Consider the following 72,089-nt stretch of genomic DNA (forward strand, 5'->3'; position numbering starts at 1 on the left):
CTGGCTACTTGGACATACTTTAGCAAAATGTCCAATCTTTTTGCAATGATTGCACTGAGCTACTATTACCAGACATCCTATGTAGCTTGCAAGGTGTTGTGGAGATCCACAGCAAAAACATGCTTTTACTGTATTTTGAATTTGCTGATTCAGTGGTTTTTCATTAGTTTTCCTCTTACAATTGTGTGTCTGCAGTGGTAGTGAACTTTTCTGCAAAGGAATCACAGCCTGGACGTGCCTCCTGTATCCATGCTTATTAGTTTGGCTTCAGCTGTAGCTGACTCAATCTGAGTAGCAATAGTTATTGCTTTTTCTAGTGTAAGTTGTGGTTCTAGAAGTAAGCGTTCTCTTACATGAAGCATGGTTGTTTTCTCAATGAGCTCATCTCTAATCATCTCATCTGCCATATTCCCAAAATCACAAATTACAATCAGACTCCTCAGGGAAGCAATATACTGCATTATAGTTTCCCCTGGTTTCTGTTCACACTGGCGAAATCTGTAGTGATTAGCTACTACATTCATTTTTGGCACAAAAAAATTCCTTAATGCAGTGAGTGCAGTCTCATATTTATCATCTGCAAAGGGAAAAATGTAAAATATATGCTGCCCTTCTGCTTCAAGGCAATGGATTAGCAGAGCACGCTTTCTTATTTCAGAAATCTCTGTAGCACTGATTTCAAGCAGGTAAGTCTCAAACATATGGATCCAGATAGTAAAAGCAATTGGAGGCTTTTTACCTGGGCTTTGCAGAAAGCGTGCAGGTGGTTCAGAGGCAGAAGATCCATCCTCATCACCAAAATGTTGTATCAACCAGGCAAGGTACTAACAAGCTTCAACAGGACTTTATTTTCAAAGTGGAAACCTCTTTACCAAGCTGCTGCTGCACCCTCTCTAGGTCTCTCCCAGCCTCTCAACTCCTCCCCCCCTCCTTCCTGTTTTCTGTCCTTTCAGACTCCCAACAGCCAGTGCTTACAATTCTAATAATTCAAGCAACATCTAAACACCACACTATTATCTCAACTAAAGGAGTCAAAAAACTTAGTCTTTATTTCTTCTGTAAAGTTGTGAGTTACTGAAGTTGCCCTAAGCCAGACTTCAGTATTTATGCCACCCTAAATTGTCTCAGTGGATTACGTCATTAACATAAGCAATATTAGATCATGGAATGATATAGAGACAGTTGTAATATACAAGTGTGCAAATCATTAGTCCACATATACATACTGCATCTCCCCCCTCAAATCATTCCAGCTTGGTGTTAAAGCTGCATTTGCTGAGGAGCTCTGAGATTAATCACTTTGCATGACTTGCTTTCTGGGCAGGCAACCTGGAATCTGTTTCCTAAAATTGCTGCTCTGGTAGGTTTACTATGCTTCTTTATTGTGGTAAATTACTTTCCTCTTCAGTTTGCTATTAGAGGTAGCTTGTGTCAGCTCACTGTCAATCTAATTCAGATAATTGGACTCCATCTGCTCTGTTTTTGGCCAAATTATATGAAAATATGCATTCTAGATTAATATGATTCCCTGTGGGTCTCCTGACAGTTCATTGCATTAAACTTGTTAAGGCTTCTCTTTTTAACATTCCTGCCTATTGTATCCTGTGCTGTATCCCTATCTTAAAATCCAGTTTGAGAGCAGATAGGAGTTGAAACTTTAAATGTTGACTAAACTGTTCTTTGCATTGGCTGAGGTAGAATAAATGAGACAAATTAATACTTTTTGCAACTTCAGTGGAGTTCCCTAACCATGTAAATGACAATATTTTAAAAAGTTAATTTAAGACAATATGAATCATTTATGGTGGGAAATGTTTGTATAAAAACTGTTCAAGAATATTTGATCCTTCAGAATATTACCCCATGAAGGGGGAAAATAGTAGGTGTGTGAGATTAAACTGTCAAAACTACAAGTGCCTGGGATTGTACACTCAACTTTTCAAGACAATTACAAGGTTTATGTGCAAGGATTGGTGTGAATAGTTCTCTTACATTTGTTTTGTTTCCTAGACCTTTCTTCATTCACTTGTTGGCTTGTTCAAGTCACCACCTCTAAGCTAAATGTCACATAAGGTATTTAGTACCCATTATTGATAAACACAGGCTTTGAGTAACTTGCTCCACCTTGACTTGAGTTTTATACCTGTACTACTTACGTCATCTCTGGTGTGTTTGCAATTAAAATGCATATAAGAGAAAAACAGGCAAAACAAATAATGAGGGATTTTGAGAAATACGACATTCAGTGAAATTCTACTGCCTCCCTCTTCTCTAGAAACCAACTTAAGTTCATGTTCTGATGTGAATCCTTCTCAATATTCTTAAAACTGCTAGCAAAATTAAATAGCATATAGTCTGGTATGATCTTTGTTACCATATATGTATCCTAACTCACAGCTATGTAATATAGACCCAGAACTGACATTTCTTCCCTGTTTTACTAGCATATTTTTAATATCAAACAAAAAATGATCTTGCGCTTTGTGTGTGAGATACAGAATCGGCAAACAACTTGTTCATGAGAGATTCCAAAGTTCAAGGCGAGCTTTATACCTTTTAGATATGGGCCTCAACTGAAAACATGGATTGGAACACTGAACTTTTTTCAACCGCCAAACGCCATTCAGGTCCTAAATTTCAGACCTTAGACCCTATCTCACTAACAGTCTCCTCCAATACACTGGAACAGACTGCTACAAACTTCATGAGGCTCAGAATGTGGGTGAATTCTAGATGAGTGCCCTAACCACTGGACTGTTCAGTCGGTCACACTCTTTCCTTGGCTTAATGGCTATGCGTAGCCTTTGGGGCAGGGAACGAATGTGAGAATGACTTTACAGCCCAGCAGGCTAAAGCACACACCTAGGATGTGGGAGGCTCAAGTTCACTCCCTGCTCCTGTAAAACAGAGTCTGAATGAGCTCTCCCCTCCCTTCTATTGAAGAACTGGGGCAAAAGAAATCAGAAGCAGACTGTATTTGAATAGCCAGACCTAGTCTGTGTAAGTGATCAGCAGACAGACCTGCTTTGCCAAACTGATCAGTTTAGGGTAAAAATTCATTTTTGTTCTAAATAAGTAATGAAATGTTATTCTTATTGTATGACTAAGGGGCAGAAGAACTGTACTTACGATAATTCTTGTTGTTACATCATATTAACTGTAACCTCACTCACTGAACAGGGGGTAGTGATGCCAAATTCAAGTTAAAGTCAGAGTAGATGGGGACAGATGTTTTTACATGGTGGTGTGGACTCAGTTTAAAGAGCCTGTCACAGGGTCCCTGCAGGCTTTCTCCCGCTTGAGCCTGTACCCTGTGTTTAGGCTGGTATAATAAAGACTCTCCCACGCCTTCTTTTGCTGGATCACCCAAGTGTCCTTATTTAAGTGTTGGTGCAGTTCCCCCATCCCCCAACAGCTAGTGCCCCACAGACCCTCCCCAGGGTCTCCTGGCTTTTGAGGCTTCCTTCTTTGGTAAGGAGACCGCAATACTGCCCTCTTGTCTCCTCCCAGGCTAGCCTCCCCACTGAGGTTTGCCCAGGGCTTTTATACCCCTCTCATGCCTCAGCCTAGCTGTCAGCACTTAGCTCAGCATGTTCCTCTGAGCCAGGCCTTATTAGGGCTTGCAGCTGGGCTCCCTGCTGAATACCTGTGTCTCTACCCTGACCTCCTGACTAAGAGAGCAGGCTGCAGCAAGCATTTTGGCAGGGCCATAAAGGAGTTTACCCCTCCCCTGCCACAGAGCCCTAGATACCATTTGACAAAAAAGCAACAAATTTTTCATTTTTCAAACTATGTGGTAGCTAGATATTAGTAAATGGGCTCTTTTACTTCAAGAGATCTTAAGAAATGATTTGATTGTCTTATTATCATAATAGAAACTCATGGAGCAATACAAGGGCTAAAATTCTCCAATACTATGTTCTTTCTAGGAAAACTTTAGATTTTCTTTCTTGAGTCTATTTTTTGCCAGAAAATCCAATTTTAAAAGGGACCTAAGTGTTTGAGGCTGGACAGTGAGAAGCTCCTGTAAAAAACATGATTAGTAATAGTTTTAAAATTGAAACAGTTTTGTAATCTGAGAGGATTTGGGAACTGTAAAAAAAATAGTGCTTAAAAACCACATACGCCTTCCCCCCCCTCCAACCCTTCCCCCCCATTAGTGTACTGCTGTCAAGATAGATGGCCCCAATGCAAAATCGTAACATCAGTGCACTTCTGAAGATTTCAGGGGAGGAGGAGGAGGGGAATATAAAATCTGAATCTGGATTCAGAACCAAACTTCTTGGCATGAGCCTAGTTCTATAATGAGCAAAACTACCTCCCATTCACTGGCTTTCTATCATCCTCAAAGTTTGGGAGATTCTACATCCTGTTGTGAGTTTTATAACTAGCATCTGATTCTAAAGAGTTGAAAACAATGATTCACCATCGACTTTCAGGATCCCTATTCTCATAGCTATTGATGAAGGATTATCTCCAACCCATTTAGAATATAATCACTCTATAGTAAATAATTGATTCCTCGTCCCCTTCCCTCATTGGGAGCAGACAACTAAAGTGAGAGAGACAAAAGGAAGGAGCATGTGGGCAGAGAGGAGGCAGTGTAAACATTAATAAATAAATACTGGACTAAAACACCATCAGACATTGGGGAGATTATTGTTCAGATCCCGATTATGCAGCCCATCTCTATTTTTCCATATACAAGAATGACCCAGAAGTGGTGAACGGTATTTTTATTGTTTTAACTAGGTCTTTCCTGTTGCACTGGAAAACCCAGGAGCACCACAGGTAGAAGAGTATTTGGGCTAAACCCTATATTGTAAACTATCGGGATCACTGCGAAATTGTGGTTCAAGTTCTGTGTAACTTGATCATTATGAACCTTCTGGATAACAGCTGAATCAGAACTTTACTGAGGTGTGTCACCAATATAACGAGTCTTTTCCTGGAGCAAATTTGAAAGATGACATATTGTGCTATTTGTTACAATTGTAGGATCATCTGGCAAAGTGTAATGTCTGTTTAGAAATGGGCTCATCATGTGAGGAAAAGGCTCGGGTACCTCTGACACATAACTGGTTGTATACACACAGAAGGCAACTACTTGGTTGCATGCACATTGACTATTTATAGAATACAGGAAAACCTCTATTATTGTAACATAGAAATATATCACATGATCAATTTCCTGCACTTGCAGGGGTGGAACTTTGCTCTTTCCAATAATCTGTATTGTTTTTATCACCCATGCTTTCAGGATTTAAGAATAACACCTTTTGTTTACATGTTTTTTTAGAAAAATGTTTTCTGGATGCCATTATGGCTAGATATCATCCTAGGAAATATATGCATTCACATGAGAGTTTGGAGTGCAATGATCATAAATATTTCATAAGCATTTCATTTTGCCATTGGTTGTCAAAGCATAGGAATTATTGTGCCACAAGAAACCTGTTTGAAGTTTGAATGTCAAGCAGCTTCTTACAATGTTCATGAATAAGTGCTTACGCTGTCTTACTTTGTGACTGAGATTGACATTAGAGGTAGGCAAAAGAAAACACGAGAGATTATGAAAGGACACAGTGACCTCATGAAAGTGTTGTCAGAAAACTAGCAGTCCCCTTCAAAGGGCTTGGCTTGATATTTTTATTAGCTTGTCAACTTTTGCACAAGGAATTACACTAATTTTATGGTAGTAACACTCAAATTGTATTAGCTGACATACAAGATCTTATGATATCACACTTTGTTATGGACAGTAAAATTCAGTTTTCTTGAAATAGCAGTCAGTCCTATGGAATCCTGTAACTCCTGCAACAAAGCATGCCATAAAAAGGAATAACGCTACTAGAGTCTGTTGTGATCATTGGACCTAAAAATTTACCCTAAGTTTAACTGTGACAAGTATGTGAAAGTTCTTAAGATGTCACTATAATCTATGACTAATTGGCTGCTTGAGAATTAACCATGGAAAATAGGTCAAAAAATGACTGTTATGTACAGATGCATGAACCAGACAGAAAAAATGAATTAGTCCAAACAAAAATGGTTCTGATGTAAGTCAAGAACTGGTGAGATGATATTTAGTAAAGAAGAAAATGTGGGAACAAAGTTACCTATTCCAAGTTTGGCCTTATGGAAATGGATTTAATTGGTGAACAAAATAATGAGGATAAAGTAGGTCACCCACTTTTACTTCTTTTTGGCAGGTTAAAAATATCTTCCCTCATCTCACCCCCTCACCTGCTAACACTGAAACTCATCTCTATTCAGTTTCTTTGGCCTCAAGTCAGAATGAGTACTTTCATCCCAAGAGGAAGGCTGGCTGGCCTTGCTCTCATTTAAGGAACTTTGTTTTCACTTGTGAATGCTGAAAGCCATCACATACTCATGACATCCAGTCTTCAGCCCATCAGTGGGGATACATAATTGTCCATACCACAGAGGCATGTAAGATCCTCTATTGTTTTCCCTTCCCTAGTTGTGTTGCCTTCTGTCCTCCCTCTTTCCTCCTATCCTCTCTTCTTCTCACATTTTTCATCAAACCCTAAAATCAACTATACTGCATTCATCCAAACATGCCTTGTCTAAGGTGAAAGAATCCACACCAATGGCATCCCAGACCAGAGTATGAACCAGTATCCAAGCAGCAGATGTCATGGTCGAGTTGCCAGACAAAACCTCACTTGTAACTAACCAGCACTCCAGTGTTCCAAAAACATCAATAAATGCCATATTTCACTCATCTTTTCTATCTTGTCTTTCCTTCACCTCGTGTCTGTCTAAGAACATGCCTTTCTCATATCAGTACTGAGAATAAAATTAACCTTTTTTCTTTTCATCAAAGCAAGGTTATTCTGAAAATAAAAGACTGATATTTTGCCTCCAAAAGGAGAGTGGCTTCAAAGGTTTTGATTAGTTTGTTTTGTATAATCACTCAACAATTTCAATATGAATGCTTGTTTTAATTTTTTGTTCTTTCTGGTGTTTAATCAATAAACTTTCCATCTGAATGAATGCATTTGGGTGTTTGCCAAATAACTGAATAAAACCAGGGCCTCTGTAGAAACATAACCCTGAATATATGTTTAATGTTGGACAGTGACAGAGTTTATAAACACCTTTAACTCTTTTTAGGCCTTTGAGATCAATATTAATACAACAGGACTATTAATGCCTTTGTTATGGCACAGCATTTTAGTAACCTATATAAAGACCCTTTGATCAGATCCTGAAATGGCACTTAAGTATTATATTTCACTTCAAATATATTACAAAAATAATGTTTACCTCATGTTACAAGATTGTATTTTCATAAAGGCAGTGTTTAAAAAGGTACCTAAATTGTGTCTGCAAGGCATATAGTAATCATGAACAACAATCATGCAGTGGTTTGCATGTTTTTGTGAATCCAAAGCACATTTTGCACAAATTTTTTTCGTACCTTTGTGCAAGAGACAACTTGGACACTTATTTTTGAAACTGGACCTCTAACTATAGCTCAAAATGGCTCAGCATCCACATTTGGTGCCCAGATTTTCACCCATGCTTAAGACCCACTGAGGTTCCAAAATGGACCCGATTTTCAAAAGTGCTCAGCACTCAGTGATTCCCACGTAGAATATCTCCATGAAGAGTTGGTGGGTGCTGAGCACTTTTGAAAATCTCGCCATAAATACAGCTTGTCTGCGGATTAATGTAGGATAATATCATTTGTCATGTTTGTAAATCTTCAGATAACAGATTATCCAATTCTTTGCCTTAGTTATAGATAAACTAGCCCTAATGATTGTACGCTATGCGGTAGTTTGATCAAGAGAATAACCATGTAAGGCTAATAAACACAAATTTTAAGTCAAAGTAAGTTCTACAATTGATCAAGGTTAAATTTAGGAAATAGTTTCATACCCACCTGATTAAAATATGACCTTACAAGTAAGGGAAACTGTCACATTTAACAGCTAATACTAATTATAAAGTTTGTGCTTGGAAACATCACACACATTTAGGTCAAGACAATTTGCTGTAATTTGAACTCTGACCAATGTAATGTACTGATGTATTTCCTATAAAATATACTATAACTATGTATTTTGGGCCAGTTTGTCAGTGTTAGCCTCCTTTATTGTGGCTGCAGATGTGCCCCAGAAATGGCTGTTCTAAGCTTTTTTTTTAAAAAAAAAAATCTACGGAATGAACTCTTTTCAACAAATGAAGAGCACAAATGACAACTGTTACTGACCGTATAAAATTATCTCTCTAGAATAATAGTATTTAAGGGGCACATTTTAAAAATGGGTGCACATGCAAACGTGCACATGTTTTGTGTACTCCTCTGAAAATTTGGGCCTAAGAATCTAGAAGCAATTTAGAAAATAGCTGTTTCAGTAAGATGATTTAAACTGCATAAGCAAGATAAAGAAGAGTATTTTGGTTGATTGCAAATCACAACCCACAGCAGATTATAGAATGACAGTATACAGCCAATGAAACTGTGAAAATTTAAATAAATAAAAATTAAAAAATGCTTAAAAATAAACATTGATATTACCCATCAATTATATAAAAATAATAAATTCAGGTGGTAGGGTATCTGCCTCTGAAGCAGCCTGTCATGGCCTGAGGTCACTTTGCAGGCCTCCTGTCATCAATCTTTCCTCTCTTCTGGGCTCCCTAGCTAAACTCCAAACAGATCAGTCTCACCAGCCTTTCTGGCAGGGCTTTATTTGTTTTCCAAAAACAGCACACCAAAATGAAAGTAACAACATTAGGCAATGACCCTGCTCGCCTTAGTGCCTGCCCTTAAAGATATCTCCTACCAAACTACTGGCAGGCCTCCTTTCTCTGCAGTTCCTGCAACTTTCTAAGCCCCATCCTCTTCTGCTTCTTGTGACTCTGTATAGGGAGGCAGCAGATCTCTCTCAGGTGTGCCTCTTCAGTAATCTCCTTGGCTGGGCTTAGGCTTCTGGCCCATACGGGGGCAAGCCACACTGTTGCACATTAACTGAATATACCCTGAAGGCAGGACACTTAGGAACATAAGAATGGCCATACTGGGTCAGACCAAAGGTCCATCTCGCCCAGTATCCTGTCTTCTAACATTGGCCAATGCCAGGTGCTCCAGAGGGAATGAGCAGATCAGGTATCATCAAATGATCCATTCCCTGTTGCTCATTCCCAGATTCTGGAAATCAAATGCCAGGGACACCATCCCTGCCCATCCTGGCTAATAGCCATTGATGGACCTATCCTCCATGAATTTATCTAGTTCTTTTTTTGAATCTTGTTATAGTCTTGGCCTTCACAACATCCTCTGGCAAAGAGTTCCACAGGTTGACTGTGTGTTGTATGAAGAAATACTTCCTTTTGTTTGTTTTAAATCTGCTGCCTATTAATTTCATTTGGTGACCCCCCCATCTAGTTCTTGTATTATGAAAAGGAGTAAATAACACTTCCTTATATACTTTCTCCAAACCAGTCATGATTTCGTAGACTTCAGTCATATCCCCTCAGTCATCTCTTTTCCATGTTGAAAAGTCCCAGTCTTATTAATCTCTCCTCATATGGCAGCTGTTTCATACTCCTGATCATTTTGTTGTCCTTTTCTGAACCTTTTCCAATTCCAATATATCTTTTTTGAGATAGGGTGATCACATGTGCATGCAGTATTCAAGATGTGGGAGTACCATGGATTTATACAGAGGCAATATGATATTTCTGTTTTATTATCTTTCCCTTTCTTAATGATTCCAAACATTCTGTTTGCTTTTTTGACTGCCGCTGCACACTGAGTGGATATTTTCAGAGAACTATACACAATGACCCCAAGATCTCTTTCTAGAGTGGTAACAGCTAATTTAGACCCCATCATTGTACATGTATAGTTGGGATTATGTTTTCCAATGTGCATTACTTTACATTTATCAACATTGCATTTCATCTGCCATTTTGTTGCCCAGTTACCTAGTTTTGAGAGATCCTTTTGTAGCTCTTCACTCAGTCACTTACTGACAGGTAGCAACTACTGATTAACCCTTTCACGGATGTCAAATACATAATTTTGATAGTTTAGTTAGTTTCTCTGTTATTAATTATAGTGTGGCTGTGGACTCATAATGTGACTTTGGCACACTAACTGGAAGCTGGCAAGGCCTCTGACCTAGGATGTGTAGTGCTGGTGAATAGTAAGAAACCTTATTCACAAATATAGACCTATTCAAAGTTGGACAGACTGAAGAGCAAGTTGCAAGTGCTAAATATTCTGAGAATTCACTACAGGAAATTTATATAATCTATTATCTGAACAATAACAAAAATGAATGCTTTTAAAAATCTTTTTTTTGCACAACTCATGGACAAAAAGAGACCAAATCCAGCAAATTGTTTTCTGGAGATAGTTGAACCACATCTACCTAAGAAATATCTCTGTGTTCACCAAATTATTCTCTCTTACACACATCTCCAGTGCAAGTCTTACTGCTGTAGAAGTGGTGTTTTAAGGTGGTAGTAGCAGGTTGCAAGAGTAATGTCAAGGTTGCTGATTTCTGATCTCCAGTCTTTCTCTGAGTGTGTCTCAGTAGAACATACTCTGGCCAGACCAAAAACAAAATGTTCTTGTAGCTGTGTGTTGGTTACTACTAGTCTGTTAGCACAAAATGTAAAGGTCCATTTTTATAAACCACAGGCTAAATTCTATCATTCACTTCATTGTCTACCCCAGGCACTTAGGTGTACATGAGTATTTAGCCTCCATATCTTCTCTACTGATCTTTAAAACCATTTTCAGACTTTAGGTTGAGTCTTTATAAAGTCTAAAAATTCACTTGGCACTCTGTCTGCAGAGGGAGTGGAAAACTGGACATAAAAACTCAGTCAAATGTTTTGGAAGATGAAAATCAATGAGGCTTCATCTTTTAAAAGACTCTCTCTTAGCGCAAATGTCAAGCATGCTTCTCGGAAGCTTTTCCAAAATACTTACTTGAACGGAGAGGAAGGTAGCATTTTTGCCTCACCTATACTGCAATTACAACCAAGTCAAGGCTCCAGCCCCGCCCCTTCTGCCCGAGGCCTTGCTTCTATCCCTCACCTTACTCACTCACCAGAGCCCCGAGCTGCCCCTCCCCCCAGTTTGGCCAGAGGAGCCTCAGAGGAACTGCCACAAGCACCAGCCCACCCACACCAGCTGCCCTTAGCTCCAGACCACCGGCATGCCCACCCTATCCACTCCAGCAGCCCTGGGCTGCCAGCCAGCCTGACCCTTGGAAACTGGCCAGACTGAGCAGTGGCCCGACCCCCCAGCCATCCTGAGCACTGGCCAGACCCCTGGGCCAGCCCAAGCACTGGCAGGACCCCTGGGCCAGCCTGAGCCACACTTGGCTGCCAGCCAGCCGAGCCCAGAGCTCCAGGCCACCAGCCTGAGCTGAGCCTCCAATGGCTTTGGGGGAGAAGGGGAGCAAGGGTGGTGCCTCGGCCTGGGTTAAGGGATACTTAGCCTCCCCATGCCTATTATACCCGCCACCCAGGGGTCAATGGTCAACAAAGGTAATTCAGAGAAGTAATTTGAAATACATACAAAAATAATCAGCTGTCACCTTATGCTTATTTACACTTTTTTTCTCATCTGTGGTGATTAAGAAAATCCCATGAGTCCATTGGACTGCAGTCCTGCAAGCGTTACACTTTATGGAAGAATACTCCTTAACCCGTTTTGACCAAGAATCCTGTGTAAGGTAAGCTCAAGAGACCCTTCCTTTGCTGTCTCTTCTTAAAGGTTGAATGTTGTTTCACAACTCTGTTGTGCGTGTTTCTTTTAGGAATAAGTGCCTAAAGTTTCTAAACAAATCAATTATCTCGCAGTCGGCAGTGGTACTATTGTGTACTTACACATCACTCCTTGCTACTTTCAGTGGCATAGCTACTGTATGTGGTCAGGTTATTATTCAAAGAGCTTTTATCAAAGATGTTTCAATTCCTCAGTAATACCCACATAGATCCCATAATTCTATAAATATTAAATACTAGTTATGCAATGAAATCTCAGCGGGATTTCAGAAACTGCAGTAATTGGCAGCAATCACTTGAAGGATCACAAATGTTTTCATTTTTCACTTTAACTATTCTGCAAAATGTAAATGTCCCTCTGCTTCAGTCTCTAGAGAGATAACTCAGCAAAATCAGGTTTATGTATGACACCCTGTTTGTTACCTAGGTGGTAATATAGATAAAATATGCTCTTACAGGCCCCAATACACTCCTGCTTGCATGATGGGGATACAATCTTGCTCCTTCTTTTGAGAATTGTAAATAGGCCCACATTTGTAGGGCTCATGCTAATTGCTATTTTCCATTAAAATATTTGCTAAATATTCCTGTTAGTGGAGGCTTTTAAGAACAGGTAGCCACACAGCTGTCGGGGATGGACTAGGTATGCTTAATCCTACCTCAGAACACGGGACTGGACTAGCTGACTACTTGAGGTCCCTTCCAGCCCTATATTTATATGATTCTATATCCCAGTCCTCTCCCAATCAGGCTTCAGGCCAATACATTGAACACAGACAGCACTGATGAATGATTTCCTCTTGACCATGAAAAACAGTTATTGTCCATAATCGTTGCTAGACTTCTCCACAGTATTTCATATAGTTGACCATGGAATCTTGCTGTCTTGCTTCCCAGAGGTACAGGGGGTAGTAGGATTTCATTGAGGTGGCTTTAGTTCTTCCTCTGATTGCACAAAGATTACTTGATAAGTTTCTTTTGACTCCCTTGTCCATTTGTAGTCAACAATTTCCATCCCACCATCACCCTCAGCCTGGACCAGTTCACACAAGAGATCCACTTCCTGGACACTACGGTGCTAATAAGCGATGGTCACATAAACACCACCCTATACCGGAAACCTACTGACCACTATTCCTACCTACATGCCTCCAGCTTTCACCCAGACCACACCACACGGTCCATTGTCTACAGCCAAGCTCTACTATACAACCGCATTTGCTCCAACCCCTCAGACAGAGACAAGCACCTACAAGATCTCTATCAAGCATTCTTACAACTACAATACCCACCTGCTGAAGTGAAGAAACAGATTGACAGAGCCAGAAGAGTACCCACAAGTCACCTACTACAGGACAGGGCTAACAAAGAAAATAACAGAATGCCACTAGCCGTCACCTTCAGCCCCCAACTAAAACCTCTCCAACGCATCATCAAGGATCTACAACCTATCCTGAAGGACGACCCATCACTCTCACAAATCTTGGGAGACAGGCCAGTCTTTGCCTACAGACAGCCCCCCAACCTGAAGCAAATACTCACCAGCAACCACACCACACAACAGAACCACTAACCCAGGAACCTATCCTTGCAACAAAGCCCGTTGCCAACTGTGTTCACATATCTATTCAGGGGACACCATCATAGGGCCTAATCACATCAGCCACACTATCAGTGGCTCGTTCACCTGCACATCTACCAATGTGATATATGCCATCATGTGCCAGCAATGCCCCTCTGCCATGTACATTGGTCAAACTGGACAGTCTCTACCTAAAAGAATAAATGGCCATAAATCAGATGTCAAGAATTATAACATTCATAAACCAGTCGGTGAACACTTCAATCTCTCTGGTCACTCTATTACAGACCTAAAAGTCGCAGTATTACAACAAAAAGACTTCAAAAACAGACTCCAAAGAGAGACTGCTGAATTGGAATTAATTTGCAAACTGGATACAATTAACTTAGGGTTGAATAAAGACTGGGAGTGGATGGATCATAGTTTTACTTTGTGTAATTTCCCCATGTTTATTCCCCCCTCCCCCCGTTCCTCAGACGTTCTTGTTGACTGCTGGAAATGGCCCACCTTGATTATCACTACAAAAGGTTTTCTTCCCCCTTGCCCCCTCCCCCCGCTCTCCTGCTGGTAATAGCTCATCTTAAGTGATCACTCTCCTTACAGTGTGTATGATAACACCCATTTTTTCATGTTCTGTGTGTATATAAATCTCCTCACTGTATTTTCCACTGAATGCATCCGATGAAGTGAGCTGTAGCTCACAAAAGCTTACGCTCAAATAAATTTGTTAGTCTCTAAGGTGCCACAAGTACTCCTTTTCTTTTTGCGAATACAGACTAACATGGCTGCTACTCTGAAAACTGGAGTGTAGGCATTTCTAATTTCCAGCCACCCAAGCATGTTGTTCACATCTGTTTGACACAGTTAAATATGTCTGAGTGGTCATTAATCCATCTCCCCATTAACAGATAAAATAATGTGTTTTAACTTTGAGTTAGCAAATTCAGCAAGGCGATTTTGTAGCTGGTAATATCAGTTACTTTTTAGGACAGTTTTTATTGTAATTATGTCTCCCCGCTCCCCCCAAAAAAATCTTAATGATTAGGGTCAGTGCTAGACTAATCCCTTTTGGAGCCCTAAAACCCACATTGATTAGAAAACCTCCAATTCTAAATCCACCCAAATAAGTAGAGGCTTCCAAAAAAGGTCTCATGCAATAAATCTCAACAACTTTTCAAAAGGCCAAATCCTGGTCCATTAATTCCATGGAAGTTTTGCCATTGACTACAAGGAGCTCAGAATTTAGTCTTAACTGCATATTATGACAGTTTTAGATATATCAACTTATATCTTTTTAAGTGATTTATATAGCAAAGGGTGTATGTACATTTTACATTTAATTTATAAACAAAATAAGGAGACTCTGGAAGTGGATAGTTGAAAACAGGTTAGTTTCATTGCTCTGTGATCATGAATAACCTAGATATACCCTGATCAAAAAATGACACAGACACTTCTAATTCCCAAAAGATCACTTTTGGTGCTACCTGTTGCTCTCAGGAAATAGGTAAGCCCCTACCAAATTCACGGCCATGAAAAATGCGTCATGAACCATGAAATCTGCTCTTCTGTGTGCTTTTACCCTATACTATATAAATTTCACAGGGGAGACCAGCATTTCTCAAATTGGGGGTCCTGACCCAAAAGGGAGTTGCAGGGGGTCACAAGGTTATTTTAGCGGACTCGAGTATCGCCACCCTTATTTCTGCGCTGCCTTCAGATCTGGGCGGCTGGTGAGTGGCAGCTGTTAGCTGAGCACCCAGCTCTGAAGGCAGTGCCCTGCCAGCAGCAGCACAGAAGTAAGGGTGGCAATACCATACCACCCTTACTTCTGCACTGCTGCCTTCAGAGCTGGGCAGCCAGAGAGTGGTGGCTGCTGACTGAGGACCCAGCTCTGCAGGCTGCAGCGCAGAAGTAAGGGTGGCAATACCATACCCTGCCATCCTTACTTCTGCACTTCTGTTGGTGGTGGCTCTGCCTTCAGACCTGGGCTCCTGGCTAGCAGCTGCCGCTCTCCAGCTGCCCAACTCTGAAAGCAGCAGCAGTGCAAAGGTAAGGGTAGCAGCACCTCAATCCCCCCCTACAATAGCCTTGCAACCCCCCGCCCCACTTCCCCACAACTCCTTGTATGGGTCAGGACATCTAAAATTACAACTGTGAAATTTCACATTTAAATAGCTGAAATAATGAAATTTATGATTTTTTAAATCCTGTGACTGTGACATTGACCAAAATGGATCATGAATTTGGTAGGGCCCTAACAATACAACATGGAGACCAACTTTGACTATTTATGTTCTAAGATTGAAAAAATGTTTGGTTTTTTTTATCCTGAAAGATAGGAAGGCCAAATTTTCCCTTGTACTAGATTCGTTTTGCACTGCTCTCCTCCTTCAAAGCTCTAAAGTTAGTTTACTTGGCCACAGGAGAGCATCCCTACATAACAGGGTCCTTGTGTGGCATAGTGCTCATGGAGCAGCTCTTACTTCACTGGTTTCAGAGTAACAGCCGTGTTAGTCTGTATTCGCAAAAAGAAAAGGAGTACTTGTGGCACCTTAGAGACTAACCAATTTATTTGAGCATAAGCTTTCGTGAGCTACAGCTCACTTCATCGGATGCATACTGTGGAAACTGCAGAAGACATTATATACACAGAGACCATGTCTTCTGCACTTTCCACAGTATGCATCCGATGAAGTGAGCTGTTGCTCACGAAAGCTTATGCTCAAATAAATTGGTTAGTCTCTAAGGTGCCACAAGTACTCCTTTTCTTCTTACTTCACTACCATCTCTCTCGCTGGCTGGAGAAGAAGGGAATGATCTTGTTCCCCAGAAATTTCCAGCTACCATGAGGCTATTGTACCCACCCATCCTGAGTTGCATGTAGCAGTTCTCGGCTAAAGTTGACCATCAAATCCTGGAGCATTCATTGACTTTATGCAGCAAGAATCAGCAGTTACTGATGTAACAATGTGGGCAGTTTTGCTTTATTTGGTTTAGTATTTTTTGTTTAAAGCCATATTAGGGTCACAATCTTGAGTTTAACTTTAAGTGAAATTCAGTCAAAGTGAATGAGTTTCACCTTTTTTCACTTGATTTTGATGCATAACTATCAAGTTTGCTGACAGTTCTGTTAAGGTTCATGAAATCTAGTGAAACTTTCAACAACCGTATTTGCACTTTTGAGATTTCATGAAATTTCTTGAGGTTCCTTTTAGTCCTATACTTCCATGATTCTATGGTTTATAACCTGTTACATTTTATTTAGACCATCTCATACAGCTGTAATTATGAGCCTGCAGAAAAGACCCAGGGCCAGATTCAGAGGTGAAGTGCAAGGCTATGTAAATTACATATCCTTCCTTACACTCAGACTCCTTTAGACTGTCTCATTTAACATCCATTTTCTAATGTGCAACTGACCATGAGAGACTCTTGAGTTGGTGTAATTTACACACCAGGCTGCCAAAAGATGGTGTAAAAAGGGTCAATTTATAGTAGATAATGCAATATAGTTTCTTACACCCTACTGTTAGCTGCTTTTTTTTTTTTGCGCTACACTCCTTTCTTCTGGCTCCACCCCATATGAGTTAAGCCAGTTTAGCCTGTCTCCCGCACTGATAATATATAAGGTTAAATGTGATTTACACAACTGTAACTGAATGAGAGTCCTCATGGAGTCTAAATTGGGTATAACCTGCACCCCAAGGCAGCTCTTAGAAGGTTAGATCAACTCATAGACCCCACTTAGATTTTTTGTTTGGATCCCAGGTTTTGTAATAAAATGAGATACGGCATCAGAAACCTGGCATGCTGCAAATTAAATATAGAACTCAAACACAAAGGGAGAGTGACTGACACTTTCTTTGCATATACACTGATGTTTGTTCTGTAACAAAAAAGACGACTGATGCTGATGTAAACCATAATTTCTGATTTAGTAGTTTTGCTTCTTTGCACCACTTGTCTCCTTTTTTCTCTTACTTTTGCCCCATTTTCTGATCTTTGTACATAAGAACGGCCATATTGGGTCAGACCAAAGGTCCATCTAGCCCAGTATCCTGTCTTCCGAGAGTGGCCAATGCTGGGGCCCCCAGAGGGAATGAACAATGATGATGGATCATCAAGTGATCTATTCCCTGTTGCTCATCCCCAGCTTCTGGCAATCAGAGGCTAGGGTCATCATCCCTGCCCATTCTGGCTAATAGCCATTGGTGGACCTATCCTCCATGAATTTATCTAGTTGTTTTTTGAACTTTGTTATAGTCTTGGCCTTCACAACATCCTCTGGCAAAGAGTTCCACAGGTTGACTGTGCATTGTGTAAAGAAATACTTCCTTTTATTCGTTTTAAATCTGCTGCCTATTAATTTCATTTGGTGACCCCTAGTTCTTGTGTTATGAGAAGGAGTAATAACTCCTTATTTACTTTTTCCAGACCAGTCATGATTTTATAGACCTCAATCATATTCCCCCCGCCCAAGTGATCTCTTTTCCTAGCTGAAAAGTCCCAGTCTTATTAATCTCTCCTCATACAGAAGCCATTCCATAAGCCTAATCATTTGTGTTGCCCTTTTCTGAACTTTTTCCAATTCCTATATATCTTTTTTTGAGATGGGGTGACCACATCTGCACTCAGTATTCAAGATGTGGGCATACCTTGTATTTATATAGAGGCAATATGATATTTTCTGTCTTATTATCTATCCCTTTCTTAATGATTCTCAACATTCTGTTTGCTTTTTTGAGTGCCGCTGCATTTTGAGTGGATATTTTCAGAGAACTATCCACAATGACTCCAAGATCTCTTTCTTGAGTGGTAACAGCCCATTTAGACCCCATCATTTTAGATGTATAGTTGGGATTATGTTTTCCAATGTGTATTACTTTGCATTTATCGATATAGAATTTCATCTGCCATTTTGTTGTCCAGTCACCCAGTTTTGAGAGATCCTTTTGTAGCTCTTTGCAGGTTGCCTGGGACTTAACAATCTTGAGTAGTTTTGTAACATCTGCAAATTTTGCCACCTTAATGTTTACCCCTTTTTCCAAATCATTTATTACTATGTGGAATAGGAGTGCTCTCAGTACAGATCCCCTGGGGACACCACTATTTTTACCTCTCTCCATTCTGAAAACTGACCGTTTATTCCTACCCTTTGTTTCCTATCTTTTAACCAGTTGCCAACCCATGAGAAGACCTTCCCTCTTTTTCCATGACAGCTTACTTTGCTTAAGAGCCTTTGGTGAGCCTTGTCAAAGACTTTCTGAAAATCTAAGTACACTATAGCCACTGGAACCCCCTTGTCCATATGCTTGTTGACCCCCTCAAATAATTCTAGTAGATTGGTGAGGCATGATTTCCCTTTACAAAAACCATGTTAATGCTTCCCCAGCAAATTATGTTCGTCTATGTGTCTGACCATGGCCATCCTTACCCATACACAAAGTAGGCAGCTGCGTAGGGATCCAGGAAATGTGGGGCACCAAATTTCCTGGTGCCATGCGCAGCTGCGTGCTACTCCAGCCCATGCTCTGGCTCTTCCTCAGGCCCTCGCCTCTGCTCCACCCCGCCCCACTTCTTCCCCACCCCTAGTCTGCCCCACCCCTGCCCCCACTCTTCTAAGGAGTGCAGCAGGGCTGGGCTTGCACTCACTGACGGCGGGAAGTGCAGACCTGGCCCCAGCCACACCGCAGGTGAGTGCTGGGGGGTGGTTCCACCCTGCCCCCAAGACAGCCCTCCACCCTGCGCGGAGGGCTGCCCCCACAGGGGGGCTGTGTAGGGCCCCGGAATAACTAGGGACGGCCCTGTGTCTGATAATTTTGTTCTTTACTATAGTTTCAACCAGTTTGCGCGGTACTAAAGTCAGGCTTACCAGCCTGTAATTGCTGGGATCACCTCTGGAGCACTTTTTAAAAATTGGCATCATATTAGCTATCCTCCACTCATTTAGTACAGAAGCTGATTTAAATTATAGGTTACAGATTACAGTTAGTAGTTCTGCAATTTCACATTTGAGTTCCTTCAGAACTCTTGGTGAATACCATCTGGTCCTGGTGACTTATTACTGTTTAGTTTATCAATTTGTTCCAAAACCTCCTGTAATGACACATTAATCTGGGACAGTTCCTCAGATTTGTCACCTAAAAAGAATGGCTCAGGTTTGGGAATCTCTCTCACATCCTCAGTCATGAAGATCAATGCAAAGAATTAATTTAGTTTCTCCACAATGGCATTATCATCCCTGAGTGCTTCTTTATCATCTCGATTGTCCAGTGGCCCCACTGGTTGGTTGACAGGCTTCCTGCTTCTGATGTACTTAAAAAAAAATTGCTATTACTTTTTGAGTCTTCGGCTAGCTTTTTTTCAAATTCTTTTTTGGCCTTCCAAATTAAATTTTTACACTTAATTTGGCAGAGTTTCTGCTTCTTTCTATTTTCCTCACAAGGATTTAACTTCCACTTTTTAAATGATGCCTTTTTGCCTCTCAGTGCTTCTTTTACTTCGTTGTTTAGCCAGTGTAGCACTTTTTTGGTTCTCCTACTGTTTTTTTTTTTAATTTGGGGTATACATTCAAGTTGAGCCTCTATTATGGTGTCTTTAAAAAGTTTGCATGCAGCTTGCAGGGATTTCACTTTTGGTGCTGTACCTTTTAATTTCTGTTTAACTAACCTCTTCATTTTTGTGTAGTTCCCATTTCTGAAATTAAATGCTACAGTGTTGGGTTGCTGTGGTGTTTTCCTGGCCACTGGGATGTTAAATTTAATTATATTATGGTCACTATTACCAAGAGGTCCAGCTATATTCACCTGTTGGACCAGATCCTGTGCTCCAGGGATCTCCTCTTGTGGGTTCCAGGACTAGCTGCTCCAGAAAACACTAAGTATTTTATATATGTGCAACTTACAAGAAACTCAAGTTGAAGTGGGGCATAAGTTATTCATATTCAAGACCATAAACTGTATACACTTACAACAATAAAATATATAACATTTGGGACTCCCAAATGTATATGTTTATACATATTCTTTATTAACATTTGGGAGTCCCAAATGTTATATATTTTATTGTTGTAAGTGTATACAGTTTATATATAACGCTAAAATCCAGCTTGATGAAGGATCACAATGAAGCTGCATTGCCCAAAGCTTCACTGCCCGTCCCTGCTTGTTCATTCCCCAACAGCCTTTGTAGATGTTCAAGGGGGCCCGCAATGGACCTCTACATCAATATGACATAGCTGCAGGCTATCTCCCTGTCTATTCCAATTCTCTTGCAGTAAGTAAAAGTGTCATAGAGTTCAGTATTTTTGTATCCAGAAGAACATTAGCAGAACTTAGTGATATAAAGCCTATAAACTCTTCATGGATTAAGTTTAATTTGAACATTTAGAAGAGCTATTGAAAGTTGCTATAGTCACTCGAAATATGTTGGAGCAACTCAATTAGAAAATGTGCTTTTACTGCTAAGAGGTTTCCTCACATAGTTATGTCTTAAAATTTGAGTGGAAAGGAAAACTGTAAGTTTGACAGCTCAAGACAGTTTTCAGCTACTTCACATGCAATACAGAAAGATTAGTCCATACAAAAAGACAATTTGTCAGACAAAACAACTAGTAGTGGAAATAAGCTATAGCATTTATTTGATAAAGCAATGTACCCTTCAAAATACTTGGTCTTCTAAATAAAATAATGCCCACATCACACTATATGTTGACTTTCACCTATTAACAAAATCCAGTATTTTAAATGTTTCAGATTACCCTGTTATAAATTCCCAAGCAATAATTACATTCATTAATGTTGGTAGTAGTTCAGGAAGCACCTACCACAATGCTATTACCAGTTTGCGAATGTCTACTGCTAACCAACAATATTTTGTATATTCTAATGTTCCTCCTGAGCCACCAAGGACTAACAGATCTCAAATGAATCACATTATTTAATATATTATCATGATATATCATGGAAGAAAGAGTCATAGCCTAAATAGCCATGCAAATTCTTCTATATCTAAGGAAAAATCACTGCCTGTGGAGAAATATAGTCTACATAAATTATCCTCATCACCCAGCCAGTCTTCCAGCACTTGAAGTCACCCCACATTGGTAGCCTGGGAGAACAGATACACTTGGCAGCATTATTTGACCATTGATGGAATACTGTGTCCAATTCTGGTGTCCACAATACAAGGAGAATGTTGATAAATTGGGGAGGATTCAGAGAAGAGCCATGAGATTCAGCATATCATATCAAGAGAGAAGGTGAGAACCCCCCCCCCCCCCCCCCCCCCCCCGCCGCCGCCGCCGCTGCCGCCTTCCAAAGAAAGATAATTACAATCCCTTCCAATAACATTCCCTGTACCATCCAGCTGGACCATTCTATGGATATGAGTTATGGCTGGAATTCTCTGCCCCAGCTCCTTCAGAACAGGAATGAGTACCAGTTGCTGAAACTGTAGCAGTAAAGCCTTTACATTTGTATTCCCAGAGACAGCCCTGATGATGTAGAGGCAGATAGTTCCATGTGAACCATACTGATATCTGCAAAGAAGCCTGAAAACTCCACCTAACATAACATTCTTGATTGTGTATGCAGATGGAGAGAGTCTGAATTAACCAGGCTGTACCACCTGGAACAGTTCTGTTGATTGGGACATTACAGATGGCATGGTGGAAGTAAAGAAATCTCTCTTTGCCTCCAGCACAACTGTGGTTTATGACTTCAAAAAGTCTCTGTGCCACAGGCAGAGTTGGCATGAAGCCTATGACCCTTGTGCTCTGACCAGCTTCCCTCCCACTTCATCTGTCGCAGACTATCAGGATACCAAGGTGACCTGTGAGGATGATGCAGAGGAGCATGTTAGGGTGCCGTTGTGTTTATAGATACGTACAATGAGTTTTCATGCTCTCTTGCTCCATACTATTTATTACCTGGATTGTAGTTTGCTTTAATTCATTTTTCATTCAGTCATTACTCCTCTTTTTCTTGTCCTTGATTTCTATTTTTTACATTTTGTTTCTATTTATGCCTTTATTTTCTAGGTTTCTTTTTGCTTCTGTATTTCTCTATTAACTCTATCTCCCTTCTCCCCTTTTCTCCATTTCTCTAAAAGTCTCTTCCTTCCACTATTCCACCCCAGTTGCTGCCTTTTATAGTTATTTCTCTTCCCACCTTGCATGGTTTCACCCCCCATTCCACTAATCCTCCCTGTGCTGCTTTCTTCCCTCTGCAGAAATATCAAAATGTTTAATAACATTGATAGCATGTACAAATTGATACTGAAAAGGACAGCAATTACCAGTCAATGCAAAGAGGATGGCAAAATTACTTCATCAGCTAAATCTACTGACAATGGTTATGGGAAATAACTATTATTGAGTTAAAGCCAAATGTACAGGGCCAAATTCTCACCATGCCTGGTAGTGTACAGAGCAGATCAGAAAACCCATTAGAATGATCTAAAATATTTTGGATGGAAACCTAGGCACAGTGCAATGGGTACTCTATTGTTTTAGACAAAGTGTGGCTGTCTGACAAAAGGAGTATGGCTAGCCATCGTTCCCACAGAACATTTCCTGTAAGGATTAATGCTGACCTCATTATCACTCATTACCATACTTTCAAACCTCCTCAGAACAAAGGACACAGGGACAGATGGGGATGTACTGGCAGAATAAAACCCATGGGAGGTTTGCTGCCATGCAGGATAAGAGAACCACTCAGCAGCACAGGAGGGTTGGCCTTCTGTGCAAATGTGTCAGCTCTCCACAGACGCTCAGATCTGTGAACTTTATTTCTGAACATCTCGAGTCGCCTTTAGCTCTGGCTGACCACAACCCCAGTTCAAACTTCTGGGTGCCAAATCATGCAAACTTGACATACAAACATAAGAATGGTCATACTGGGTCAGACATCTAGCCCAGTACTCTGTCTCTGACAGTGGCCAGTGCTAGATTCTTCTGGCACTTGGAGATTTAGGGAAACCCAGAACAAAGATTTGCATCCTTATCTTGGCTAACAGCTATTGATGGACCTATCTTCCATGAACTTGTGTAATTCTTTGTTGAACCCGGTCATAATTTTGTCCTTCACAACATCCCTGTGACTGTGAGTTCCACATTGTCATAAATATAAAGGGAAGGGTAAACACCTTTAAAATCCCTCCTGGCCAGAGGAAAGGCCCTTTCACCTGTAGAGGGTTAAGAAGCTAGGATAACCTCGCTGGCACCTGACCAAAATGACCAATGAGGAGACAAGATACTTTCAAAGCTGGAGTGGGGAGAAACAAAGTGTCTGTGTCTGTCTGGGTGTTGCTTTTGCCAGGGACAGAACAGGAATGGAGTCTTAGAACTTAGTAAGTAATCTAGTTAGATATGCATTAGATTATGATTTCTTTAAATGGCTGAGGAAATAAGCTGTGCTGAAAGGAATGTCTTTGTGTCTTTTTGTAACTTAAGGTTTTGCCTAGAGGGATTCTCTATGTTTTGAATCTAATTACCCTGTAAGGTATTTACCATCCTGATTTTACAGAGGTGATTCATTTTACTTCTCTTAAAATTCTTCTTTTCAGAAACTGAATGCTTTTTCATTGTTCTTAAGATCCAAGGGTTTGGGTCTGTGGTCACCTATGCAAATTGGTGAGGATTTTTACCAAACCATCCCCAGGAAGTGGGGTGCAAGGGTTGGGAGAATTTTGGGGGGAAAGGCATTTCCAAACAACTCTTTCCCAGTAACCGGTTAAATGTTTGGTGGTGGCAGTGAAAGTCCAAGGGCAAAGGGTAAAATAGTTTGTACCTTGGGGAAGTTTTAACCTAAGCTGGTAAAAGTAAGCTTAGGAGGTTTTCATGCAGGTCCCCACATCTGTACCCTAAAGTTCAGAGTGGGGAAGGAACCTTGACATATTGACTGTTCATTGTGTGAAGAAGTATTTCCTTATGTTTTCAACCTGCTGTCTATTAATTTCATTGGGTGACAAACTGCCCCCTTGTTCTTGTGTTATGTGAAGTCATAAATTTTACTTCCTCGTTCACTTTTTCTGTACCATGCATGATTTTATAAACCTTTATCATATCTCTCTCTCTCTCACACACACCCACCCACCCCACTTAGTTGTCTTTTCTAAGATGAACAGTCCCAGCCTTTTTAAGCTCTCCTCATATGGAAGCTGTTCCCTACGTCTAATCATTTTTGTTGCCCTTCTCTGCACTGTTTCCAAGTCTAATTTTTTTTTTTTAAGATTGGGTGACCAGAATTGAATGCAGCATTCAAGGTGACGGCATATCTTGAATTTATATAGTGGCATTATGATATTTTCAGTTTTATTATCTATCCCTTTCCTAATGGTTCATAGCATTCTGTTAGCTTTTTTGACTTCCTCTTCACACTGAGCATCTGTTTCAGAACTATCCACAATGACTCCAAGATCTTTCTTGAATGATAACAGCTCATTTATACCCCATCATTTAGTATGTATAGTTGGGATTATTTTTTCCAATGTGCATTACTTTCCACTTATCAACATTGAATTTCATCTGCCATTTTTGTCACCCAGTTTAGTGAGATTCCTTTGCAACTCTTTGTAGTCAGCTTTGGATTTAACTATGCTGAGAAATTGTGTATTGTCTGCAAATTTTGCCACCCCACTGTACAGCCCCTTTTCTAGATCATGTATGAATATGTTGAACAGCAGAGGTCCCAGTACAGATTCTTGGGGGACCCCACTCTCTCCATTATGAAAGCTGACATTTATTCCTATCCTTTATTTCCTATCTTTTAACCAGTTACTGATCCATGATCTTCCTTCTTACCCTATGCCTGCTTAATTTGCTTAGGAGCCTTTGGTGAGGGACCATGTCCCTTCCTGAAACTTCAAATTCACTGTATCGATTGGATCATACTTGTACACATGCTTGCTGCCTTCATCAAAGAATTCTAACAGATTTGTGAAGGGAAATCATGCCTCTCCAGAGGCGTGTTGCCTCTTCCCCAACATATGTTTATTTATGTGTCTGCTGTTTACTATCCAGTAGTTTCAACCAATTAGCCTGGTATGGAAGAGAGACTCATCGGCCTGTAATTGCCAGGATCACCTCTGGAACCTTTTTTAAAAATCGGAGTTACATTAGGTAACCTCTAGTCATCTGGTACAGAGGCTGATTTAAGGGATAGGTTTCATACCAGAGTTAGTAGTTCTGCACCAATCCCCAGTGATTGTATGATGCACAGGGAACACCACAAATTTGAACTCAGAGGTTCTCACAAAAATCTATACCTCCAGTGTTTGTCCTAACAGTATAGGTGGTGTAAGTTACTTTATTCATTTTTCACGTTGTAGTATAGCATGTATTTCCCCCTATTTGCTCTCCTTCTTGTTATGGAAGAACAGGCTGCAGCTTAATCATTCAGGCTGAGCTGAGTTTTGCACCTAAAACAGGGATTCAGGCACCTTGTTACATATGAAGAATGCAGTATATCCTCTCCAAATTACAGTACTCTTTAAATACAGAATTAATTATATGAGAATGTACATGTAAATTAATTAAAAGATTAGTTAAAATTAAAGAAGTATGGGATTTTTTTCCAAAAATTTATCACCTAGTGTCAGATCTTTTGTGTCCCTAATATAGAATAAGACTCTTCACACTTCCCATATAGTTAAAACTAATTGAAATCTTATGAATAATCTTCATTTTGAAGATTTTTTTTAAGGATCAGTGGTCACTCCCCCACCTGACCCCATTATTCTTCATAACTGAAAGTTTCTTCTTCAGCAGAAGTTGATGAATAATATTCTTCTGTAGTGAATTCTGTGAAGAACTTCACTCCTTAAAAATGGCTTCCATTTCTTGTTCTCAATGGAAGTGAGACTAAAAATACCCTTAGCAAAGATACACTTTTTCGAAGTAGCCACCACCCCTTGCAGGCAGGGGAAGGAGGAGGAACAGTGGGCGTGAAGCCTGGCTGTCCTTAGTGAAGGCCGTGGTACCTGACAACTCTGCCCTGTAGTGACACCATCAATGGGGAAGAAAAATCCAACCTCTTTAAATACCAGTTTAATCTAATCCAGTAAAACAAACACTTGTATGCCCTAATCATAAGTGTATAGTTTTGTGGCATCTCCACAGTGTGAAATTAAGGTTATCTGAATACCTCAACTGTGCATTTCCATACCTTAATACATTTGGATTTGTTTAATATTTAATCTTAACTCTGACTTTCCTGTGTTTGCAATGTTTCTTTGGGGGAACATTACAACATGCCTATAATATTTTTACTCTTAACTCCTGTTATATATATATAAAAACAGGAATTAAGGGTGTTATAATTTCCTTTGTCCTATTCATCAATATCTATGGATGCTTTCAGAGTGAATTGTAGTTTTATGAATTCAAATCCTCTGTGCTCTGATGATCAACATTTTTTTTCAAATAAAATACATTTTTCTATCTAATGCTGTCCATATAAAATACACAAATAAAATATATATGGTAATATTATGAGCAAGTATTATACAATTATTGTGAAATGTACATTGATTTCTATAAGTCTCTCTCTTTATGCCTTTATCTTCCTTATTTAGACATATAAAAATAACCTTACCTGAGCCACTATGATGTGCACATGGTTAAATGGTATTTTTGCTCTTACCCTCATCCTCTTTCACTCTCCTATACTATTCACACTCTTACCCCTGCCCCCAACTCTCCCCAGTTCTATATTTTACAACTGTAATTTGGATGGTGCTTGAGGGTAGGAATCAGAACTTTGTCTTCTCTGAAGTGCCTAGAACACCTCTGGATGCTATAAAATTCCTATATCATAGTAATAATATCTTCCAAGTGCTCAATCCTGCTCTCATATAAATCAATGGCAGAAATTCCAGTTATATCGGTGTGGCAGGATCAGGCCCCAAGGGATTAAGGAATAAATTGAGCATTACAGAAAATAGCTGTAGTTTATGACCATGTAATTAACAAGTCTAAACCCTGACTATACTAAATAAAATGTGAATAGGATGCTGGAACTTGTAAAATACGATCAAACCTTAGGGTATTTGGGTATTTTGTAAATCAAGTAAAACTGAACAATGCCATAAACTACTTCTAGCCATAAATTTGGATTTTCTTTTTTAAAAGGAATCCTTCGGTTGTGAAATAAGGGAACTAATCCTTAACAGTAAGGAAACTGGGGTATTGTGAATATATATTCTTGGCTAATGCATGTCAATGTTGTAGTGTTTGATTGTATTAGTCATTTCTCATTAAGCTTTACAAAACATTGCTACTGCTCAACCACCATAATACATGATACTCTAGTATGACAGCCAGAAAATCTGAAAAACCAATAAAATCATGGTGGTCAAAAATCAGAAGTTACATCAGCGTGGATTTTATTGGTTATAAGTGGACATATCTTAATTGTCCATGCAGCAGAAGGTCCAGATTATACGGGGGGGAGGGAGATGAGGGGGAATGGGCAACAGCAGAAAGGTATAACAGAAAATGGAAGGTTCCTAGTAATGAACCTTTAGAGGAACCTTGAGTGAGTTTCAAATTTGAAATGAAACCTGAACCCATTTTTATTTTTATGTGGCTTTAAGTTTTAAAAGGACATTTACATAACTCTATTATGGTTTTGAATGTCAAAGAGAAGGATTGTTCCCATTGTCACTTTACATTAGATAACGGTGAACAATATTTTTTATAATGCTGTAATGTAAAATGGGTTGATATTAATAACTGTAATTTAATTAATTATAAGGGTCAAGCCCTTAGTAAACAAAGAAGATTTAAAGTGTCCTACCCCCTCTTTTATTTGATATTTGTGGTATTTACTATTCTTGTTTTTAATTCAATGTTACTAATACATAAATGAAAAGGTAAAATATACTTGCTGAAGAGGCAGAAGGGGCAAGGTTTTAGCAGGGAAAAGCAAACATGAGGATGTAGGAAGTTGCAAGGTAGACTAGAAGGCTCTGCAAGTATATTTTATAATTTCCTACCCTCCTGCTCTGTTTCTCCTTCTGAAACCTCAGTCTTAGTCTATCTCGGCATGTAAGTTATTCTCTCACTATCCTGCCCACCATGCAAAATACAGTAGAACCTCAGCGTTACGAATGTCTTGGGAATGGACGTTGTTTATAACTCTGAAATGTTCACAACTGAACAAAATGTTATGGCTGTTCTTTCAAAAGTTTACAACTGAACATTGACTTAATACAGCCTTGAAACTTTACTATGCAGAAGAAAAATGCTGCTTTCTCATTATTTTTTAGTAGTTTACATTTAACACTGTATTGTACTTTTTTGCTGCTGGGGCCTGAGTGCATACTACTGGTTCCAAGTGAGGTATGTGGTTGTCTGGTCAGTTCATAACTCTGGTGTTTGTAACTCTGAGGTTCTACTGTCCATTTAGGTTGCCTCTGAATTTGATCCATTCCATTTGCAATGGGAAAGGTGGACGCTAAGGCAATCTTATTTAGATTAGAACACTATTGCACTCCCCCTTCTTCCTGCATCTCTCAGCTTAACTCCTTGCTGAAGTATAGGCCAGAGATCTGTCTTATCAGAAAGCAATACACAGAGTTAAACCTCAGAGCTATTGTATGTAAAATCTCTGATAAAGTAGATGTTAATAGTTTTCAGTGACCTGAAAAGAGAGAGTAGGATACAATTTCTTAGCAAAACAAACATTTTGTATATAATAGCTCATCTTAAGTGATCACTCTCCTCACAGTGTGTATGATAACACCCATTTTTTCATGTTCTGTGTGTATATAAATCTCCTCAGTGTATTTTCCACTGAATGCATCCGATGAAGTGAGCTGTAGCTCATGAAAGCTTATGCTCAGATAAATTGGTTAGTCTCTAAGGTGCCACAAGTACTCCTTTTCTTTTTACAGAAAACACTGTAAATGGTATTTGGAATACCATAAATAACTTTTAAATAAAAGCTGTTAGTAAATTTATCAGTGTTTCTGACACAGACTTGTTTCTGTTTTATATATTTAAATATAAGGTTCCAGCATAACATTTACACTTCTATACTTTAGCACTCTCACAGAAACACATTCCCCTCTGATCTTCTTTTAGAGATGATTTGTCCGTCTCTATAGTGTGACCATAATATGTAGTGTGTGTCATCTGGATTCTTCAGAACTTGAGAATAAAGGCACCATCTCATTTCTTTTCCAAACACTTCGGAATCCCATCAGCAAACAAACAGTCTAGGGATCTCCACAGCCAGTAGCATTCCAGTCCTTGGGTTAATAATTGGCTACCTTAATTGCTGATGAAACAGAAAACTGTAGCCTGTATCCAAACTGGTACAGGCTTTGGGACCCAGTCCTCACAGCAGACATATCTCTTGATCTTAGCAAACCAGCCTGAGTCCACAGGTCTGCCTTCGAGGTCTATATTTATAATCTTTCCCTCATCTTAGTTCCTATTGGCTCAGCTCTTAAATGGTAATTATGTGTGAGACCCACAACATTCCTTGCCCATGATGGAACAGTTTCAGAAACAGCTACTCAGCATGTCTAGAAACTGCCACACCCTATTCTGGATGGGTTTAGGAGTAGCAGCCGTGTTAGTCTGCATTCGCAAAAAGAGAAGGAGTACTTGTGGCACCTTAGAGACTAACAGTTTTATTTGAGCATAAGCTTTCGTGAGCTACAGCTCACTTCATCGGATGCATGAACCAGAAGCATGCAATCAGGCCCCAGCAGCAAAAAAGTACAATACTTTGTTAAATGTAAACTACTAAAAAATAAAGGGAAAGAAGCATTATTCTGGATGTCTCTGGACCCACCTAGATGAGTTACTCCACAGAGACACAGCACATTCTATACTAAAATCCATCCCCCGCCCCAATTCTGGACCTTCCAGAGAACCCCAAAATCAGTTATTCACCCAGCTCTACCCACTATCCCTCTTCCATGGTTCTTGTTTGTTTGTTTCTGTTTTGTTTGTCAGATTGTTTTAAATGTAAGAGAAGGAAAGGTAGGAAGTGGTTATTCATTTATTTATTTATTAACAATGGTAGCACCTGGAGGCCCTGGCCAAGATTAGGGCACCAGTGTGCTGGACACTGTACAAACACATAGTGGCAGACATTTCCTTCCCTGAACAGCTTATTAAATAGATAAGACAAAGGCTGGGAGGAAAAGGGAGAGATGAGTTAAAAGGAGCAAGGGAGGGGGAGAGACAGAGAGAGATGGGAAAAGGAAGGAAGAGACAGAAGAGGAGGGGAAAGAAGGAGTGAGGTTGGGGGAATAGTCATGGAGGGGGCAGGAGGAGGTTAGAGCAAACAGCCTATCAGCCACAGATGATGATGCCCCAGGTCTAAACTAAAAAAGTCAATATGTGATAACATCACCAATGTCAAGGGGGCTGTGAAGCTGGGAGAAAGGGGTCCTCCCCATGGATCTGGTCTACATCCCGGTGGGTGAAAGAGGGCTGCTCTGCTCCTAGGGCTGCACTTCTTATTCTGACTGCTACTGGGGGAGTTCCTCTGACTGCAGCTGCTTGTTCTGTCCCTGAGAATTTTACCTCCCTCTGAGCCCACATGACCTGGAGGAAGGGACATGTCATCCCCAGCCCCCTACTCTGGTCCAGCTCCTGGAGAAGGTAAAAGGGGATTTCCTCCATAGCCCATGGTGCTGCTGTATGGCTGTTACAGAGGCTGCTGGGGGAGTCCTTCTGGCTCTAGGGGCTTTCAGTAGTTTTAAGGGGGGAAAGAAACTTGACAGATGGTGACGTTAAAGGCAGAAGATGTACTGTTTTCGAGTGAAGGCACTTATTTATTTAGTATTTATAGCACTCTGCCTGAGCTGTTGAATACATTTATCTTTTATAGGCAGCAGTGGTTCAAAGAAGGGAAAGATTTATGATCTGAAGAAATATTGATACTTTTTGATTAGTGCAGTGAGGAAAAAAATTGGACACATTTGATTGTGACAAGGCTCAGTGAGATTTTCTCACAAAAAATATCAAATGTCAGATGTGGTTTATCTGTGCTAGAGGGCAGAGGAATATAGATGAGGTCAAACACTATGTGCGCGGTATGACATTTCATAGCATTTCCTTTCACACTTGCTATATTTTGTAGCATTTTAAACTAGTCAGTTACAAAAATTACGTGACATTTTCTAACATGTAATTAAAGAAAAACTTTGAACATAGGGATTTTCAATTAATTATGCTGCCTCTAAAATCAGTGAGACAGAACACTGTCACACACTGATGTGGTGTTTGGGAATCAGGAATAAAGGCTGGGAATTACATGGGCAGGTACTTGAAATATGACTTTCATTTCATGAACCTTGATAACTGCAGGAGCATGAATTTTTGATATAATATATATGCTTATGCCTGCTCATTCTCAGGAAGAGAAGTTAAAGACCTTTTTCTCTAAGCAAATAAATCATAATCTCTGCTTCAAGTACAGGGGTAGCATTGATTGTTTTGTGACTCTGTAGAGGGGAGATGGGGACTGTCAGAAAAGTCAAGTGTTGTAATAAATGATGGTTTAAAAAAAATCTACAAAATTCTGTGATAACTGCTCAATTTTTCCTTTTCCATTGTTTTAACATAATTCCTCAAATTATGAAGGTGTTAACATTAAAGAAGCAGCTGGACAACCACTCACATAAAACATTCAGAATCCACATAAATTATGAAGAACAGGAAGAGAGAAGAGGCAGAGGTGAAGCAACTAAAAACCTTTCACAGACAGTCAGCGTTTGTGAGTATTTACATGCAAGTCTGCTGTGCATTGCTTGTGAGACACTTTTTACAATGGAATGGCAATGGAAAAATGCAGTGATTTAAGGGGAGGGTTTGGGGAAGTGAAGGAGGAGCGAACTGAGGCCTGGGTTATGTTCACTAAAGTCAGATGTGTGGTTGGAGTGCGATTTTTTTTTTCCAGTTTTTGGAATGTATGTTTTTATTTTTATATATGCCAATGGGAGCTGCGGAGTTGGTGTTTGGGGCAGTGCAGCGTGCGGAGACCCCTTGCTCCCTGCCTCCCCCCCAGCCCCGGGGCCGCAGGGATGTGCCAGCCACTTCTGGGAGCAGCGCAGAGCAAGGGCGGGCAGGAAGCCTGCCTTATCCCTGCTGTGCTGCTGTCAGTGGCAGCGGCTGCTGGGGTCCCCCGGGCCCTTTTAATTCACCCAGGCCCCTGGGCAATAGCCCCTTCCCCACCACACACATCGGTGGGCCTGTTTACACTAATTTAAACCTGCACATGGCCTGTGCCCCATGCTGCAGGGGAAGGCAAAAAAACCCCAGGGTCTCTGCCAATCTGACCCAGGGGAAAATTCCTTCCTGACCCCAATTACGGCAATCAGTTAGACCCTGAATATGTGGACAAGACCCACCAGGCAGATATACCTGGGAAAGAATTCTCTTTAGTAATTCAGAGCCCTCCCCAGCTAGTGTCCCATCACCAGATGTTGGGGACTTTTGCTACTGGCAGTCACCGATGGGCTACATGCCATCATACACAGTCCCATCATACCAACCCTCCATAAACTTATCAAGCACAGTCTTGAAGCCAGTTAGGTTTTTTTGCCTCTATTGCTCCCCTTGGAAGGCTGTTCCAGAACTTTACACTTCTGATAGTAAGAAATCTTCGTCTAATTTGGAGCCTAAACTTGTGGATGGACAATTTGTATCCATTTGTTCTTGTGCCCACATTGGTGCTTAATTTAAATAACTGCTCACTCTCCCTGGTATTTAACTCTTTATGTATTTATAGAAAGTAATCAGTCTTCATTTGGTCAGGCTAAACAAGCCAAGCTCTTTGAGTCTCCTCTCATAAGGTAGGTTTCAGAGTAACAGCCGTGTTAGTCTCTATTCGCAAAAAGAAAAGGAGTACTTGTGGCACCTTAGAGACTAACCAATTTATTCCATTCCACGGATCATCCTAGCAGCCCTTCTCTTTGGCAGTTCCAGTTTGAATTCATCTTTCATAAACATGGGAGACCAGAATTGCACACACTATTCTAGATGAGGTCTCAATAGTGCCTTGTATAATGATACTAACATTTCCCTGTCTCTACTGGAAATATTTCACCTGATGCATCCTAGAATTGCATTAGCTTTTTCGTGGCTGCATCACATTGGTGGCTCATAGTCATCCTGTGATCAACCAATACATCCAGGTCTTTCTCCTCCTCTGTCACTTCCAATGGATAAGTCTGCAGTTTATAGCAAAAATTGGTGGTGTTAGTCCTTAAGTGCATGGCCTTGCACTTTGCCCTATTAAAATAGGAGCTATATTAGCAGTTCATAGGGTATGACCCTGAGTTTACAGCTTTCATTAAAAATCCTTGCTATTGGGATTGCAACTTCACATGCCAGTTCTTTTAATATTCTTGGATAGAGATTATCCAGGACCCCCTATTTAGTCTCATTAAACTGTTTCAGTTTGAATTCCACCTTGGATGTAGTAATTTCTACCTTCCATATCATTGTTGCCATTAGCCACCTGGCCCTACCCCTAAACTCTTCATTAGCCTTATTAAAAACTGAGGCAAATATTTGTTTAGGTGTTGCGCCATGCCTGGATTATCTTTAAATCTCTACTCCATCCTTAGTGGTCCCACTTCTTCTTTCCTTGTTTTCTTCTTATTTATATGGCTGTAGAACCTTTTACTATTGGTTTTAATTCCCTTGGCAAAGTCCAGCACTGCTTGGCTTTCGGCAGTTCTCATTATATCCCTACATTTTCTGACCTCCAAGAGGTAGCTTTCTTTGCTGATCCCGCCCTTCCATTCCTTGTAAGCTTTCTGCTTTCTTTTAATCACCTGTTTGAGATGCTTGCTCATCCAGCTTGGTCTGAAGCCCTATGAATTTTTTCCCTTTGCTTGGGATGCAGGCTTCAGATAGTTTCTGCAACTTTGACTTAATAATTCCAAGCCTCCTCCACATTCAGTGAATTCTTTCCTGCTCCCATGGGGATCCTTTTCAGCCTTAGGTCCACATTCCGTATCTTACCTCCCAGCAGACAGCACACCCTTCTGTTCTCCAGATCTTTAAAAGGCTTGTGGCACTTCTTGCGGTTCTACAGGTATTGATGCCAGTGTCTTGGCCAACAACAAAGAAAACAACCAAAGACCTAAAGAAACACCAAAACAAAACCAGAACACCGCACACATGCACCACCCCCAAACACCCCTTACAAACTCACATTCAAACTCCCCTGTTTACAGCTGTTTGCCGCTTCTGTGCTGCTGGCTGACTGTTTGGCTACCTTTATGGCTCCCGAATCAGGGCTCTGCTTCTCTCACAGCACACTCACCCCTACCAGCCTCTACAAACTGAAGAAAGGGGAAAAAAACCACACAAGACAGAAAAAACACACAACACCCACAAAAAACTCACTGCCCCCAAGAACCAGGGACTTGCTCCTCCCTTCTCCTCCAACAGAGCTCCCACTCAAACTCCTCCCATTTACAGCTCTGTTTGCTGCTCCTGGGATTTAATCCAGCATGGGGGCTGGCTGTGATGGCTGTTCCAGCATCCCACTCTATCCATCCAAACTAGGAATGGGAATCCAGCCTGACAGATGTTTTGTGTCTAACTTATCACTTGTTTAGGGGGCCAGGAAGGAATTTTTTCTCACATAGGCCAATTGGCAGGGGACCAAGAGTTTTTTCCCTTTCAAGTCACAGTGGGTTAAGTAGGAATGTGCTTAGTTCCTAAATGAGGTACCGGGGTGGAGTTGTTTATTTCTTGCAATTTGTGGCTGGTTTCCAGTGCAATTAAGATAATACAATGAATAGTTTGCTGAGGTAAAATACCTGGAATTTTGGTGATGGGTCTTGGGTTTTTGTGTAAGGTTAGACCTAGTGGCCTCTGCGGGCTGAGGTCCCCACTCTGCTGCACTCCTTGTCCCCCGTGAATAGGGTAGGGTGCTAGGACTCAGAGCTAAGTCCTGTGGGGTGGGTAGGCTGAGGAAAGCATACCCTGCATTATGGTTATATGGTAAGGAGCCCTGTAGTCCCCACACTGGAACCAATTAATTACCTGGTATAGGAGAGAGTGGTTTATGGGTGGGTAGCACTCATCCCCTGTTTTAAAGTTTTATAAAAGTTGTGGCCTGCCACTTAATACAATGCATGTGTCTGTCCTCATTTTGCCATTGTGTCCACATCGATTTAGACTCAGCAAAACCCTTAAAGATGTGATTAAAGTTAAGCATGTGCTCAAACGTTTTGTTGAATCAGGACTTTTTACTAATGTGTGTGAGATCATATTTTTAGCCCGTCATATGTGCAGATTTGAGCCTACTCAGTATCTGGATGGGAGATTATCCACTGGAACTCAGATATTGCAGCAGATGATGTAGTAAATCCAATGGGTAATTTACTCTAAAACAGTACTAAACAATTGACACAACATGGTGCTACCAGGATTGTGCTTTTACAGAAGCCATCTTTTGGATTATATATAAAATTGATTCCTTTCATCTTTAAAAACTTTGTCACTTTTGCAGTTCTACAGGTATTAATCCCAGTGTCTTGGCCAATTTCCAACTTGGCTAATTGCATTTTGTCAGTCTAAATTCTATTATAGTTAAAAATGGATAACTTATTTACTTTCTCCTTCAAAAAAAAAAAAAAAAGAATTGATAGCACTGATGACTGCCGTACTCTACCCTGGAGGTGGCTGTATTTTAATTATATTTTTGATGTTAACCCTTTTTATATAGGCTCAAATCTTGCTGTTAAATATACTCTCATTGACTTCAGTGGGATCAGCATCGTGTCACTTCAGGATGCTCCTGGAAGCAAAGAATTCTCTGAATATAAGGTAGTGTTAGAATACATAAAATAAAGGCAAGGGAAATCATATTTTTAAGCAGACAGTGAAAGAAAATTGAATAAAATATACAGCTGGCGGTATATTAGTACAATGTGTGTGAAGCACTGGATCTCCACACAGAACAATTAGAAGTGTCTTCTCTTATGGCCAGATTTTCTAACATGTTATGCTTCTTTTGAGCCACTCAGGCAGTGCTCGGGTCACACTCAGGCAGTACGCAGGCTGCTAATGGTCAGAAAAGAATCCCCCTATCAGAGGACAACACTGTGCGGGATCTGGGTGCTACTCGCTTGTTGTAAGAGGTGTGTTTTAGGTGGTAGGGCTTGGCAGGGATATGGAGGAGCAATGATTCCTAGGCCCAGCCTCTCCTGGCGCAGATCCATTAAAGGCCTCCACACCACTGGGATATCTACGAGCAGCCTGCTGCAGCTGGAAGTCTCTTTGGGGCTGAGCTAAGGATAAAAGAGCCATAACTAGCTTACTGGTGCCCATCCCCCAGCTTCCACTCTGTCTTGTGTCAAGCAGTGCTCTGGCACAGAAGGGAATCTAGCACTTTCAGCCTTATGGTAATTTTTAACAGCATTTTTCATTTTTGATGAGTGTGATATCTTCAGAACGATGAAGATCTGATTATTTGAAACATCTGATTTTTAAAAATACTTTTTTGGGTCTTGAGCTTAAACACTTAAGCATGTGAATAACTTCACACCCATGAATAATCCCACTAAAGCCAATGGGACCACTCTACATAAATATTTGCATAAACTGCTGACTCCAGGCGTGTTGTTTTTTTAAGTTCACAATTTTCTCCGTTTTTATTCTCCTTTGGAAGGTCGGCAACAAAAGAGAATTTTCAAATACATAGTGAATTGTGAGGAAAGAAAATGCATTGTGAAATTTTGTGGTGGTAACAAATTTGTCTTTAATTTTCAAATTTCACATTAGTGATCAATTATATTTTTAAAAAACTTTTGTTGGCAAAACTGCATTAGCTCATGCTAAACTATAAAACTTCTCCTGGAAGTGGTGTGGGAGTTTTGTTTCCTTCTCCATCTCACAGAAAAATTCCCCTCTCCAAAGTCCAAAAAATTCACTGGTTTAACATTTCATGTCCCATATCACAGTCAAAGTGCAAAAAGCAGAAAGCAGCTATGGGTCAGCTGCTGGGGATTTCTCCTCAGCAGGCTTAGAGTCTGTGTAGGTGCTGATGCCACTTAGTCCTTTCAGCCCCCAGTGTAGGAGATATTTCAATGGCATGTTAGACAAGTGGCCAGAACATGCCGAGTTCTGGCTATCTTCAGCTATTAAATAGTCTCTTGGGGGTTATAGCCAGCTAGCACAAGTTAAAGAGCCTCCAGGCTGCTCTAGTTGATTCCCAGGGCTGCAGCTGGGTCTGGAACTGAGAAAAAAGAAGCCCCAACTAGCTGGCAGCATCCAATATAATGTGGATCTCAATCTAGTCCTTCCATCACGGTACATAGCTTTAGATTATATTCAAAAGATCACATTTAACTACATGCTACAATAAGTGGCAGAATTCTGCTTTCATCCTGGCTTTTGGCTCTGATGAGTGCTTTTAAAGCAGGTTTTGGAAAACGATGTATTCTTTGGAAGGAACAATTTGAGCTAATCAGACATATTGAGTTCTAAATTAATTGTAACCACTCAGGAGAAAGACCTGGGCATCATTGAAACAGCTTAATGAAAACATCTGCTCAAATTACTGTGCTGGTCAAAAGGGCAAAAATTATGTTAGCCTGTATTTATAACGCCATTATATAAATTGACTCTGTGCCCTCATCTTAGATACTGTGTTCCTTTTTGGCTACCATGTCTCAGAAAGAAAAAGGAGAAGCCCACAGAAGGGCAATGAAATATTAGAAGCATGAAAAGTCTCCTATGTAAGGAGAGAACACACCAAGTAGGACTATTTAGTTTATAGAGGAGTGGAATAAGATTTGACACAATAAAGGTGTATAAAATAATGACTGGAAAGGGAGAAGATCATTTGAGAATGAGCTTCTTAACATGTTTTCCTAACACAAGAATAAGGCAACTTCCAGTGAAACCAAAAGGGTAAAAGTTCTAAACTGATGAAAAGAAATACTGCTTTTAAAACACTGCACACTTAACCCATGGAACTCACAGCCACAGCATTTTAGTGAGGCAAATTGTATAATAGGATTAGACTGGGGTAAAATTTTCAAAAGTGCCTAAGGCCAGATTTTTAAAGTTGTAATGGGAGTAAAAGGTGCTTTCAAATATCCCACGCAGTACATAGCTGCATTTTTAAGCATCTAAATACCTTTAGAAATCTAGCCTTAAGAGCCTGAGTACCATATCCAAAATTGACTTAGATACTTGGGAGCCTAAGTCTCATTGACTTTCAAAAAGACTTGAAACCAATAGCCTGATCTTGTATGGCAATTCCTCTATTCTTTATGTAGTGTTCCTATATCACTGATACAAGTTTGTTTGTTTTTTCCTCTATTCACTTCATAAGTGACATTATCAAAATTCTGTATAAACAGCCTCCGCTATACTATTATAAACTAATTACTACATTAAAAGAAAATTAAGGTTGCAAAGTCAAAACTCAGACGTTAGGAATTGCAAAAATTAAGTTTGCCCTTTTTGCATATGCAGTCCTCACATGATCACATACTGTTTTTTCCACAGGACCGCCACCTCCGTCAGTGCACAGGGTACACAGTGCTCACTTAATGAGCAGGTATTCAATATTTTATCATTGTTCCATGTGTGGCATACAGACTTTATTTACCTGCATTCCTTATCTGCATACCATATTGACTGCACACTATTCAAACCCTGCTCTGAAGACAGAATTTTTAATATCATCGTAGGTTTTTTTATGGTGTGCATCACTGAGCGCGTTACAAACCATTAATAAAGTCATCAGCTGCCCTAACTGTGAGACCATCCTTTCTCTTGTAATTCCCTACCTCATTCACTACACACCTTCCAACATCTGCAACAAATGAAGCAGGGGTCCTACAGACAACAGTTTCCTTTACTACACAATCCTGGCTCACTCCCAGATTAGGGCAAGGCTTCTCCTCCCACTCTCCTTGCCCAGCCAGTCCCAGTCTCTCTCACTACCCTATCCCAGTCTGATCAGGCTCTTTGTCACAATCTACTCCTTTGCCTCCTCCCTGATCTGGCTTTTATCTCTTTGACACTCAAATCAGATGGCTTCATCCTCCTACTGCATAGATACTATGGGGGTGTCATTGGGAGCACAGAAGAGACAAGCTCCTGCTCTCAGATCCAATGTCCAGACACACTTGAGCCCGGAGCAGCTGGCAACAACTGTAACAGGGAAAGTCCAGCTTTGCCCCTGTAGCTCTGGTCTGGAGTGTACATGCTCAGTCACACTGTGGGCATGGCACATATGTAGTCTGGTCAACACTAGGGGAGTGAGGAGTTTGCACATGCTCAATGAAGATGGAATCCTTGGAGATTTTAGCTGCTAAAAGTGACAAAGTCTCTACTGAGCACATGTGAAGTGTGATTTTTTTCCCCCCAAAGGCTTATCATTTGGGCAGATTTTCACAGGGATGATGACAAAATGGCTACCCCTAGTCAAATTTTAAGTCCTTACCTCAAAGTGAGGAGGCAATAGAGCTGTTCCAAGAAATGATCCCCAGAATGTTTTAACATGGGCAAAAAAGTATAACATTCTCTAGACTTGTTCTCAGAAACAGCTAAATCATTGTGACTAAAATTTTTGAAAAAACAAATTCAGCCTGAAACAAATGCTCAGTATGTAACATTTCAGCCCAAACAGTTGAATTTTAGCCAAATTATAAGCAATGGAAAATGAGGTCTTATAATATCATGCAACTTTAATCATAGGTGGCATTACCAGCGGTACCTAAAATACCAGCTGTACCTGGTCCATCCAAAATAAAAATGTTTGTAAAGAGCTTGTATGATACCTGTGGATAAAGTGGCATCAGTAACTGAATTAACATCATTTGGATGGACCAGTTCAGAGTTGGCCTATTCTGAAAAATATATATGTCTCTATTGTTTTTGCAGAGTGTGAGTTAGAAGTTGTTGGCTTGGGTTCCGTAGCTTACCCAAAACACACATTTGTAAGACACACAAACATAGAACCATATAATATAAGAAACTTTCTGAGCATGCAACCAAATGTATGTCCTTGGTGTTATAATACTTTCTAACAGCCTGATCCTGCAAACTACCCAATTATCAATGTGAGTCTTCCTAAGTCTGAACTACAGAGTAGTGTGAACTACCTCATTCCTTGGAGGTTAGGAGGTCCTTGGGACCAGAAAACTCTGAGCGTAAAAACTGTTTCATGTCCCCATATGGGAAAAATTCACATAGGGTAGCATATGCCCACATAACTTTCTATAATTTCTTTTCTACTGTCATATACATTATAAACTTATTCCCATTACAATGAATATCAAAAGACTGACTTTCAAAGTAGATGAATCTTTTTAAACAATACCCTTCTTCTGGCATAAAGTCAATGTTTTTCAAGTATAGCAGAGGCTGGAAAACGAATATACAGCTACCAGTTCATTAGGAAAGTATGTATGAAGACAGCTTATCTCTGAAACTGTCAAGTTGCAAAGATCATAGGTACAGAGTCCTGTACAATAGGTTCTAGCTGTTTTTCTAGTTTCCAGAGGAGAGGAGGAAGGGAGACACTTCACCCTTTACCTGAGTGATCCATGTAACAACTTAACATTTCAAACAATATGTAGCCATCGGTTCTAAATGTCAAAATATAAGTTTCTTCTCCAGGTTTTGTCAGGCAAAGTAACAAAATATTCTACTTGTCTGGAAAATTTTCTTCTCAACAGAAGCAGAGACATGAAATTTACAAACACTAACCTCATCCACTTGTTTAACAATTGTCAAATGTATGCAAAGTATTTAGAATTGAATCCTCTTTTAAGGCCTGATTCAAGGTTCAGTGAAGTCAGTGGGAGTCTTTCCATCGACTTCAATGGGATTTGAGCTAGGCTCTTAGGGTTCAGTTGATTATCAAGGCTCCTATGGTTAGGGGCTGACCAGAAAACAAGAATTCTGTTTCACAAAAAAAATCAGTGTTTTGGAATGTGTTTTTGTTCTGCAGCAGAATGAAACTGAGACCTTTTGAAATTTTTCATGAGGGAAAAAAATGAGAGCGAGAACCTGTCCCAGAATAGCCAATATTGCAATAGTTATGGCACTCATATGGGGAGTCAGAGACCCAATTTCAAGCCCCTGCTCTGCCTCAAAAGGAGCAGGTATTTGAACCTTGAGCATATCAACACTGCCCTCACAGTTTGGACTACAGGGAATAGCAGTGCACACCAAAGTGCTGCGTTGCAACTTCCCTGTGTGGATGCTGTGGGTGTGAACTAAAACTATCCTTGTTTGAATAAAAGTAATCCTGTTTGAAGAGGATTACATTTATTCAAACTAGGAATCTTTTTGTTTGCACCCGCAGCATCCAGATGGAGGAGATGCAATGCAACACTTTGGTGTGCACTGCTATTCATACTCCTGTAGTCCGAACTGCAGAGCAATGTAGATATGCTCTAGATCTCCTGCATCTCAGGTTAGGGCACTAACCAACAAGCTGTAGTGTCAGTCTCAACCACTGGAACTTTTCCACTTTGCATAAAGAATTTTATATATTCATTGGGCCAGAGAAAGACTGAGTTTATATTCCAGTCGTTACGGCACTCACCTGGAAAGTGGAAGGCAGGTTCAAGTCGCTTCTCTGAATCAGACAGAGCAGGGACTTGAAGCAGGTTCTCCTACAGCCCATATGAGTACCCAAAGCACCAAGATATTGGCTACTTAGGGTGTATCTTGCTGTCTCCCTCTCTCTCTTTGTTTTTGACCAGAATCCTTCTTGACAAATCAGCATTTTCCGCTGAAAAACGTTTTTTGTCATAACTTTCAACCAGCTCTACATATGGCCTATTTAGCAAATGGGAAAGAATTTAAATGCATTTGACATTGATGGTGGTATTGGTTTTTTCCTAGGGTCAATAGGAATCTCCACTGATTCCATATGTTTTGACTGAGTTTCCTTTTTCACTTCAAACAGGCTGCTATGGCATGATTTTTCTGTTTGGTATGTGTTGCTTGGGATAAGCATACTGACCAGAAAAATCATGCTTCCACAACCTTAGGCAACATACAATAGCAATAGGTTTTCTGTCTCCAATCTGTTACAAAAACAAAACATGAAGGAAGATTCAAAATGCATTTCTAGTATTCTTAGCAAGAAAACTGATGCATAACTACCCTCATTAGATACTCAACAGAATGGTACTAACAACTGAAAAAGAACTTATCTGTTTTAAAGTTGAAAAATAAGTATATTATCACTGCATAATTGATATTAAGTCTCTTCAATACTGAACCAAAATGATTTTTGGCCTACTGTAAACTGTAATTCACACAGGAAAAAATAGTTTACCTGCATATTGATATAATTAATGATAATTATTCATTGTGAGTAAATTTTAATGTGTCAGGTAATATAAACAAAGTGGTACAGGCCCCAGTCCTGCAAACATTTCCATTCCTGCTTAACTCTATGAGACCACTCATCCACATAAAATTAAGCATGTGCATAAGACCTGGGAGGATAGGAGCCCCTTGATTTCAAGCTTTTAGCGGCAGGGAATTCTTAGTAAGGGTAAAATTCAGACCCCTCTGAAGTCAAGTGGGGGTTGAATTTCACCTTAAAAGACTGGCACAACTCAATTGAAATCTTTGGAAGACTTTTCTTTTGCTTCAGTGGGAGTTGGATTAGCCCACAAATGAGGATTGAGCTGTAAATGTTTGTGCAATTCTCATTAAAATGGGAGCCCATGGGCATTGAACTATCAAACGGTGAGGGACAAACCTTTCCCTGAAGATTGGAGCACCTGACTACAGGCATAATGTAATAATAAACAACAATAATAATTTTATATAAGCTTCATTATCTGTGTAGAGAGTAATAAGTTGCACTGTGCTGCCATTTCTCCGTGACTAACCATATAAGGCTGTAACTGACCGTGAAGTCAATGGGATCTATAGGTGATAGTTTTACACAAATTACTTGTAAAAAAAAAAAAAAAAAAAAACATTGCCATGGAATAATTGGAATGAATGCAAAATATCTCGTCTAGGGCCTGATTAGAGAAAGAAATAATCAATTTGATTTTGCCTGTACAGGTCATGTGTGTGAAGTTAATAGGCACTTTGGGTCAAATTCAGTCTTTGTGCAGGAGGTGGCAACTCTCTTGACATTAATGGAGTTGCATCTTCTTATGCCCAAGAGCTGGGCGAAGGGGACCAATATAAAGGTGCCTAATTGCAGTGTATGTATAACCTTGAAGACACTGATGGGATTTCCTTCCAAGCAGCATCTATCTCCAGGACCACTTCCTCTATCAATATTTTTTAGGTCCTTGTATATCTCTCTCAAAATCTTAAAGGGCCATGCCGCATGGTGGAGTGGGCTGAGCACTAAGCATAAGTATTTTTAAGGGGCAGACTACCTGTCCCAACACCACTGAACAATTTCTTCTTTGAAACATCTCAATATTAATAAATACTATGGACCAGATCCTCAGCTGGTGTAAATCAGCATAGTTCCATGTTCTTTCATGAGCTATGCCAGTTTATACGAATGGAGGATCTGCCCCTTACATTGAATACAAATGTTTGTGGGATTTTTGTGTAAATTTAAAAAAACCTCATTTTTTCCCCTCAAACTGAAATAACACATATCAAATAATTTCTAAATTTGTAATCACTCTTGGGTGTTGTTAAAAAGAAACAATGTAATCAATTAAATTAGCATGCAGTACTTAATACAAGATAATATCGTTCCAATTGCTGAATAATTCCCTTAGAATTAATCCTTTCCTTACATGTTGAAATAGTTTATATTCACTAGTGATGGTATTAATTGTCAAAAGGTCAAAGTTAGAGCATATTTTTAATTAAACATACAGTATTCTTAATTAACCAAATCAAGATATGACTGAAAATGCTTATGCACATGCCCTGACTTCAACATAGACAGAATTCAATTGTTTTGTTTGTTACTGTCTAAAAGTTAATTTCTGCATATTTCTGACTTTTTGTGATTATTCTATTTTAAATGCAAAATTCTCTTCTGAGATCCTACAGTCATGCTGTTGAACTTTAGTCAATATAGGATATATATTCTTATACAACAGAACAGAAAGACTACTCTGACAGTGCAGATTTGACAGGACTATTATACCCCTAAAAAAGTGCATTAATTACGTTTTTTGTGATTGCAGACTATTTGTGGAAAGTCAATTTTAAATTTCTAATTGCAAGTAACCACACTTAAAATCTGATTATAGGAGTTCTGCTTATCCAGTCAGGGAACAGAAATGTACAATGTGACATATCTGTCCAGTCATTATGGCTCGCATTCTGAATATCATACACTAGCAATGAATTGCTTGTCAGTGAGTTACTGACTAAGAATTATTCACCAAAAAATGTTAGTGTGGAAATTTGAATAAGGAATTAATTCAGGAAAATTATACTCTGGTCATGAATTACTCATGTTCAGAAAGAGAACATTTAAAATTACAAAATCCGTATTATAGAATTTTCTTGGTATCAAAAGCTATATTGAAGAGAAGGGATGGTCCTTGTAGTCATGGCAGCAGATGAGAACTCACATAACCTGAGTTCCAGGGTGGGCTCTGCACCAGTCGTCCTCTAAGCAAGTTACTTAGGTCCTGATCCTGCTATTGACTGCATATGAGGGAGGCTTGTCCCCACATAGAGCTCCCATCAGTCAGTTGAGCTCTATGGGGACTCAGGGCCCCATTCACATGCAACAAATTGTAGAAGTGGGACCCTAACCTCACTGGGCCTCAGTTCACTATCTGTAAAATGGGGATAATTCTTTCTTTCATAACGTACTTAGGCCCTGATTCTGCAATTAACTTTCAATGGGTGGACTCCCATTTACATTAATGGGGCTTCGCATGGGTGCTGGAAACAGCCAATGTGGAGTCAGTTGCAGGATCATGTCTATAAATTGCGAGTTTCCTGGATAGGGGCTGTGTCATTATTTACAGAACTTAGCACAGTGGTGTCTGGATATCAGCTAGATTTTTCTAGGCACTATGACCGTATAAATAATTAATGCTAAGAAAACAGTTAAGGTTACTAAGTAATAACACCCTGTTTTCTTTCATTCCTTACAATCTGATTTTTTTTTTTCTTTTCAGCTGAAATTTTCCATGTAACAGTTCCCCTCATAGGGGAATCATTTAGTGATGTTTGGGGAAAGTCCATTCAAGTTCTATGAAGTTGAAGAAAAATACATTTTTCCCCATTAGAAAAACATCTGTCAAATGTTTGTTTCACACACACACACACTGCAAAAATCAACTGAACTTTGAAACACAAATATTGGAGTATATCATCATGACCTGCCTAAAAAAAAATCATGGTTGGATAATAGATGTGTGAACAAAAACAATCACTTCTGAATGAGTATAACTTTGCATCTGAATTTTTAATGCAATTTAATGAAGCTCTGTGACCTTTAAAACATCACAGTGCACATGTTCCCTGGCAAGTCAAGGAGCTGCTAATGGTATCATTTCCCTGAGGCTGATTGTGTGTTTGCTTATGGAAGTATTTACAGATAATCCTTTAAAAAATTTAAGAACCTACAGACCTCTTGTCTTCCCTCATTCCATTCACCCGCTCCCCACCCTCACTGTTTTGTCAGGCACAGAAGGAAATTGTGGGCATAAAATACATCTTCCATCCAGCCATGGAAGAAATTTCAAAGGAGGCTGCACTCCAAAGAGACAGTCTTGCCGACTGACAGTTCCATTATGGATTTGAGAGAGAGAGAGACAGAGAAAAGGGATCCACCGAACTGAATATTCTCCCTCCCCACGTTACCCAGCTACAGCAATTTTGATTAGAAGAGCGTGAACAAATGCCCCCTTTTGGGGGGCTGGAGTAAGACCTGCTGCTTGTTAAGCCCTACAAGAGAAATAGGGACAGCAAGGCCTAGAATAGAGAGTTGTGTGGGAGTCCGTGTTTATGCACTCTTCTTTCCTCCTGCCTCCCCTCTTTCACTCACTCCCTTCCTGTTCCATCTCCTGATCTACTTTGCAACTTACCTGTGCAGATCAGGTTTTGGTCTTGTAAAACTGAATACTATTTCCCTGGGAAGACTGGAGTAACATGCAGCTAAAATCCAGCTGTGAATACATTTGCTTGACCTCCTCCCTTTCCTACCTTCACATTGTCTGTTTCACTTTTTATTTAGACTATAAATTCTTTGGGGTAGAGGCCTTGTCTCCACACCCACCAGTGATTATGATTTTATATATTATATATAAGAGCCCTAGAAAGGCTACAAATTATGGGTAGCTTGCATCCTCATTCCACAGTGCAGTTGTTTATGCATGAGATTCTTTGTGCATTTGAATGGTCCCATTTGAACCCCTAGATAGAAACAGTGAGCACGTTCAAATTTAAATTTCTCTGCATTCCTAAAAAGAAAAGGAGGACTTGTGGCACCTTAGAGACTAACACATTTATTTGAGCATAAGCTTTTGTGATGAAGTGAGCTGTAGCTCACGAAAGCTTATGCTCAAATAAATTGGTTAGTCTCTAAGGTGCCACAAGTCCTCCTTTTCTTTTGCGAATACAGACTAACACGGCTGTTACTCTGAAACCTGGCATTCCTAAAAGGTCACCGTGTTGAACCTGCCTACTATAGCTGCATTTGTTTATCAAAGGAAGCCATCAAGCTGAATCAAAAATATGGGTTATGCTACCGGGTTATACTACTTGCTTATATAAAAGTTTAGTCACTAGTAAACTAAAATAAAAAATGCTTTCAGCATCTACATTATCAAATATTTAAACTGAATGACGCTCTTAGAACTTTAAAAAAGGTTATTGCTGATTCTGGGTTAGTTTCATGCTATTGCAATTGGCCTACTTGTGAAACAGGAGCAGCAGACTATTTTGGTTAGGTGTGTAGTATTGGAGTTTATTTATAAAACAACTTCTTATACAGTTGATCACAGGGGATTATACCTCACCAGTTTTGGTGGTTATTTTTGCAAACCTCAATAATAGTAAATGGGCAATGGTTTCTTTAATCATCCCATAGTTAAAGCTGGGAAGTACTTACTGCAGATTGAAGATGGATCTGAAGCATGCATTTATTTGAAAGGCATGCCCTTTTATATTCGATTAATAAGTCATGGCACTTGGGTACTTTTGGTACTCAGCTCATTTAATTTTAACTTGGCCCCCAACAACCATGTTAAGTGCATTTCATATAGCTTGCTAAACGTGTTTTGATTAATAAAATATTCATTGTTATCTACCCTCACTTTCTAACCTTTTGCATTTTTACAAATTTTCCTCAAGACACACCTGTATTTTTAGTTTCCACTTTGGTATAAATCCTCCCTCGGGAACCTCAATAAAATCAAAGATTAAGCCTGTAAAGGTACAATTGAAAAGCAAACTTTAGTGGGAAAGCACAATGATCTGGGGATTCTGTTTTGTTAAGAGTTGCCAGTCTTCAAGGATGTATTTCCAATGTAAGCAGCAATACTCCATGTAGTGCACAAGAGTCACTGCTTTATTTGCCAAACAGTTATGCATTAATTTTTTGCACCTTTATACGTGTGAGATAGGGTTGGAAATAGATCCAGGATGAAAAGTTGAGATCTATTTGTGAACTTCTCCAAAATTCAATGGTGTTTGATTCAGTTTATTATAAAATTAAAAGCCACGAGCACAGTTCAGAGACAAAGCAAAAGTTTCCCAGAGTTTGTGAATATTCAGAACTGGTTCAGAACCAACTCTAGTTATTAAATCAACATTTTCAATATTGGATCTGTGCTGGCATATTATTTAGTACTGTTCCCATTTTGTGCATATGTTAGATGTCATCCATCTAATATACATTAGATGCGTATCCCATGCACTCTAATATGTGCTATACATACATCCCAATCCCATAAATCACATGCATTTCCATCCAGTGTGACTTTAACATGGAGTGGCACAGCTATATATGCCTGGAATTGAGAATCTCAGGGTCTTTAGGTTACATAGAACCTAGTTGCACAAGTCTCTATTTGCTAAGGAAGGTATTACTCAGTGTGAGTAAGGGTTTCAGAATTGGCCCACAATTCTAGGACAGCAGGGGTTTTCACAATGAAAAGGCCAAATTCTACATGCTTCTGGAGGCAGAAGGGGATACTGGGGAGAAGAGTATATGGGTCTGTGGGGGTGTTTCTGCTTTTCTGGAAAATATTTGCAAGCACAGAATTGCTTCTGGAAAAAGATGAGGGCACTGGGCTGATCCATATGAGCATGCTTAAACTGGCACTGTGGTCATCATAACCCTAACACCAATCCCAGTCATCAAGTACTTACACCCGAACAATTTAATTCTCATTTCCCCCCGTGTGTGTATGTGATAGTAGTAATGGATATTTTCTGCTCGTAGTGTTGAACTTGCCTACATCCTACTTTAAATCATGTAAACTTTGAAACTGCTAGAAACATGGACTGTACATTGTGCACTTTAGGTAATAGATATCTAGTATGTGTCAGTAGTGGAACATGACACATGAAATGTCATCAGAGAATCTTCTTGGCTAGTCCTTCTCCGGCTGTCTGACTCATTTGTTCTGCCAATTTGCTAAATGCCTGCTATGTCTCCTATTGTGATGAAAGGTGAACTGTTGAACTGGAGGGAGGTTACTTTTGGAGTTCCTCAAGGATCTGTCTTGGGAGTGGAAGTGAGTATATTTCTTGTGAAGTTTGCTTATGATGCAAAGTAGGAAGGCATCATCAAATCAGAGGAGGATTGGAATGTTATACAGGAATTTCTCAATGGTGGACCAGAAATGGGAAGAAATTTAAAAGTCATACAAATAGGATCTAATACTTATGTCTGCTGTAAGCTGGGTGCTCATCAGTTGAAAGCAACAGAGGAGGAAAGAGACCTGAGCGTGTTAGTCAATCACAAATGGACTATGAGCCACTAATGTGATATAACTGTGAAAAAGGCAAATGAGATTCTAGGATGTATCAGGTGAGGCATTTCCAGTAGAAAGCGAGAAGTATTAATGCCATCGTACAAGGCACTGGTAAGTCCTTATCTGGAATGTTGGTCACCAGTGTTCAAGAAACATTAATTCAGACTAGAAGAGATGCAGAGAAGAATTACTGGAATGACCAGAGGAAACTGGAAAAGCTTGGCTTGGTTATTCTAGCAAACAAGAAGGCTGAAAGGGGATATGATTTCTCTCTATAAATGGGTCAGGGGACTAAACAGCAGGGAGGGTGAAGAGCTATTTAAGCTAAAGGACCAGTACTTAAATTGTGCTGAGGCGTGCTGGGGCTGAGCCCCAGCATCTCTAGGCTTGGCAGTTCTTAACCCCGATACCGCTGGACTCCTGGCCAGCAGCCGCCGCTCTTCAGCCGTCCAGCTCTGAAGGCAGTGCCACTGCCAGCAGCAGCACAGAAGTAATGGTGGCCATGCCAGCCCATGCCACTCTTATCTCTGTGCTGCTGCTGGTGGCGGTGCTGCCTTCAGAGCTGGGCACCCGGCCAGCAGCCGCCCCTCCTCCCTCCACCCAGCTTGAGCCCTGGCACCTCTTTCATTACAAATTAAAGCACTGTAAAAGACAATGTTGGCACAAGAACAAATGGGTATAATCTGTTCCCGAATAAATTGAGGCTGGAAATTAGAAGTAGTTTTCTAACCATTAAAGGAGTGAAGTTCTGGAACAGCCTCCCAATGAGTTGTGAGGGCAAACAACTTAATTACTTTCAATAGCGATCTTGACAATTTTGAGTGTGGTTCTGTGATGGGGTTACTTGTGATGGTGATGGTGGCAGCAAGGGATTTCTTATCCCTGCCCTCCCCACCATGTATTCTGTTTTAGGTTGTTTGGTTTTGTCTCCTTCATCTGAAGCATTAGAGATGGCTGTGGCTGGAGATGGGACAGTGGTTGGGGTCAACCAGTACTCTAAGGTACTGAGAATTCTCTCTCTGGTGCTTGATTGGCGGGCTCTTGCCTCCATGCTCAGGGTCCAACTGATCATCTTATGTGGGGTTGGGGAGGATTGACAGTGACCTTGTGTTTTTTCCTCTTTTTTCTGCAGTGTGGGACATGGATTGCTTGCCAGATCATCTGGGTATATCAATCAATTCCCAGCTATGTAGGGGTCTTCGGCATTGGTTCACTTCAGTCCTTCCTGTTCTCTGCCTGTGTCACACAATAATTTAGTCTCGTGTGGTTGCAATACTTTGATCAAATTTTGGGTTTAGTGTGCAGGTGCTGGGTGGTGTTGGTGGCCTGTAATATACAGGAGGTCAGACTATGAACCAGTGGTCCCTTCTTGCCTTAAACTCTGATTCTATATATAAAATAGTGTAATTAGTTATTCTGAAATTGTACTTCAAGAACCACATACTTTTCTCAAACCAGTGATCAGTGGAGCCTTTCCTGCTGGTCTGCAGAATTAAAAAATGTTGAGAACCAGACACTGGGGAAGTGGGAGGTTGGCAAAGGACATGGTTAATGGTGGGGGGGGGAGGAGGGGAGGAGGAGGAGAGAGCAATCTCTCTCTTATGAACCGGTCAGCAGAATAAAACAGTTGGAGAACCACTGCTGTAGATGATTTTGATATAATTTCATCAAAACAATCACTTCTCTCAGTTCTAAATGGGCTTATTTTCTCTCTAGGATTTCTTTTTCCCCTTATGTATAGTAAAAACCTTTCTTATTCCCTTTAACCTCTGACTAATATTTACTTGTGGGGGTGGGGAGTGATACCCTTACTTTGTCTCTAGCTGTTTTTTCTCAGTTTTGTATATGTATGAATCCACTAATATACCTTAGTTTTGATCCAAACGCTGGAGGATTCCTGAAATTGGAGAGTGCTGGCTGCACCCCTCAGGCTTCTGTGTTCTACACATCAAAGACTGCATAATTTCCCCCACTGTTCTCTATCATATAGGAAACTGTTTCATTCATGCACTTCCTCCTCCTGCCTTGCCCAGCTGTTTCCCATAGTGGTGCTCTTTGCCTCCCCTCACAGAAGTGCATTTTGCCCTCTACATCTGCAGTAGATAATGACTTTGTTTTCTCTGTTACAGATACTTCAGATATGCAAGATCCGTCAGTGTAACTTTCTTAGATTTCGCTAGATTATGACAAGGTAAGAAATATAGCAATTTGGACCATATTGGGCTATTAATTTTTTAATTTTGCACCTGTTATCCTATAAAGTAGGCCCCACCTTTGATCTACTTCTGTCTCCTATCCACCCTTTTTATATGTTAGGCAAACATATAGTAGGTTTGTTTTTTGACTACTGATGTAGAGATTGTGAATATAGTATTTTTGATAAACATCTAAAAGTTCAGATGCTTAGCAAAATCTTTGTGGTAGAGAAATAAGCTTTGTTGCAAGATTTCCTCCACTTTCTGATATTTTGTTTAGAAATGAGACTAGAAAAGTCATTTTCATGGTATTTTTGCTTCTTGATTCCAGATGAGTACATAAAATACAGAGGACATTTAATTAAAATGAAAAAAAAAAAACACTTCTTTAAACACTTGAGTTTTGTCTGGAAAGTTTAGGTCTGTACTAACCAAAGCAGTTCACCCCCCAAGTTGTCTGAAAGTGATATAAAGACTGCAGATCCCTTCTTAGTATGGACAGTAATAAGGTATGTCTAATTTTTCTTAGTATAGATGACTGCCAGAAGTTCTTCTTAGCACAGATTGCTGTCACTCCTTTAATTTTTACAGTCAACTGTTTTTTGTAGCTTCATGGATTGTCATGTAGTTCCTGAAGCTGTGTTGGGTCGCCCTCAAAGTTATGTAAGTATGATAAAATTATGATTATGTAATAGTAGAAATAAAGATAGACAAAAGAGTATATAGGTATTGTAAAAAGGTATGAACATCAGTTCCATGCTGTTGAATTTCACTCTGTAACAAATGCAAGGCCAAAGTGCTAATTATTTAAGGCCGGTACAGGACAAAGAGTCTGTGCTGGAAAGTGATAAGAACTTTGAGGAAACAATGCTGTTCTTTAAAACAACACCCTGATGCTCTTCCCCCGCGGGGCCCCTTGTCATGCCTATGTAAATCTTGGTATCCAAAGAGGGAAAAATAGATAGTGGGATAAAACTTGTTAAATGAATCAAGAGTCATAGACTGTGGTGTTAAGTAAAAGAATGAATGATGAGTGCATGGAATTGAGAGCCTGAAGCAGGGAAATAATTGGTTAGTAAATGGTGCCAGCCTAATGCTAAGAATTTCAACCTTGGTATCGATGGGCCGACGAATATGTAAAGTGGAGATAACCAGATGACCCCCGGAGGGTGAACCGGAATCCACCCAAAACGCATCAAGGAAGAACAAGAAGATAACACCTAACCATCATGGAGCTGTTATGGATGTACCACCTGCAGATTGAGCTGATTGATGGTCATCTCAATTGTAAATTCAGCATGATGAAGCAACTTCCATAGACTTGTACTGAACCAGAGACCTATAAAAATTGGGTCCATGGACTGTGTTCTTTGAGTCTGGTTCTACGACCACCCTGCAGGAGCATCGGATGCGCATCTGACAACGACTCGGCTCCACTCTCGTGTCCAGGCCACCTGGCCAGTGACTTGGCACGAGCAACATCTAGCCTGGTAACTATAACAACCTTTTTGTAGAACCTATGTGTGAATGTCTGTGAGTGTGAATGGATCTATATAGAAATTGCATATGGGAATATTTTGTTGTATTTACAATAAACGTGGCAATTTGCCTTGTCCCTCTTACAAGATCCTGTTGGTATCATTTTTATTAGTGTAACAGCTGTTACATCAAAATCATAGTTATGACTAAATAATCCTATGTAGAAATGTCCATATTCAGGTGTTAACGCAGAATGGGGATTAATAAAGAAGACAGGCAACAGACCAGAGAAATGATCTTGAGGAAAGACCAGTCAAGCAGCACAGTAAAATATGGGGAAAATAAGGCAGAGAGATTGGGCCAAATCTTTCTTACTTTATTGAATCAAACAGGATTTGGCTCATTAAAGTCTTTATTGCACCATGGTGCTGAGCACATCCAATTTCTGTGAACTTTAATGGGAGTTGAGGGTGCTCAGCACTTCACAGAAGTGAGCACTAATTGAACAGTCTAAGGCTAAAGCAGAAGTGAGTGCTGAAAGATTTAGAACACAGGACTTCCTGGCTCCAACACCTGTGTTCAGGTCACACTTCTCTCTGCAGAATGCCCCTCTGTAACTCACAAACCCCAGTATGACTTCACTGCTGTGGTAATGGCAGTGGAAACTAAAAGAAAAGGGAGAAAATGTCTTTTTACCCCTTTTACTCAATGATAATTTATGTGAGAGAATCATGGGCCTAGATTTTCACTATGTGGAAGAACCTACATAGGCTGCATATGCCCTGCTAGCTTGTTCTGTAGGTGGTTGGATTTTTGTGGGGGGGGTGAATAGGAGGGGGAGGGAAGTTGATGAGGGAGTGATCATATTGCATTGAGATTTCTACTACGATCTTCACCACATTGTCACAGTATGCACAGCCTCACTGTGCCACACACAAGGTAGTGTAGGATTGGAGCCAGGGCCTAACATGAATGTGTTTATCAAAAAAAAAAAAAGCACCTAACAAATGATGATAGAATTTTTATCTTGAGTTATATCTTTAATAAACAAGGAAATGACGACTTGACAAAGGTGTTTTTTGTTTTGTTCATTTTCGTAAGGAGCACCATAGAGGGCCAATTAGATGGCAATTACGCAGATTAGATTAGTTTAAATTATTGCTATTGTCTGTCACATTTATATGGTGTAAGAGATACCGAACATTATAAAATAAGTGGTGTTAAAATAGTTAGATCTAATCTTTTTTTGGCAAAATACAAAATGCTAAAACTTTAAGGACAAGTACAAATAAATTATGTGGAGCCAATTTTGGAATAGAATTTGTAGCAAACACTGTAATGTTGTGGAGATAGGCAACAAGGAAAAGCTGTTTACCTCTGATAAACACAGTGTAGGAATTCAACTAACATATTTAAGGTGTATCAGCCCATATAACTGTAACCAAACTGCATTTTATGATAATGCAATTCAGAGTCTTTATAATTGCTTTTTTATTGCATGGAGATTAGAAATACTGTCTGTTTTTGATCTTTGCTACAGAAAGGATATCATGTCCTTGCTGAACATAAATTACTTTTTAACACATATATGGATTTTGTTGCTCCTGAAGAGCACATGAAAGGGTCTAAAACTATTAGCTATCTAGTAATTATGACATCTACCTTTTTAAGGGTTTGCAACTGCTATTTAAACACACATTTCCTTAGTTCTATAGATCTAGGACTCCTATACACCTGTTGTTGTTGCTGTTACATTACTACTTTCTCTTTCAGAGAGACAGAAAAAAAATATGCCTCTGACCTAATTTAAGAATTACTTCCTGAGCCAAGGGCCATTCACATACTCATGATTTTATTGCAAGTCTTGCAATAGTTGGTGGGTTTTGGCTTGAGTCATCTGATTACATGGTAATCTCAGCCATCCTTTTTAAAGTAAATTTCTTGTCCTCATAGTTGCTGAGAAAAGCTTAATAATGAGAATGCTAAATTCTCAAATCAGAAGTCTCTCATGATTTTTGAATATTTGGTGTTGGCAACACTTCTTGGGAGGAGCCACACCATCTGAGGTTCTGAGCGTGTGCTAAAAAAAAGTAGCCAGCCAGCCAGGACAACAGCAATTGTTGGAGTTAATTAACAATTATAATGGCAAGCCTCCAAAACAGCATTTCTTTCATCATAAGTGGAGCACAGGAGGGTAAAACTATAAAAAGTAATTTTAAGTTTAGAAAAAACGTGTTTGTGTGTGTAAGAGATACTTAGCTCTAAAATGCAAAGTAAGAAAAGACAGAAATTACTTTATTTGTCTGGGGTAGGAGGAAAAGATCTTGACCTTGTGGGTAGAGCTATAGATTATTTTTTCTTCACCCTCTACCAGATTTGTGCTTAGAGCTAGTTGAAAATGTTTTACCAGAACAGTTTTCTGTCAAGAAATGCAGAAAATATAGTATGCAGTATGTAGTGTGCAATCATGTCAATTAAAGACTGTAGTTTAATGCATATATACAAGGGGGCTGAATTAAGGTTGCACAAAGTCCTTGATCCAAACTATGGAGGTGCTAGAATTTCTCAAAAAGTCACCACAACACTTTTAACATTGCCAGACAATGTATTTGTCACTAGCCTTGTTCTTAGAAACAATTGAACCATTTTGGCTGATTTCTTTTTTCCCCCCAAAATTTTCAGCCTGAGGCAGAAAACTCACCATGGAAAATTTCAGCCCAAACGGTTAAAGTTTGGCAAAGTTACGAGCAATTGAAAACAGGTCTTATAATAGGAAGTATTGGGCAACCTTAATAATAGGCAGTGTTAATAAATTAACCAAATGGCACACCATATTGTAAACCACGTTATTGAGAGACGCTTCTCCAGCCAAGAAGAATCAGAATAGTTATTTTAGGTACAAGCTATCAGGATGACTTGATCCAATTTCTATTACTTCTAATAAACCTGACACAACCAAAGCCAAAGGGCTAACAATATGTCTACACTTAAAATACTACAGTGGCACAGTTGCAGCTGCACGGCTATAGTGCTTCACACACTTACTGCAGTGGCAGGTGGGGTTCTCCTGTCACTATAGGTAATCAACCTCCCTGAACGGCTATCTAAGCCAGGGTATAGGTCAGCTTAACTACATCTCTCAGGGGTACAGATTTTTCACACCCCTGGGAAACTAGCTATGCCGATGTAACTTTTCAGTGTAGACCAGCCCTAAGAGAATAATAAAAGCTAGTGATTTAAAAGGACACACTCAAAATATGTTCTGATATTTTTTAAACTACAACTTTTACAAATAACACCTAAAATTACTATCTCTGAGATTTTTTTTTCATTTTGTTTACTTTATGCATTTGAGAGCACTATATCTATGGATATAGTGAGTTCATTGTTTCACCAAAGCCAGTAGCATATCTCCTGTTGTGCACGTGATTCTTTCACACAGCAACATGGGAGAGAATTTTTTTAATCTAAATTGGAAAAATTCTATTGTAAAATCACAAAACTTGGCATGGTGATCAGGGAAATGTATAATATCTGAGATTGTTTCACTCATGTTTTGAAATGCAATAGCCTTCAACTTATAGCCTTTTAAATGAAGGTTCCCTAACATACACTTAACACATACTGTACGTTGGCATGTAGCAGGGGTTTCACAATACAATCGCTTCGCTGAGGCCCTGATCTAGCAAAGATTCACACATGTATTTAACTTTGTGCACTGTGAGTAATCCCATTGATGTCAAAGTGAGATTAGAGATAAGAAATAAGAGAACCTGTAATGCATTGGGGAAAAAAACTTCTCCGTTGTCCTCAGTGTGGTTTCAATTGCATTAATCATTTGATTTATGTTGCTATCCTGAGAAGAGTGTGTATTTTATTTTTGAAAATGAATTTTCGTAGAATCATCAAAATGTAGGGCTGGAAGGGACCTCAAAAAGTCATCAAGTCCAGCCCCCAGCTATGAGGCCGGACCAAGTAAATCTAGGCCATCCCTAATAGGTGTTTGTCCAACTTGTTCTTAAAAACATCCAGTGATTGGGATTCTATAACCTCCCATGGAATTCTATTCCAAAGCTTAACTACCCTTACAGTTAGAAAGTTTTTCCTAATATCTAATTTAAGTCTTCCTTGCTGCACATTAAGCCCATTACTTCTTGTCCTCCCTTCAGTGGACATGGAAAACAATCAGTCACCATCCTTTTTATAACAGCCCATAGCAGTCTTCATGTATGTTATCAGGTCTCCCACAGTCTTCCTTTCTCAAGACTAAACATTCCCAGTTTTTTTAACCTTTCGTCATAGCTCAGGCTTTCTAAAACTTTTATTGTTTTTGTAGCTCCGCTCTGGACTCTCTTTAGTTTGTTCACAACTTACCTAAAGTGTGACGCCCAGAACTGGACACAGTACCCCAGCAGAAGCCCACCGGTGCCAAGTAGAGCAGGACAGTTACCTCCCATGTCTTACATACAATACTCCTATTCATAAACCCCAGAATATTAACCTTTTTTGCAACTGCACCACATTGTTGACTCATTCAATTTGTGATCCACCTATAATCCACCAATGTTTTTTAGTGGTTCCAGAACCTAACCATTTTGTAGCTGTGCATTTGATTTTTTTCCCCCTTCCTAAGTGAAATATTTAGCACTTGTATCTATTGAATTTCATCTTGTTGAATTCACACCAACTCTCCAATTTGTCAAGCTTATTCTGAATTCTAATCCTGTCTTCCAAAGTGCTTGTGACTCCCTCCCAGCTAATTGTCATTAATGAAAATATTGACTAGTATAGGCTCCAGGCTGACCCTTGTGGTACACCACTAGATAATACCCTCCCAGTTTGACAGTGAACGATTAATGCTTTTTGAATACAGTCTTTCAGCCAGTTTTGCACTCACCTTATAGTAATTTGATCTAGACCACATTTTCCTAGTTTGTTTATGAGAATGTCATGTAGGACTGTCAAAAGCCTTATTAAAAACCGAGATATATCAGGTCTACTGCTTCCCCCTATCCTCTAGGCCACTAACCCTGTCAAAGAAGGAAATTAGCTTGGTTTGGCATGATTCGTTCTTGATAAATCCATGCTGGCTACTCCTTGTAATCCTACAATCATATAACAAAAATATAGAACTGCTGAAAGGTGATATTACTCGGATGTGCTATTAACTCAAGACAATGATAAAAAAAATACTGAGGTAAAGGAAAAGAAAACACTGTCCTTTTGAGGAGTGTGGGGAAGAGGGCAAAACCTGGACACAAGGGGTGAGATTGATGTTGCTTATCATTTTGTGAGGGGGGTTTATGTGCTGGTGATATGGAGCAGAAGGAGTACCTATGTTTTTTTCAGTTTGTCACCCTGAACCTTTTAACTTGCTTGTAATTTCTGTTTACAGGCTGCTTTCTAGACACTTCTCGGGGGAAAAAATGATGTTCTCTGATGGTGCAAATCTTATTACCTCCAGAAGCATGCCATGTAGCAGCCTATATTCTGGGTTGTGGATTCACAGTTGTCTTGCTGTTATTGCACTTTTACTTATATGCATTTCATTTATCTTCTGAACCAGTGGTCTCCAGACTTTTGAGGGTTACAGCCCCCTTTTCCTCCCCAGCCAAGGCCGGGAGCAGCACTGCCCACAGAAGACTTCTGCTGTCCTGAGGAGGGCCCTGAGCTATCTGTACAGCCAGACACGCCAGATGCTGAGGAGTTGCCGGGACTACTGCTCACAGAGTACCCTGGGGAGATGGAGGATGAACCTTGGAAGATACACGCAGGAGAACCAAACTACCGTCTGGCTGTGGTGCCACTGGAGACACAGTCAGCATGTTGCAGGTGGATTCCCCACTGGCTCAGTGGCAGACCACTTTGCTGCTGTTAGGGCCCTGGGCTGGGACATGGTAGATTTGGGTGGGCCTGTGTCTTCCCTGCCACCCCTTCCCTGTCTCCTTTGGCAGCTGTCTCCCAACTGAGCTACATGGCCTGTTTTTTATACTTCCTGTTCCTGTCCCGCCCCTCTGCTTCCAGAGTGGAGAGAGTGGCCTTCCTGGTTCCACCCACCAGGGGGCAGCTGGCCGCCCCACACTGTCAATCTCCAAGGGTGGCCACGCCTCTTCATTACACACCCTAAATCATCTCTTCTACCTAAGACGAAAAAGGAACCAACTTTTTTGACTTTGTGAGGATATCCTATGTGAGAAACTGGTCAGCCATGTTGCTGGGAACATGTAATAAGGATTTTACCTTGAACCAAGTCTAGGTTGTTGAAAGCATTTTGTCTTTTTCTCTTGTAACCATTTCTGACTTTAATAACTTATACTTGAATTCACTTAAATTCCTATCTTCTTATGTTTAAAAAAAAGTTTTATGTTTTAATCTAAACCAATCCAGTGCTGTGTTTAAACTGAACAGTTTGGTAACTCCAATTAAAGTAGCAAACTGTTGAATATAAACTCTTTACAGGGGCAATGGATCTTTAATATCTGAACTGTCCAGAAGAGAGTTGATCAGTGCAGAACATAAGTTTTGCGCAAATTCGGGACTGGGAGCATGTTGGGGTCACCTGTAAGTGATAACTAAGGTGGGTGGATGTGACTGGAATGTTACTGACAGGCTTCTGGGGTCAGAGCAGCTGGACCAGGGCTGCAGCTGTAGACAGACACTCAGGATATGACCTGCATGCTATTAAGCTGTTTGTGAGCTGCCCGGGTTGGGAGCTACAAAAGCAAAGCACTGTGAGGTACCCAAGGACAGACGGTGCAGGACAGACACTGACACAGTAGGACAGACACTGACACAGCCCCTCATTAGTCTGGATTGCACCCCGGAACGTGACAGAGAATGCTGAATAATATCTGTTACATTAAAATGAAATAGTTTCACTTGAGTGTAGGGCTGAGATCACCATATGGCATGATTATTACCAAAAAAATGTTACTCTGATGTGGCACTGGAGCTAGCAAACAGAGCGGTAAACAGGGGAGTTTGAGTGTGAGTTTGTAAGGGGAGTTTGTATTGTGGTGCTTGTTTGGGGTTTGTTTTTGCTGTGGGTGGTAGTGTTTTGGCGTGGTTTGTGTTTCCCAGATTAACAGGATTTAGGTGGGAAGGCTATGACAGATACAGAGGCAGCAGTCGGAGTGACCCATGTAGTGGAAGACACAATGAAGATGACTGGATATGGAAGCTGCGGTATGTACATGATCCTGGAGGCGGTACCTGGTAAGAGTTTTGTTTGCATAAAATGCCGTCTGATAGAGCTGATGGAGGAAAAGATCCGAGGTTTGGAGATGCAGGTGGAAAGTCTGGTTGAGTTTAGGAAGGGGTTCGAGCAGATTATGGAGCAAAGACATGAGGTATCTGAAGGGAAAAGCTCAGACATCCAGATGGAAGCAGGACTGAGGAATTATGAGGGGGGACTGCTGGGTGAGGAAAGTGGACAGTGAAAGCATGTGACTAAAAGAACCAGGCAGATGAAAAGACGGGCTAATGAAGGAGAAATAGAGCTCAAGGACAGGTTTGCAGAGTTGGAAAATGAAGAAGGGGCTCAGCAGGTGGTCACTGAAGGTGGAAGGGCAAGGAAGAAGAGAAGAGCGGCTAGTCCTATAGGAAAAGGGGAAGTGTCAATGGAGACTACACCAAATATGAGCCCCAGGAGGATACAGGATGGGTTGAAGAGGATTACAAGGGAGAATAGAAATGGAAAGAACTTGGAGCCAGAGGGAACAGGGGATAGACTGGAGAATAGCACTATCACCAGGAAAAGGCAGGTCAATGTGATCGGGGACTCTTTACTGAGAAGAATAGACAGGACTGTAACCAGAGCTGATCCAGAGAATATAAGGGTATGCTGTCTTCCAGGTGCTAAGATACGGGATGTAGACCTGAGGTTGAAAAGGATCCTAAAGGGAGCAGGAAAGAATCCCCTAATTATCCTTCATGTGGGAACAAATGATAGGGCTAGATTCTCGCTGGAAAGTATTAAGGGAGACTATGCTAGGCTGGGGAAGACGCTTAAGGAAATTGAGGCTCAGGTGATCTTTAGTGGGATTCTGCCTGTTCCTAGAGAAGGGCAACAAAGGTGTGACAAGATTATGACTATCAACAGATGGCTTAGGCAGTGGTGCTATAAGGAGGGCTTTGGGATGTATGGCCACTGGGAGGCATTCATGGACAGAGAACAGTTCTGTCGGGATGGACTTCATCTGAGTAGGGAAGGAAATAAACTTATAGGATGGAGGCTGGCACAACTGATTAAGAGAACTTTAAACTAGGAATTTGGCGGAGATGGTTGGGAGATGTCCAGGTAATCTCCATGTCGGATTTTAGCATTGAGAGGGAAGAAAACGAAGTAAGAAAGGATACAGCCGTGGGTAGGAGAATGTGTATAAGGAGGAAGGGCAGTGTGGATACCAGTCTAATAGGTTATACTGGCTGTAGAATGACCGTGCCTAATAGGGTACAGAATGTGAGCGAGGCCAAACAGCAGAAATTAAGATGTTTATACACCAATGCGAGGAGCCTAGGTAACAAATGGAGGAACTAGAGCTACTGGTGCAGGAAGTGAAACCAGATATTATAGGGATAACAGAAACATGGGGGAATAGTAGTCATGACTGGACTACAGGTATTGAGGGGTATGTGCTGTTTAGGAAAGACAGAAATAAAGGTAAAGGTGGTGGAGTAGCATTGCATATCAATGATGAGGTAGAATGTAAAGAAATAAGAAGCGATGGAATGGATAAGACAGAGTCCGTTTGGGCAAAAATTACATTGGGGAAGAAAACTATTAGAGCCTCCCCTGGGATAGCGCTTGGGGTGTGCTATAGACCGCTGGGATCTAATTTAGATATGGATAGAGCCCTTTTTAATGTTTTTAATGAAGTAAATACTAATGGAAACTGCATGATCATGGGAGACTTTAACTTCCCAGATATAGACTGGAGGACGAGTGCTAGTAATAATAATAGGGCTCAGATTTTCCTAGATGTGATAGCTGATGGATTCCTTAATCAAGTAGTTGCTGAACCAACTAGAGGTGATGCCATTTTAGATTTGGTTTTGGTAAGTAGTGAGGACCTCATAGAAGAAATGGTTGTGGGGGATAATCTTGGTTCAAGTGATCATGAGCTAATTCAGTTCAAACCGAACAGAAGGATAAACAAAAATAAATCTGCGACTAGGGTTTTTTATTTCAAAAGGGCTGACTTTCAAAAATTAAGGAAATTAGTTAGGGAAGTGGATTGGACTGAAGAATTTATGGATCTAAATGCAGAGGAGGCCTGGGATTACTTTAAATCAAAGCTGCAGAAGCTATCGGAAGCCTGCATCCCAAGAAAGGGGAAAAAATTCATAGGCAGGAGTTATAGACCAAGCTGGATGAGCAAGCATCTCAGAGAGGTGATTAAGAAAAAGCAGAATGCATACAGGGAGTGGAAGATGGGAGGGATCAGCAAGGAAAGCTACCTTATTGAGGTCAGAACATGTAGGGATAAAGTGAGACAGGCTAAAGGTCAAGTAGAGTTGGACCTGCAAAGGGAATCAAAACCAATAGTAAAAGGTTCTATAGCCATATAAATAAAAAGAAAACAAAGAAAGAAGAAGTGGGACCGCTAAACACTGAGGATGGAGTGGAGGTCAAGGATAATCTAGGCATGGCCCAATATCTAAACAAATACTTTGCCTCAGTCTTTAATGAGGATCTTAGCAATAATGGTAGCATGACAAATGATTTGGAGGATATGGATGTAGATATTACCATATCTGAGGTAGAAGCGAAACTCAAACAGCTTAATGGGACTAAATCGGGGGGCCCAGATAATCTTCATCCAAGAATATTAAAGGAATTGGCACCCGAAATTGCAAGCCCATTAGCAAGAATTTTTAATGAATCTGTAAACTCAGGGATTGTACCATATGATTGGAGAGTTCCTATTTTTAAGAAAGGGAAAAAAGGTGATCTGGGTAACTACAGGCCTGTTAGTTTGACATCTGTAGTGTGCAAGGTCTTGGAAAAAATTTTGAAGGAGAAAGTAGTTAAGGACATTGAAGTCAATGGTAAAAGGGACAAAGTACAACATGGTTTTACAAAAGGTAGATCATGCCAAACCAACACGATCTCCCTCTTTGAGAAAGTAACAGATTTTTTAGACAAAGGAAATGCAGTGGATCTAATTTACCTAGATTTCAGTAAGGCGTTTGATACAGTGCCACATGGGGAATTATTAGTTTAATTGGAAAAGATGGGGATCAATATGAAAATTGAAAGGTGGATAAGGTGGACAGCGGGTCCTACTGAAAGGTGAACTGTCAGGCTGGAGGGAGGTTACCAGTGGAGTTCCTCAGGGATCCGTTTTGGGATCAATCTTATTTAATCTCTTTAATAATGACCTCGGCACAAAAAGTGGAAGTGTGCTAATAAAGTTTGCAGATGATACAAGGAGATATTGCCTTGGAGGTATTGCCAATTTAGAGACGGACCGGGAAATCATACAGGAAGATTTGAATGACTTTGTAAACTGTAGTAATAGTAATAGGATGAAATTTAATAGTGAGAAGTGTAAAGTTATGCATTTAGGGATTAATAACAAGAATTTTAGTTATAAGCTGGGGACGCATCAATTAGAAGTAAGGGAGGAGGAGAAGGACCTTGGAGTATTGGTTGATCATATGATGACTATGAGCCGCCAATGTGAAATGGTCATGAAAAAAGCTAATGCGGTCTTGGGATGCATCAGGTGAGGTATTTCCTGTAGAGATAAGGAGGTTTTAGTACCGTTATACAAGGCACTGGTGAGACCTCACCTGGAATACTGTGTGCAGTTCTGGTCTCCCATGTTTAAGAAGGATGAATTCAAACTGGAACAGGTACAGAGAAGGGCTACTAGGATGATCCAAGAAATGGAAAACCTATCTTATGAAAGGAGACTCAAGGAGCTTGGCTTGTTTAGCTTAACTAAAAGAATGTTGAGGGGAGATATGATTGCTCTCTATAAATATATCAGAGGGATAAATACTGGAGAGGGTGAGGAATTATATAAATATCATATACCAGTACCAATGTGGACACAAGAACAAATGGATATAAACTGGTCATTGGGAAGTTTAGACTTGAAATTAGACGAAGGTTTCTAACCATCAGAGGAGTGAAGTTTTGGAATAGCCTTCCAAGGGAAGCAGTGGGGGAAAAGACCTATCTGGCTTTAAGATTAAACTTGATAAGTTTATGGAGGAGATGGTATGATGGGATAACATGATTTTGGTAATTAATTGATCTTTAAATATTCATGGTAAATATGCCCAATGGCCTGTGATGGGATGTTAGATGGGGTGGGATTTGAGTTACTACAGAAAATTCTTTCCTGGGTATCTGGCTGGTGAACCTTGCCCATATGCTCAGGGTTTAGCTGATCGCCATATTTGGGGTCGGGAAGGAATTTTCCTCCAGGGCAGATTGGAAGAGGCCCTGGAGGTTTTTTGCCTTCCTCTGTAGCATGGGGCATGGGTCACTTGCTGGAGGATTCCCTGCTCCTTGAAGTCTTTAAACCACAATTTGAGGACTTCAATAGCTCAGACATCGGTGAGAGGTTTATTGCAGGAGCAGGTGGGTGAGATTCTGTGGCCTGCGTTGTGCACGAGGTCGGTCTAGGTGATCATAGTGGTCCCTTCTGATCTTAGTATCTATGAATCTATAATGAAGAAAATAAAAAAGCAGCATATTCTAGTAAATAAAGTAGAACATAATTCCCACTACAGGAATCATCATGAGTAGTACAGATGGTCCTATAGATAGAGAAACCAAATAAAACCATCAATGGATAAAAGCTAAGCGGAAGAAACATTAAGATTAAGCAAATATATGCCTTCTCTAATCAGCTGTATTTTCATGTGTATACTTATTTCAGTGTTTTTAGTAGGCTGTCTGCTTTCTTATGCCAAATTTTCACCTTAATATTTATTTTACTCGATTCTTTTTGACACCTGAACCATAATTTATCTTCCTCTGTACTCATCTCTTTTTGTTATAATGCTAATATACTGTTTTCATTCTTTACTTTTATGTTCTTTCAATTTCTAATGCTTTTCATCAGTTCAAATGCAGCCCGTATTAGTAGGGATCAAGCATCATTTCCATAATCAGATTTATCAGTGAACTAAACAAAATGAGGTGGTGATCACTATCCAATTTCTAATCAAGAAGAGTACGCGTCTCTCACAGTTCTCAGGTCACTGACAGGCACCTACTGCTGTCTTGGCACTGCTAAATCTGAAGAACACCAGAACTCCAATAAACAGGAATCTCCCCAATACTAAATTAAGTCAAATAGTCTGTCTGAATTTGAGGGGGAGGGGTTTTTTGGTTCCCCCCTCCCTTTCAGTATAGAGTCCCCATTTTACTATCCCTAGGAATGATGGACAGAACACTTAACTGGTCACATATGGGCTTTGCCAAACCTATTCTGCCCAGTCTGTTGCCTGCTTGTTGACATGGGGAATTGGTGAATGACCTTCTTGACGGCAGTTTCTCTTGGGACTTCTAGAGCTACTGTCTGCTCTCTCCAAGAGCTGACTACCAACTGTTTGGAACTTTCTGCTTTTAAACCCTTATTCCACCCCTGACATGATTGACAGAGCTGGAGGGGTGGGGCCAGCCTTGCCCACATCTGCTTTTTAACCCCTTTATCGCTGGGGCAGGGTGTATACACCCTGTCACAACATCACAAAACCCATCAGCACAATTCAGATTCTGACAATGGTCATCAGAGACCAATGTCTGAATAGATATGGAGATGGAGCAACTTTTTAAACGTACAGGGGACCCTTCCAGGTCAAGACTGAAGTACACTGGTGGGGGAAATATGAGGAAGTTTACAGATGTGTTGGCCATTCTGTAACTGTTCTATGAAAATCTAAGGACATCAGTGTACAAGGCCATCAATCTGCTCAGTTTGGGGACCACTTATATAAAGCCATATACCATATTAGAAAAATATTTTTCCCTTTAGTAGATAGCTGCATTGAAAATAATTTTAATTCTTTATATGTCATCCCTCAGTAAGATCTGGTTTTTATATGGGTAATCCCATTTCTGTGGAAAAGTGACAGTGCAGCAGGATAGTGTATTCCTATAGGAACAGACATACACCCCTTTGCATGATGTTGAATTAGCATCCTAAGGCAATGACACAATTCAGAATGGCTATTGGTTATTTAATCAATTATTGGATCTTGTCTACATTCATTTAGGCATGCCAAAATCTATTTTGGTAAAACAATAAAAAATTGTTGGTTAATGGTATCATTACAAATAATTAAGACACTACAGTTGAACACATCCCTGTGAAAGCATATCTTATTTTGGCCAGTTAATGATAAAGCTCTCAAAACTGTGACATTACAGCATGAGGGAAATGCTAAATTAAAAAAAAACAGTAAACTCTCAACCTGAGAAGGAAGTTTCCCAGTTGTTAAACACTGTGCAAAAACTGCAGTGTCTGTGTGTGAAAATCCCCACTTGAAAAGCATGTGGAAACTTCCATTTGCCCTAATGAAAAGCTTAGGGGGGGCAGTACCATCCCTCCCACCCCCACTCCATTTTTGCTTTTCACAGATCCAGCCGTGCAAAATTCTAGCATGGATCTTCAGTCAAGAAGAGAATCCTGAACCATCTACTGATCTCTAGGAATCATAATAGCTTAAGCTGCAACGTTTCACAGATGTGGATGTCAGGAAAATAACGTTTTAATGCTTTGTTAAAGATATTTGTAGGCTTATTTGTTAATGGGGAAAAAAGAACATTGTTTCTAATAGAGGATCTTCAGTTAGTATAAATCAGTACAGCTCCACTGATTTCAATGGACTTACATTAGTATTAGTGTATGCCAAATAAGGCTCTGCCCCACTGCAGACAATTCTACTGTGTAATGCTCCATAAGTATTCATTCTGCAAATATGGAACAACATATGACAATTTTGTGTTTTAGAAACACCCACAGTGTCAGTTAAAATTTAGGAATTAGTTCTTAATGGCCAGATCCAACTCCCACTGGAGACAATGGAAAGATTTCCCTCTACTTCAGTAGCAGTTTGATTGGATCCTAATTCCTCTTGCAGAAATGATTCCACTATAGTATGAAAGGGGCATCATTTGGCTGAAATGCAACAATCTGACTTAAAAATGAGTCAGATTGTTTCAAGTATTACACCTGTCCCTGATTTTGCCTTCTTTTTTTACATTTTAAAATATTATTTTTCTATGATATTTTTCTGTGATGTGTCACTTTTAAAGATCCACACAACATGGGGAAACTGTTCATACAAGGTAAACAGTAAACCATGAAGTCCTGTCAAATATAGAATATAAATAAACTAATTTTTCCCCCCGTTTAAGCTCCTAGGTGGTACACTTGACAATGGCAAGTATAAAATGTTTAGACCGAAGTGTAATCAGCAAATTGATGGTGTCCTAGAAAGTTTTTGCCAAAAGCAAAGTAAAACATTTCCTGTGATTTATCATTTTTATCCTCCTTGCTGCATAGATGTTTCCCATACAGCATCACAGGAAACAGTTTTATATACGCCACATGTGCTGTGAGCTTTTCAAGATATCATTACTGGGATTATTCAGAATCCAGTTAGACTGTTACCATACTACAGGATTTTCTTCCTGTCAGGTTGGTTTTAATCTTGTTAAATTTGGATAGACATATATTAGCCAAAGAAATAAGAGTTAGGAAATAGATTTTTGCAAATATCTCCATGTCCATGATCTGACATATAAAGTCCCAAATAGTATAAGTATTCTTTTTTTTTTTTTTTTGGTTTGGAACATCACATCTTAAAGGATGAATATCCACTATTTTATCTACCAACTATCCACACGGAACATTAATATGGAATAAAAATTACAATCAGATGGCTATTCCTCCTATAAATCAAAATTTCTCCAGTGGATTAATGTGAAAGGCATGGATAAGTGAGAACTAAAAATTTAGAAAACTTAACTTTCCAAATAGAAATGAATGTATGTGAATTTAGGTCCTGATCGAACTCCCATTGATATAAAAAGGGAAAAACCTTTTTGAGTTCAGTGACTTTGACTTAATACACAAATTACACTGGTTATTTTGTTGTACTGGCAGCAAAATATAAATTAAGCTAGAATTTGTGCATTTTGACACTTTTTAAACATTTACCACATTCTAAACTAGTTGGGAACATGCTGTCCAGTACACAAAAAAATGTGAGTAATATGATTTTCAGAAAACAAATATGACCTTGAACCATTATAACCATTGCATCTCACATTTCCTATTCAGTTTTTCTGTGTCCTAAATCAGTTTATTTTTAAGAAGTCTTACAATCATTAATCATTATATGCTTATCTTCTTCATTATTTTGTCAAATAGACATATTTTTATGTATACTGTATATGGGATTGCAGAAAGAGCGAGGAGTACATGTGGCACCTTAGAGATTAACAAATGTATTTGAGCATAAGCGTTCATGGCTAAAGCCCACTTCATCAGATGCATGCAGTGGAAAATATAGTAGGAAGATATATCTATATCTATATATATATATACACACACACACACAGAACATGAAAAAGTGGGGGTTGCCATACCAACTCTTAACAGACCAATCAATTAAGGTGGGCTATTATCAGCAGGAGAAAAAAAACTTTTGTAGTGATAATCAGGATGGCCCATTTCAAACACACCTTCAAACAGTTGACAAGAAGGTGTGAGTAACAGTAGGGGAAAAATTAGCATGGGGAAATAGTTTTAGTTAGTGTAATGACTCATCCACTCCCAATCTTTATTCAAGCCTAATTTAGTGGTGTCCAGTTTGTAGATTAATTCCAGTTCTGCTGTTTCTCGCTGGAGTCTGTTTGTTTTTGAAGATTTTTTTGTTGAATAATTGCGACTTTTAGGTCTGTAATTGAGTGTCCAGGGAGATAGAAGTGTTCTCTGACTGGTTTTTGAATGTTATAATTCTTGACATCTGATATGTGTCCATTATTCTTTTGCGTAGAGACTGTCTGGTTTGGCCAATGTACATGGCAGCGGGGCCGTTGCTGGCATATGATGGCATATATCACATTGGTAGATGTGCAGGTGAACGAGCCTCTCATAATGTGGCTGATGTGATTAGGTCCTATGATGGTATCCCTTGAATAGATATGTGGACAGAGTTGGCAATGGGCTTTGTTGCAAGGATAGGTTCCTGGGTTAGTGTTTTTGTTTTGTGGTGTGTGGTTGATGGTATTTGCTTCAGGTTGGGGGGCTGTCTGTAAGCGAGGAGTGGTCTGTATCCCAAGATCTGTGAGAGTGAGGGATTGTTCTTCAGGATAGTTTGTAGATCCTTAATGATGCACTGGAGAAGTTTTAGTTGGGGGCTGAAGGTGATGGCTAGTGGCGTTCTGTTACTTTCTTTGTTGGGCCTGTCCTGGAGTAGGTGACTTCTGGGTAGTCTTCTGGCTCTGTCAATCTGTTTCTTCACTTCAGCTTGTTCATTTTCTCAAACCTGTTTTGAAGACCATCCAAATTTGATAGAGGTTCACCTTCACCAACATTGGGCAATCTCAGCCTCATACACCAATTATTTTAATGTTAAAAGCTAAAAAATGAATGTGGAATATTGTTTGATTCTAGGTTTCTAATCTAAGGATAAGAGTTTATTCTGTAATGCTGACATCCTTCAGGAAGGATGTGGACAAATTGGAGAGAGTCCAGAAAAGAGCAACAAAAATGAGTATAGATCTAGAAAACATGACCTATGAGGTAAGATTGAAAAAACTGGGTTTGTTTAGTCTGGAGAAGAGAAGACTGAGAGGGGACATGTTAACAGTTTTAAAGTATGTAAAAGGTTGTTAGGAGGAGGAGGAAGAAAAAATGTTTTTCTTAACTTCTGAGGATAGGACAAGAAGCAATGGGTTCAAATTGCAACAAGGGAGGTTTAGGTTGGACATTAGGAAAAACTTCCTAACTGTCAGGGTCGTTAAGCACTGGAAAAAATTGCCAAGGGAGGTTGTGGAGTCTTCATCACTGAGATTTTTAAGAGCAGGTTAGACATGTCAGGGATGGTCTAGATCAGAGGTGGGCAAACTACGGCCCGCGGGCCCCATCCGGCCCGTGGGACTGTCCTGCCCAGCCCTGAGCTCCTGGCCGGGGAAGCTAGCCCCCGGCCCCTCCCACACTGTCCCCCCTCCCCTGCAGACTCAGCATGACACACCACCAGTGCTCTGGCCCACCGCTCCTGCCGAGCATGTCGGCATGAGATTATATTATTACATTAGAGAAGAAAGGATAAAAGTATTGTGGGAGAGACCTCTGAATAGAAGGAAATGTCTGGTTTTTGTCACAGAAAACTCCATTTCCTTAGAAGCTATAGACAAAAGAAGACACAGGTTTGACCAAGAAAGAAGTTAATTTCATAGGCCTTTGTTTTTCTTCTCTCAGCAAATAAACCATTCATGATGTAAACGGGTTGCATATCAAAAATGGGATTAGTAGTATCCCTGATGTTTATATTTCACAAATGTTATTTGAAATCTCCTGGCCACACTATAAATCTAGATCCTTTCAGAAGCATAAAATTATCTATATCTTACAATATTTTGTTCTTTACTCCCAAATTTATGCAAAAAAAGTATTTCCCGAAGATCTGGGAATATACTGTAACTCCTGTTAAACGTAATGGGATTAAGATATATGCACTGGGGAGAAAATACAATACTGGAAGTTTCCATATCATGTGCTAGTATAGCTGTGAAGTCATTCTGGAGTCATTCTGAGAACTCCGTTAGGTTATTGTTCTATATTTCCATAGGTTCATATAGTATGTATTCTGAATTTTTTAAAAAGTTGATTTTGTCCTGTTCCCATAGTTGTGCTGCACTGCATTATTTTTCAGACCACAATTTGCTTAAATTATCATTTTGTATAGGCATGGTAATACAGTGCAAAATAAATAAATAAAACTAAAACCAAACAGCATGATAAAAATATCAGTCCAACATGAAATTTTTATCAGATGAATCCTTCAGGAGTCACGTAAGAGGTCTTGATTTTGAAACTCAGCTGTGGTTTACTTTTCATCTGAGCTCAGACAGAGAATCTTAATGCAACGCTAATGAATACTCTTATGATGCTTTGCAATATGAATAATCATTTAACTTCACTGCTTGTTAAATCAAAGGATCAAAGCTAAACATTTTACCCCATATGAATGTTCTGAGAAAATACTAGTTGCTGGCATGTTTTGACACCTTTACTGGGCTGATAAGGACTTCTTTCACCTGTATTGAGTATGCTTCTGAAACTAAAACCCGTAATACAGTTGTCTGTATAATTAATATAGCTCACTTCTAATACTATTGTAACCAAAAAAAAGAGGCCCACTATGTCTCCAATCTACCTAACAAAATGTAACTGTTATATTGAATTATTAAAATATAGGGTGACATTGCTGAGCATTTATACCACTTCAGTTACATACAAAGACAACAACAACTGATCTTTAGTAAAGGGAAGCGTGGGATCCAACTAAGAAAACTCCGTGGTGGTGGTGGTGGTAGGTGAGTGAGGAGGAGTTGTTTTTTTTTGGTGGGGGGAGTTGAAGGGGGAGTTGATTCTTTGTCTTTGTTAACTTGTATTGTGATATGCAGTAGTCTCATTTTAAATTGCTTGAATATATTGTTAGTATACACACCATTTTGCTGAATTTATGGTCAGTCCATAGCTGAAATTTGGGGCCTTGCAGGGTGGCTTCCATGTGGATGAGAAAATGGTGACACAGAGTCAGGATATTTTCTTAGTTTGCCTTATCTGCAGGATGTACACTCATCCTGTTTCCCTGAACAGTTATAGGAACAAAATTGCACTCAGGCAACTCTTTTTCCAGAAGTCTTGTTCTGGCCTTCTCTTCCCTTTCCATAAAACAGCTTCCTTGCCTCTATTTGTCTCCCAATACACTCACAGCAAAACTCAGATTCTCTTGCTATATATCTACTTCCAGATCCCAGCCCTCCCTCTGAGCCACATGGTCACCCTCCTCCTTTTGTCCGTCTCTGTTTTTGCTACATAAAGGAGCTGCAGTGAATGCCTAAGCACCTGTTTACTTTAATGAGGCCTGTGTTCATC

This window comes from Chelonia mydas, chromosome 4 (genome assembly GCF_015237465.2).
Source record: "Chelonia mydas isolate rCheMyd1 chromosome 4, rCheMyd1.pri.v2, whole genome shotgun sequence".
Taxonomy (NCBI): Eukaryota; Metazoa; Chordata; order Testudines; family Cheloniidae; genus Chelonia; species Chelonia mydas.